The sequence below is a fragment of the Dromiciops gliroides genome, chromosome 2 (genome assembly GCF_019393635.1).
Source record: "Dromiciops gliroides isolate mDroGli1 chromosome 2, mDroGli1.pri, whole genome shotgun sequence".
Classification (NCBI taxonomy): domain Eukaryota; kingdom Metazoa; phylum Chordata; class Mammalia; order Microbiotheria; family Microbiotheriidae; genus Dromiciops; species Dromiciops gliroides.
This window is the reverse complement of record NC_057862.1, coordinates 439,596,452-439,668,540: the sequence shown is the minus strand read 5'-3', so window position 1 is coordinate 439,668,540 and position 72,089 is coordinate 439,596,452. Positions and strand designations below refer to the sequence as shown.

The following is a 72,089-nucleotide window of genomic DNA, read 5'->3' as shown; positions in this document are numbered from 1 at the left end:
TAATCTATTGCTAAAACCTTGGTTCTGGGTTGCTCCCCACCATCCTTGTCCTCAGATCCTAAATGTGAGCTTCTCAAGAAGGCTAAAGGAAGTCTCATTACCATACTGATTGGTTACATTACCAGTTCATGCTACCCAGCATTATCTGGGTCCTTACAACAGCAAGGTGGTCCTTTTGATTCCACTCTAATTGATTCCCTATCTGACTCCCTATTGAAACTATTTCAAATCTTTCTCTTCCCTCCTCAAGTCTCTCACATCTCATTCCTACCCATTATAGTTGAGGATATTGCTTCTTATTGTATTAAGAAATTGAGTCCATTCAATCTGAGCATCCCTTTCTCTCATCTTCAACTCAAAGCATTATTTTCCCCTTTCTCCCACTTTCCTCTAGTTCTGACAAAAGGCTGGCCCTTCTTGCCAGGGTCAACTCCTCTAGATGTGTACTTGATGGGATAAAGTCTGCCCTGAAGCAGCTAGGTGGTATGGTGGCTAAAGTACATGGCATTAAGTCAGGAAGATGAGTTCATATCTGGCCTCTGACACTCAAGAGAATTGTGGAATTGAAAAATTGATTCAGCTTGTCCTATATCCTTCTTGAAGCCCTCCTTCCTTGATTATTTTTTTTTGATGAGGCAATTGGGGTTAAGTGACTTGCCCAGAGTCACATAGCTAGTAAGTGTCAAGGGTCTGAGGCCGGATTTGAACTCAGGTCCTCCTGAATCCAGGGCCAGTGCTCTATCTGCTGCACCACCTAGCTGCCCCCTTCCTTGATTATTTCAAACCTCATTGAACTCCCTTGTTTCTCATATCCCATGGTACTTAATATGTATGACATAACATTCAGCATTTATTCATATACTGTTTTGTATTGGAAGCCCAAATTTCAGAACTGAAAAGGACCTGAGAGGTAATTTAGTTCAATCCCCATCTTCATGCCCAGCCCTCACCCGCATTTTCATTATATAGATGTCCCAGAGAGGAATGATATGCCCAAGGTCATATTAGTCTTGACTGTTATTTTACTTACATTAGTCTTGCATGCAGGGATGATGTGGGACTAAAAATATCTCATTTTCTAGGCACATGATTCCAACATAGAAAAAATAGTCTCAGTTCTCTATGACCTTACATAAATAAGCTTAAGGTGTTGTAGCTAATTTTGTCCATCACTATTATTAATGATTTAAAAAGTGCCTGGAATAGATTTAGCACCAGGGCTCTAAGGAAGCAAAAGTTCCTAAGGAAATCTCCAAATTTATGGAGAAATAATGAAATCATAGGATTTAGAGCTAGAAGAGAATCCAAGATCATCCAGTCCAACCCTTTCATTTTTTAAATACAAAAACTGAAAATCTAAAAGGGGAAATCCCAAGGTTGCACAAGTAGTAAGTAGCAGAACTGGGATGTGAATACAGGTCCTCTCATTCTAAATCTAAGCCTCTTTCAACTATATCACATTGCTATTAAGAGGTTGTCCACAAATCTGGTCTCTGTGTGACCTTGGACAAGTCATTTAACCTTCATTGACCTGACAAAAGAGAGAGAGAGAGAGAGAGAGAGAGAGAGAGAGAGAGGTTGTTCAATTTAGCCATTAAGATAAACATCAGAAATAAAAACCAGGGGCAGCTAGGTGGTGCAGTGGATAGAGCACCAGCCCTGGATTCAGGAGTACCTGAGTTCAAATCCGGCCTCAGACACTTGACACTTACTAGCTGTGTGACCCTGGGCAAGTCACTTAGCCCCAATTGCCTCACAAAAAGAAGAAGAAGAAGAAGAAGAAGAAGAAGAAGAAGAAGAAGAAGAAGAAGAAGAAGAAGAAGAAGAAGAAGAAGAAGAAGAAGAAATAAAAAACAGACACCTTCCCCTCACAGCACACATTAATCATTAGCTCATCAATAAATCAACAATCAATTATCAAATTCTTACTGTGTTCCAGGTTCTACTAGGCTAAGCTTTCACTGTCAAACACAAAGAAACTTCAAATGCCTTGGATAATGATTGTGAGATGAGATGCATTGAATAACACCTCAGGTTCATAGTCTTTGCTACACAGGGCAAATTAATCTCAATCCAGCTGTCTGTGATTTTCCATTTATTCCCCAGACAGAGCAGAGGCACAGACAATTATTCTTCCCTCCTCTCTGCTTTCTCTTTTTATTTCTCCTTTCCAAATCCCTTCATCTTTCCCTCCTCCTCTCTTTCATCCTTTATTCTCTCCTCTCTCTCCTTCCTATCTTATTCCCTTTGCAATACTCTTCCACTACAAACCTAAAGTACATGGTGACAGTGATAAAAGACAAGATTGCCTGGGACTTGGGTGGAAATATTACCATATCAAATTCACAAAGACAAAATTATTTTTATGTATCTATTTGCTAAAAATGAACACCACCATACACCAAAAAAGGGAACAAAAAAAAACCAAAACAAAAACAACAAAAAAAGCACAGCCACCTCGGCACAAGATGAGAAGGAAAGGGGCTGATTTGTTTGTTCTACTGTATGAATAGGAAAATATTCTTTCTTTTAGTGGCAACCTTGTAATTCCCAGACAAAAAGGGAATGTGCCAAGGGGGACAAAGGATCAAACACATGGGGTCCTACCTTCAACATATCTATCAGATTGGCCAGATCTTCAGGATGTTTCAGGATGGTCCAGGATGTCTCAGTGGGGTTTGTTCCTTTTCTCCAGTGTGGTTTGGTGTAGAGGCCAGTGGTAAAACCTGAGTTGTTTTCATCCAATGTTTTCCCTTCCCTTTCCCCAGAATGGGAGCGAGGAGCAGTAGAAGGGAATAGGGAAGATCACTGAGGTTTCAAGGGGGTGCTGTGGGTGTCGGCAACCTGGCCTTCCCCCAGATTTTCCAAAAGCTGTTCGAGCGAGTGCTTGGTGGTGGTGTCATCTTTTAGCATCTGGGCAAATGTGGTATCTTTCAGCTGGTCAGGCAAGCTCTGCCTGAGTGTTTCACGTGCCATGGGGTTCTCTGAAAGACGAAGGTAACATCTGATCACATGCTTCAACAGTCGGGCAGAAGGTTCTTTGGACAATTGCAGGACCACCTTACCCAAGATCATTGTGACTTGGGAGAACTGCTCATTTGTCTGACATAAATGGGCCAATCCAGAGTCATTCAGGAGAATCTTCTGAAAGATTAATGTGGCAATGGTTTTGGAAAGTTCACTTCCAGCTTCCATAATGCTCAAACATAAAGGGATGATTTCTGTCGTCAATAAGAAGTTGACCACTTCTTCTTCAACTGTTTTGACCAGGGCCCCAATAACTCCAAGGCTGGTGAGACAAAGATATTCAAAGGCAGGAGTCTTGGTGGCTGTTTGCAAAAAGGGATACAAGAAGAGGGGTATTTGGGCTTCAAGAAATGCTGACCTGGTTTCTGGGTGGGATGCCACATCTTGCAATAGTACCAATGCATTGCAAACTCTGTTAGACTGATGTACAGTCGAGGTAGGTGGACTGATAGATGGGTAAATATTTTGAATTTCCTGTAAGAGAGCTGCAATAGTACCAAAAGAATGCCACAACATGGGGGCAAGGTCAGGAACAGACTCATGATTTTTACTTAGTTCCAGGAGAGCATTTTCTCTTGTTTCCAGACTGGGCAGTTCATTGATCCACTGATAGATCTTCTCTCTATCCACCTGAGCCAATGCCGTAGGCACAGGAGCAGCCATTGCCTTGGCTGTGTCTCTTGGGAGCAGCCCTAACTCGATTGCCACTTCTGATCCGATGGTAGGAGAAGCTGCAGCCACCTCAATCCTCTCCAAACTCCTAGGGCCCCTCCCCTTAGCCTGGGAGGTGGAGTTCCCTTTTATATAGTCTCCCCTCATGAGAACATAAGCACTATGAGAGCAGGAATTGTCTGCATTTGTATGCCCAGTACTTAGCACCTAGTAAAGGCTTAATAAGTGTTTTATTGGAGGAATGTTGATTCATTTTTAGGGAAAAAGAAACAATTAAAGACTTAAAGAATAGTCAGTGTTCAGGCACAAAAATGACAATTGAAGAACAACAGAAAAACTTGTTCAAAAAGTGTAGCAGTGAATTTGATTAAGAAGTAGTAACATCAGAGGTTAAATCAGGGTCTTGGCTAAAGTCAACAAATCTCTGTTAACATGTAATCTACCAGGGGCAGCTAGGTGGCGCAGTGGATAGAGCACCGGCCCTGGATTCAGGAGGACCTGAGTTCAAATCCGGCCTCAGACACTTAACACTTAACTAGCTGTGTGACCCTGGGCAAGTCACTTAACCCCAATTGCCTCACTAAATATAAAAAAAACATGTGATCTACCTGTGTCCTCTGTGTATTCCTTACTAGGAAAGTTCTTATGAGTTGGAAGTATTATCTTCTCATGTAAGAATGTAAACAGTTTAACCTTTTAATGTCTCTCATGATTTCTTTTTCCTGTTTACCTTTTTATGCTTCTCCAGGGTCTTGTATTCGAAAGTCAAATTTTCTATTCAGTTCAGGTCTTTTCATCATAAATGGCTGAAAGTCTTCTTTTTCATTGAAATTCCATTTTTCTCTCTGAAAGATTATACACAGTTTTGCTGGATACATGATTCTTGGCTGTAGTCCCAGTTCCTTTGCCTTCTGGAATATCATATTTCATGCCCTCCAATCCTTTAATGTAAATGCTGCTAGATCTTGTTTTAGTCTTATTGGAGCTCCACAGTATTTGAATTCCTTTTTTCTAGCTGCTTGCAATATTTTCTCCTTGACCTGGGAGCTCTGGAATTTGGCTATAATATTCCTGGAGGTTTTCCTTTTGGGATCTCTACCTGGAGGTGATTGGTGGATTCTTTCAATTCCTATTTTACTTTCTGCTTCTAGAGGACACAGGTCTGAACTGAATATGAAGGGATGGTATCTGTAAAGCATTGATTTTTTTGTTTATCCTTGTTCTTTGTGGGGCAAACAGGGTGGGGAGTCTTATGTCTGGGGCTGGATTTGGGCTTGGGGCCTCCTGGGTCCAGGGCTGGTGCTTTGTCCACTGTGCCACCTAGCTAACCCATGATGACATCTTTAAAATAGGGTTGAGGGGTAGGAGGAATAAACTGGGGGAGGGGGAAGGGGAGAGGTGAACTGGGGAAGGAAAGATGAAGGAAACAAGAAAAAAGCTTATGGAGGGGAGGGGAAGAGGGGGAAGGGATAGGGCAGTGAGTGAACCTTACTATCATCAGCATTGGCTCAAAGAGGGAATAACATACATACTCAAGTGGGTATGGTAATATATTTTTGCCCTGTGGAAAAGTTGGTGGGGAAGGAGATAAGGGTGGGTAGGAGAAGAGGGGAAGGAGGGAAGGGAAGTTTAGGGGAGGGAGGTGTAAAAAGCAAAACACTTTCAAGGAAGGTGAAGATGTTCTGTATAACAGCACATGTATGACATATATTGAATTGCTTGATTTCATAGGGAGAGTTGAAGAAGGAGGTAAGAAGAAAAATTTAAGAAAACAGAATTAGCTCAAAGACCTTAACCTCATCAGAGGGGGCTCAAGGAGGGAGTAATATACACGCCCAATTGGGAGGAGTAATCTATTTAACCCTACAGGAAAGTAGGAGGGGAAGAGGGTAAGGAGGGAAGGGTGAATGAAGGGAGGGTAGAGCAGGGGAGGGGGCAGTCAGTAGCAAAACACTTTTGAGGAGGAATAGGGCAAAATACGATAGAAAATAGAGTAAATATAATTGGAAGGGAATAGGATGGAAGGAAATAGTTATGATGATTGACTACAATGGCAAAACGTGTGGTGCCCACTTTGCTGGGCTATTGGGAAGAAAATTCTTTATCAAGTTTAAGGTACTATATAAAAATAATGATGAACTGGATGCTATCAAAAAAAAAAATCCTGGAAAGACCCACATGAACTGAGGCAGAGAGAAATGTATTGTATACAAAATAACAGCAATAGTGTAAGATGATCTACTGGGAAGCACGGGGTTATTTTCAGCAAGGCAATGATCCAATATAACTCTGAAGGACTTATGAAAATTGCAATACACCTACAGAGAAAGAACTGATGGTATTTAAAAACAGACTGACACACATTTTTTTGGACAACTCCTTAATCTGAAGTCTTGTTTTTATCTGTTTTCTCTCACAACCTAGGTAATGTAGAGATTTTTTCCACGACTACTCATGTATAACTTACATTGAATTACTTGAGTTCTTGGAGTGGGGGTGGGAGGGGAGGGAGGAAGAGAAGTTGGAACACAACGTTTTAAAAAATGGATGTCAAAATTTGCTTTTGCATGTAATTTGGAAAATAAAATTCTAAACAATGTAAAAAACCCCACCTAATCTATCTAATATCTATGAAAATAACAGATATCTATTAAGCACCTACTCTATGCGGGGCACTCTGCCAAGCACTGGGGGTACAAATGCAAAAAAAGACAGTCCCTGCCCTCCAGGAGTTTAGAATCTAATGAGGGAAGACAAAAACAAAAGGAAGCTGAAAAGCCAGGAGATGAGTGTAGAGAACCACACAGGGCATGGTGAAGAAGGCAGTCAGACACTCCTAAGGTAGTGCAGCCAGGTGAGAAATGAGAAGTCTGAAATGAAATCTCTTCTTCAATGGAGGTTTGAAGTTCATGATCCCTCCTTCCAATCCGAGGCAAAGAGTAGAGATAGAGGACCTAGTCTTATGGGACATTACCCAATGATGAGGTTATCCCAATAATGAGCTTCCCTAAGGCTTGGTGGAAGAGTCAAATTAAAAGTAACTTTATCAAGTATAGAGTACAAGATAACGCAGTCCCCTAAGTAACGTTCTCTCTAACTACTTATGTGCCTAAGTACCTATAATCCAAGTAACTAAGTATCTAAGCATTAAATACTTAATCACCTAAGTGCTATAAGTACTGACAAAAACAATTTACTAAAAACAGACTGATTCTCACCTATTCTCCATTCGTTCCCAGGCCAATTCGTTCCCAGGCTACACTTTGTCAATTCTAGCTTCTGCTCATTGTAGATCTCCCAAACTTTCCCCTCCAGAAATTCCCCAGCTTTCTTTATGTACTTTTGCTTGTTACGCAACATAACTTGCTTTATGAACCTGTGAAAAACTTACTCTTCCCAAGGGCAGTCTCCTAGCTTTCTCTGTTCTGTTATCCCATTCAAACCCTGAGCCCAGTCCCCATCTTTGGGTATTTCTAGCAATCTACTTGGTGATACTCTGAGTTCTAACTCCTCTGGCCCGATTAAAGACCTTAATTCTGTTATATTGTTTCATTAATTTTCAGGTTGACATATTGGGGGTTTGTCTGAAGACACCCCCTCCCCCTCTGCCCAAGTCAGTTACCAGTTTTTTAAAATTAATTAATTAATTATTTTATTCATTCATCCATCATCTATCTATCTATCTATCTATCTATCTATCTATCTATCTATCTATCTATCTATCTATCTATCTATCTATCTATCTATCTTCAGATGCTTGGCGCCTGAATCTTTTGTGTTCAAATCTGGACTCAAACTCTAAGTCAGCCTAGGTAGGGGGCTCTTAAAATCAGAACTCACCTCTTTTTTGCTTGAGTTCCTAAAGCTCTTTGATTGGGGATCTGGCAAAACCCATGAGTAATTTGTGATCTATTTTGGCATGTTCATCAGAACTGGTTATGTGTTTTCTGAAAAACTGTTAGTCCAAGGTGTAGAAACGGAATCTGAACCCTCCTCCCTTCCAGAAAATAGAGACTCTAAAAAAAGGGAGAGGAAAAATAAGACTTTTGTCCTCAAAAAAAAAAAAAAAAGGAAAGGAAAAAAGACCAATTGATTTGACTCAAATTAATGGATCTTTGAGGATTAGTGGAAGACTTAATTTGTGCATGCTAAATTATTTAAGAATCTTTACTACTACTGTTTACTGTTTTTGTGTCTGTCCTTGTAAAGTGCTATTTGTGTTTAAATGTTCTGTATAATGAAATGAAAAATGGATTATTTTGATTACATTAAATTAAAAAGGTTTTGTACAAACAGAAGCAATGCGGCCAAAATTAAAGGGAAGCAGAAAGGTGGGAAACAATTTTTACAGCCAGTGTTTCTGATAAAGACCTCATTTCTAAAATATATAGGGAACTAAATCAAATTTATAAGAATGCAAGTCATTCCCCAATTGAGAAATGGTCGGGGGGGGGGGCAGCTAGGTGGCACAATGGATAAAGCACCGGTCCTGGAGTCAGGAGCACCTGAGTTCAAATCTGGGCTCAGACACTTGACACTAGCTGTATGACCCTGACAAGTCACTTAATCCTCATTGCCCTTGGGGGGGGGGAGAGAGAGAGAGAGAGAGAGAGAGAGAGAGAGAGAGAGAGAGAGAGAGAGAGAGAGAGAGAAATGATATGAACAGGCAGTTCAGATGAAGAAATCAAAACTATCTATTACCATATTAAAATGCTCTAAATCACTATTGATTAGAGAAATGCAAATTAAGACAACTCTGAGGTACCATCTCACACTTATCAGATTGGCTAATATGACAAAAAAGGAAAATAATAAATGTTGGAGAAGCTGTGGACAAATTGGAACACAAATGGTGAAGTTGTAAACTGATCCAAACATTCTGGAGAGCAATTTGGAACTATGCCCAAAGGGCTATGGGGCTGTGCATAGTCTTTGATGCAGTAATACTACTACTAGGTCTGTATTCCAAAGAGATCATAAAAAAGGAAAAGGACCCACAGGTACAAAAATATTTATAACAGCTCTCTTTGTGGTGGCAAAGAATTAGAAATTGGGGGAATGCCCATCAATTGGGGAATGGCTGAACAAGTTGTGGTATATGAATGTATTAGAATACTATTGTGTTGTAAGAAATGATGAGCAGGCAGATTTCAGAAAAATCTGGAAAGATTTAAGTGGACTGAGGCTGAGTGAAGTGAGCAGAACCAGGAGAACATTATACACAGTAACAGCAACATGTGATGATCAACTATTATAGACTTGGCTCTTCTCAGCAGTGCAATGAATGATCCAAGACAATTCCAAGGAATTCATAATGGAAAATGTTCTCAATATCCAGAAAAAAGAACTGTGGATTCTGAATGCAGATTGAACCATACTGTTTCTACTTTTGTTGTTTTTTTCTTTTTTGAGATTTTTCCCTTTTGCTCTGATTCTTCTTTCACAACATGACTAATGTAGAAAAACGTTTACTGTGATTGCACATATATAACCTATATGAGATTGCTTTCTGTTGTGGGGAGGGAATAGAGGGAGGGAGAAAAATTTGGAACTAAAAATCTTATGAAATCAAATGTTGGAAAATATTTTTACATGTATCTGGGAAATAATAAAATACTTTTATGATAAAAGAAATTTAAATGTTCTATATGTGTGTGTGTGTGTGTGTGTGTGTGTGTGTCCCCCTTGCTGTTCAAGCTAATTCCCTTATCTTGCAGTTAGTTAGCAATCTACTCTGCCACTCAAAGCATTGTCAAAAATGTAATTTACACAGAGAAGCAGCTAGAGGGTGACTACAGCTTGATTTTTTTTTTTACCTCTTTTTTTTTTGGTGAGGCAATTGGGGTTAAGTGACTTGCCCAGGGTCACACAGCTAGTAAGTGTTAAGTGTCTGAAACCAGATTTGAACTCAGGTCCTCCTAAATCCAGGGCTGGTGCTCTATCCACTGTACCACCTAGTTGCCCCTTTTAACTCTTTTTAAGAAATTTGTTAAGCCCCCAATGTCATTAAATGTCCATTTTTTCCCCTGAAAGAAAATGCACATTTTTGCTGGGTAATAGATTCTCGGCTGCAATCCAAGCTCCTTTGCCTTCCGGAATATCATATTCCAAGCCTTGCAGTCCTTTAATGTTGAAGCTGCCAGGTCCTGAGCAATCCTGACTGTGGCTCCATGATATTTAAATTGCTTCTTTCTGGCTGCTTGGAGTATTTTCTCCTTCACCTGATAATTCTGGAATTTGGCTACAATATTCCTTGGAGTTTTCCTTTTGGGGTCTCTTTCAGGAGGTGATCGGTGGATTCTTTCAATGATGATTTTATCCTCTGATTCTATGATATCAGGGCAGTTCTCCTTAATAATTTCCTGGAATATGGTGTCTAGATTCTTTTTCTGGTCATGGCTTTCAGGCAGTCCAATGATTCTCAAATTGTCTCTCCTCGATCTGTTTTCCAGATCAGTTGTCTTTCCCATGAGGTATTTCACATTTTCTTCTATTTTTTCATTTTTTTTATTCTGCTTGACTGATTCCTGGTGTCTCATGGATTCCTTATCTTCCAACTGTCTCACTTTAATTTTTAAGGCATTGTTTTCTTCAGTGAAATTATGTGCTTCCTTTTCCAAGCTGCTGATTCTTTTTTCATAGTTTTCTTGTTTTGCTTTCATTTCTCTCCCCATTTTTTCTTCTACCTCTTGCAATTGATTTAAAAAATCCTTTTTGAGCTCTTCCAGGAAGGCTTTTTGTTCTTGAGACCAATTCACCTTCCCTTGTGAGGCTTCAGATGTAGGCAATTTGAGGCTATTGTCCTCATCTGAGTTTGTGTTGGCTTCTTCCCTATTGATACAGAAGCTCTCAATGGAGAGGGCTCTTTTTTGCTTCTTACTCATTATTGCAGCTTATTTATTTATTTTTTAAGCTGAGGTCTGCTCTGTGGGCACCAGGGTCCCTGTTTTGGGCTTCTTGTGCAGGGGTATGGGTGCTGTGTGACTGGGTTTTTACTCTGAGGCCTTTATGGTGTGTGGAGATCCCCCGCCCTGCACTTCCTGTCTGATTGCGCTCGGCCAGCCAGGCGCCGGACCCCGGCGTCTGATCTTGCCCGACCTGTTCGTGGCCCTCTCAGCCGGTGCAGGTAGGTTTTTCCACTGTCCTTCTTGGCCACCAGATTTTTGAACCAGGTTCCAGGGGCCTCAGTTGTTTGGCTGTGGCCCGCAGCTCCTGCTGACTTGCCCCAACCCCCTTGGCGCTGGGTTGCTGCCCTGCGCTGGGCCTCCCTTTTGCCCAAGTCAGACCGACCTTTTCCTGAAGTCTTCTAAATTATCTCTGGTTGGAGGACTGTGTCTCTCTGTCTCTTTGCAGGTTCTGTAGTTTCAGAATCCGTCCAGAGGCTTGACTTTAATTGGGAACCAATCTCCAGTATTAGAAATTTTAAATCTAGGGGGTGGCTAGGTGGCGCAGTGGATAAAGCACCAGCCCTGGATTCAGGAGTTCCTGAGTTCAAATGCGGCCTTAGACACTTACTGGCTGTGTGACCCTGGGCAAGTCACTTAACCCCCATTGCCCTGCAAAAAAAAAAAAAAAAAGAAATTTTAAATCCAGGTTGGTAGATCAGGTTCAATTTAAATCTGGGGAACTGTTTGGCTTCTCAGTCACCAGAGTTTTTTTATCACCATGTAAATGAGTTTATTGATAATAATAGTCTCATATAGAAATTCTAATAGTAGATAAGCCTTAGATAAATTGAGAATTATACCATTTGGGAATATAGATCCAGTTTTAATTGAATTTATTCTAGTCTTATTTTAAGTGAAATATGTCTTCTAATTAAGATGTGTTTTTAAAGTCAGGATTTATTGTGATATTTGCATTAAGACAAAGTGTTCAAAATTTAATGGAGCTGGAAATTTGTTAACTGTATGACCTTCAAAGAAGTTACTTCAGTTTATCAATCTATAATGTGAATACTTGATGATTATAATAGAGTATTCTTTTGGGTTGTAAATTGTTATAGATTCGACTGTTAAAAGACTAGTGTCAAGTACTAGAAACTGCTTGTTGAGAAATGTAATAGATATTTATAATATTTTTCTTCTGAATTTCCAAAGAAGTGATATGAAAGTCAGGAACACCTAGGTTCAAGTATACTCTTTGGGATACTCCCTCAGCATAATGAATGTGTGACCATGGGAAAAATAATTTGGTTTCTTTAAAAAAAAAAAGTTAAAAATCTGAAGACTGGAGGTTCCGCTATTAGGCCAAGGAAACTTGTTCCACTTAACCTTGGAGTTATATTTCATTGACAGTTTTTCTCAATAACTCTGTTAAGCAGTTTCTTAAAGTCAGACCAATTACATGTTATTGAAATATTACTATTGTCATTTTGGGTAAGCTTCATGGATATTTCAAGTTTTCATACCTCTAGCACTCAAATATTATGATGACCTTGTATGTTTGCTACCTTTTCATTGATAGGTGCTTGAGCAAGTATTATTTTTTTTTTCTTTTTCTGGTGAGGCAATTGGGGTTAAGTGACTTGCCCAGGGTCACGCAGCTAGTAAGTATTAAGTGTCTGAGGCCGGATTAGAACTCAGGTACTCCTGAATCCAGGGCTGGTGCTTTATTATTTCATAATAAGATATTTGACATGGGCTTAGGATAAATCAGAAGTTTCTCCAGTGAGAAGCAAAACCAAAGATGACCAGATAACAGGACAGACATATTGAAGAATCAAGGGACTATTAAAGTTTAGATTGACCAACTAGATATCAGGACAGACATACCTAAGAAATAAGGGGAGATAAAATTCTATAGCATGAAAGTCAACTGGGCATGGCTGACTCCAAAGGTTGGGACCATCATTTCATAAAAATCCCCCTCAAATCTCAGGAATATAACAAGCATCCAAGCTTTCCCCACCCCACCCCAGAAACAAACTTTCCAATTTTCAAGTGGGCGCCACATCTATCCTCTATAAAAGCCTTTGCCTTCTCTCTGTTCTTGGAAGAGAATGTTTCTAAGCTCTCCTCCACTTGAGGCAGTCTTCTATTTCTCTCTTGGTAACCTACCCTAGTGCCAAAAAAATTTTTTTTAAAAAAATTATAATTGGACTGTGTGAGAGAGTGTAATTCTTTATTGAAAAATACCTAAGGGTGGGGGGGGGCAGCTAAGTGGCACAGTGGATAAAGCACTGGCCCTGGATTCAGGAGTACCTGAGTTCAGATCCGGCCTCAGACACTTGACACTTACTAGCTGTATGGCCCTGGGCAAGTTACTTAACCCCAACTGCCTCACACACACACTAAAAAACCAAACCAAACCAAAAAAAGAAAGAAAAAAACCTAAGAACCCCTACCTTTTTCCCTGTGATAACATTCATTTGGAATTTGTTTTATTACTGTCTGTTGGTTTTTTGTTTTTTGTTTTTTTGGTGGAGCAATGAGAGTTAAGTGATTTGCCCAGAGGGGCGGAGCCAAGATGGTAGAGGAGAGGCTGTGACTCCCACAAGCTCCAGATAAACCTGTCCATTCATGCCCAAATAATATGGTAAAAAATCAAAACCCAGAACAGCCTAATGCACATAAGAACAGAGTGAGACTATTTCTCTGCAAAAGAGGGCAATTCTGACCACCTACTGATCAGGCTGAACAGCTCAGCGCACAGTCTGGACCCAGCCAGGGACACTGCTTCCAGTGCATGTCAGAGTCTTCAGCACCCGCAGCTTTTGAGGCTCCCATCACGGACTGGTGAGGGGGTTCGGCAGTAGGCTGGGGTGAAGTGGAGGCAGTATCTACGGGAGTTGGGGCAAAGCACCCTGGGTTTGAACCAGTGGGCTGAATCGAGTGGTGGTGGCCCAGTGGGGGAGGGGCAAAAGCACGCCAAGCTTCCAACCATAGAGAATTGGAGTTCAATCAGACTTCTGTTTCCAGGTCAAAGAGAAAGCAGCTGTGATTACTCACAAGCCAGGCAGGCTGAGAAGAAGCCTAATCACCCCCTGGGCTACACTGTAGCATGAACAGGGTGTCCTGGAAGTAGCACCACACTTAAAGAAGGAATTAAAAGCCAAGAAATAGTAAGCCAGGATGAGTAGGCAGAGAAAGCAGAAGACCATCAAAAACTTCTTTGGGGGAAAGGTAGATCACAATACATCCTCAGAAGAAGAAGATAATAACAGGGTCAAAGCTCCAACATCCAAAGCTTCCAAGAAAAATATGAACTGGTCTCAGGCCATGGAAGCTCTCAAAAGGGACTTTGAAGTGAAAGTAGGAGAGATAGAACAAAGATGTAGAGAAAGAGAGGAAGGAATGGAAAGAGAAATGAGAGCAATGCAGGAGAGTCATGAGAAAAAAGTCAACAGTTTGAAAAGCCAAATGGAAGAGGAGATTAAAAAACTGTCTGCTGAAAATAACTGCCTAAGAATTAGGATTGAACAAATGGAAGCTAGTGACCTTATGAGAAACCAAGACACAGTAAAGCAAATCCAATTGAATGAAAAAATAGAGGGCAGTGTGAAATATCTTCTTGGAAAAACAGCTGACCTGGAAAATAAATCTAGGAGAGATAATTTGAAAATCATTGGACTACCTGAAAACCATGACCAAAACAAGAGTTTAGACACCATCCTCCAAGAGATTGTGAGGGAAAATTGCCCGGATATTCTAGAAGCAGAAGCTAAAATAGAAATTGAAAGAATCCACTGATCACCTCCTGAAAGAGATCCCAAAAGGAAAACCTCCAGGAATATTATAGCCAAATTCCAGAACTCCCAGGTCAAGGAGAAAATATTGCAAGCAGCTAGAAAAAAGGAATTTAAATACTGTGGAGCTCCAATAAGGATAAAGCAAGATCTAGCAGCTTCTACATTAAAGGACCGGAGGGCATGGAATATGATATTCCAGAGGGCAAAGGAACTGGGACTACAGCCAAAAATCACATACCCAGCAAAACTAAGTATCATCTTTCAGAGGCAAACCTGGAATTTCAATGAGAAAGAAGACTTTCAGTCATTTGCTATGAAAAGACCTGAACTGAATAGAAAATTTGACTTTCAAATACAAGACCCTGGAGAAGCATAAAAAGATAAACAGGAAAAAGACTTCATGTGGGATATTAAAAGATCAAACTGTTTATATTCCTACATGGGAAGATAATACTTCGAACTCATAAGAACTATCTCAGTAAGGAAATAACAGAGGACACAAGTCTGAACTGAATACGAAGGGATGATATCTGTAAAACATTTATGTTTTGTTCTTTGTGGGGTGTCTTATGTCTGGGGTCAGATTTGGGCTTGGGGCCTCCTGGGTCCAGGGCTGGTGCATTGTCCACTGTGCCACCTAACTAATCCATAATGACATCTTTAAAATAGGGTTGAGGTGTAGGAGAAATAGACTGGGGGAGAGGGAAGGGGAGAGATTGTCTGGGCAGAGGTTGTTCCCATGAAGGAAACAAGAAAACAGTGTATGGAGGGGAGGAGAAGAGGGGTAAGGAATTGGGGAATGAGTGAACCTTAATGTCATCAGACTCAAAGGACTGTACTCAAGTGGGTATAGTAATACATTTTTGCCCTGAGGGAGGGGAGGGAGATAAGGGGGTGGGGAGAGGGGAAGGAGGGAAGGACAGATTGGGGGAGAGAGCAGTAAAAATTGAAATACTTTCAAGGAAGGTAAAGATGTTCTACATAACTGCACAAGTATGACATATTGAATTGCTTGGTTTCATAGGGAGGGTTGAGGAGAGAGGGAGGAAGAAAATTTGGAACACAGAATTAGCTCAAAGACCTTAAACTCATCAGAGTTGGCTCATGGAAGGAATAACATTCACACCCAGTTGGGAGGAGTAATCTATTTAACCCTACAGGAAAGTATGAGGGGAAGAGGATAAGGAAGGAAGGGTGAAAAAAAAGGGAGTGCAGAGTAGGGGAGGGGACAGTCAGAAGTAAAACACTTTTGAGGAGGAATAGTTTAAAAGAAGATAGAAAATAGAGTAAATATCATGAGAAGGGAATAGGAGGGAGGGAAATAGTTATGATGATTGAATATAATGGCAAAATATATGGTACTTACTTTGCTGGGCTAATGTGAAGACAATTCTTTGTCAAGTTTAAGGTACTTTATTTAGGTTATGATGAACAGGATACTATCAGAAAAACCTGGAAAGACCTACATGAACTGAAGTAGAGTGAAATGTACTGTATACAAAATAACAGCAATAGTGTAAGATGATCTGCTGGGAAAGATGTGGTTATTTTCAGCAAGGCAATGATCCAATATAACCCTGAAGGACTTATGAAAATGGCAACCCATCTACAGAGAAAGAAGTGATAGTATCTGAAAATAGATGGAAACACATTTTTTCTTTTCTTTTTTTTTTTTTGGTGAGGCAATTGGGGTTGAGTGGCTTGCCCAGGGTCACACAGCTGGTGGGTGTTGGGTGTCTGGGGCCGGATTTGAACTCGGGTGCTCCTGGTTCCAGGGCTGGTGCTTTATCTACTACACCACCTAGCTGCCCCTGGAAACACATTTTTAAGAATTTTTTTTTCTTCTTTGATAATTTCTCAATCTGAAGTTTTGGGGGGTTTTTGACTGTTTTCTCTCACAACCTAGCTAATGTGGGAATGTTTTCCATGATTACTCATGTATAACTTATTTTGAAATGCTTGAGTTCTAGTGGTGGGGGCTGGGAATGGAGGAGGAAGAGAAGTTGGAACATAAATTTTTTAAAAATTGATAAAATTTGTTTTTATATATATTTTGGAAAATAAAATTCTATTCAATAAAAAAAATTTTTTTAAAAAGTGATTTGCCCAGGGTCACACAGCTAGTAAATGTCAAGAGGTCGGATTTTAACTCAGGTCCTCTTGAATACAGGGCCAGTGCTTTATCCACTGTGCCACCTTGCTGCCCCCTGGTGTTTTTTGTTAAAACATGTTCATGCTCTAGGCCATGACTTTCTCCAGATATATAGAGCTATGGTTGAGTTCTTTCCCCAAAATGACATCTAGTTCTTCCTCTTTCTGAAAAGCATTGCATTTCCCCCTATAATCTAGCAGTCTCTATCTTGATCTGCTCTTCTACACCCCTGGAAGAAGCCCCATATTCCCTCTGAATATTAACTCTTCTGATATCAGAAAGGTTCTCATTGCCTCTCCAATCCAGATTTAGTTGGATCCCTCTAAACCTCTTCCTCTTGTCTCAGAGTATCTCCTCTCCAGAGGCAATTGAGGGCATTAGGACTACTTATCCTCTGGTCTTTTAGTTCCCTGCACTAGTCCTTGTAATTCTCTGATCTTTCCTGTTTGTGAGTTCTTTGGGTTGTCAGTGGCATCTTGTCCAAGACCTGAGCAGTCAATGTTTGTGTGATTCCTTATGTGAACACCTGTGGTCCCTAATCCTTATACTCTCCTGAATCTCATCTCCCATCATTCCAATGCTTTATAATAAAATAATTATTAATAATGGATTTCTTGGGAGGGGGGGGGACTTAGAGATCAGTTTCCATCCTTTCTATCCTCACCCTCAACTCTAGAAAGTCCAGTTCTTGAGGAACTTCAGCAGATCTAGTCTGGAACAGGTCCAAGGGAACAAAAGAAATGAAGATTGATTCTTTTGTTTAGCTCAGTGAATTGATAAATCAAATTACACCTCTATACTGGACTTCACCTTTGCCTTTCAGAGAAGGTCTTTTACATTCTTTATCTGCCTGGCCCTCAAGAGGGTATGTTTTCAGAGGGTGTGAACTCTGACATCAATAGGGGACAACCCTCTTGAGGGCCAGGCAGGTATGGTTTTAATTGAATTAACTTTAAGTGAGTTAATCATCTAAGTCAGTCAATCAATCTTAATTCAATCAATCCCCTGGTGGAGGGGCCCCTTTGGGCATTCCCAAAACCCCATTATTTTCCCACATGTGCCTGTCCCTTTAAATTTTCAAATGGGATTTTCTATCTGCTTCTGATCTAAGTACCTGCTTTCTTTCTCAAACTTTAATCCAACTAGCAGGAAAGTTTTTTGAGACAATTTTAGACTGTAATTTTACAAAATCCTGTTAGGTTTTTGTGTGCCTGTGTGTGTGTGTGTGTGTGTGTGTGTGTGTGTGTGTGTGTGTGTGTGTGTGTTTTTCCTTTAGATGGGGAAATTTTGAATCAAATATTATGGGAGCCAAGAATACTAAAATCTGCTTTATACCACAAAAGTCTCCCCTAGAAAGGATGCTCATGGCATGGGATTTGTATAAGCTACCAATTCAGCCAGGAATGAAAAAAGAGAAAGCCCACTGAACTGTATTTTAGGTGGCATAAAAATATTTTTTTATTAAAGGGCCAATGGCCAGAATTCTGATCATTTGATCCCCAAACATTGAGAGATTTGCAAATAATCCTGTGCCACACGTCCTCCAAAGATTTAATTTATTGGGAACTCTGGAGTAGAGCAAGTCAAGAGCTCACACAGGGGGCGACACCAGCTTCTATCCTCCCCTCTCCTGCTCCTACCTTGCCACATAGTTACTCCATTCTGCAGACTGTCTCACCTGCTCCTTTTAAAAACTTCTGTTCTGGGGCAGCTAGGTGGTGCAGTAGAGAAAGCACTTGGCCCTGGTTTCACAAGGACCTTAGTTCAAATCTGACCTCAGACACTTGACACTTACTAGCTATGTGACCCTGGCCAAGTCACTTAACCCTCATTGCCTCCCAAAAACAACAACAACAAAAAAGCTTCTGTTTCTCAGGCTTCTCAAACTCATTTTTCTTTCCCCTCACATTTCTTAGGTTCTTGTTCTAGGCATCCTGCTTTATGCAGCTTTCCACCTGACTCTGGGGCTGCTTCCCCATCTCCTTCTCTCTGTTCATGGTTTTTTGCATACCAGAAGGCAATGACCCAGCCTCCTCCAGAGACTCCAACTTTGGGAGCTGAGGCCCAGCATACTTCTCAGGCTATAATGCCAAATTGCTCTGGTCCCTCCTGGATTACCAACCACCCAGCTAAGCCACCAAGGTTAAACACTGAGGCTGACCACATGGAGAGGGCAGTGGCCCCACCCACTCTGGTGTCTCTCCCCATGGCTGAGACCCCACCCACACCCCCACCCCACTTACATTTCCTGAGCCCACCCCAACCCCTCGAGTTCAGGTTTCCCCTCCAAGGGTTCCAGTTCCAGCATTTCTGGCTTCTGCTCCTTTGCCAGAGCAGTCAGTGACTGAGACCAGTGCTCCAGCCCTCCACCCCTACCCCATCTGCACTTGGGCCTAAGCTTGTCCCAGGAGCCACTGCTGCTGCCCCCATACATGCTTCCACAGCCGATGAGCTGTCCTGTTACTTAGAAAGTCCATTTTTTTTTTTGGTGAGGCAATTGGGGTTAAGTGACTTGCCCAGGGTCACACAACTAGTAAATGTCATGTGTCTGAGGCTGGATTTGAACTCAGGTCCTCCGGAATCCATGGCCGGTACTCTATCCACTGCGCCACCTAGCTGCCCCAGAAAGTCCATTTTTAATGGAACAGAAAGAGCCTAAGATTCTCCCTCTAATAGAGATGTTTAATCATGATGGGAGTGCATGTGGGATAAACCCTTTAAATTCTAGAAATGCTCATTTCATTTATAATCATTTTGTTAATTTGCTTTTGCCTTTAATTAAAAACCTTATAAAGTATTTGTATTATTATGAAAGGACCAACAGAGAAAACAAAGGGGCTAAAGAAAAACAAAAGAAGCTTGCTCCTCAAGTACCAGAGAAAGAAAAGTTAGATATCAGACAGGAGAAGCTTAGGCTGAATAAAGATGTGCAAGACAGTCGTCATCAGACTTCAAGAACCTGTTTCTATTGCCATAAATGGAGACACATTTTGCAGGAATGTAGAATTAGACAGCAAGATATTAATATGAAGTATGGAGATTTCAAAAGCTGCAACCAGAAAGGTTCTAGATTCCCTCTGTAAGGTGCTAAAATTCTAGCTAGTCTGTCTAAAATCTAATGAGTGGTCACCAATAAATTATAAGCTTTAGCAAGAGTTAGACTTTTAAGCATTTATTAAGGAGAATAAGAATTTGGTGAAGAGAAAGAGAAAGGCCTAGATTCATCTATCTATTAAAGGGAAAGCGCATTTCTCACTCCCTTCTCCACCAGAGTCCTGAGAAAAGAGAGCAAGTGAGAGCCAGCCTTGCCCCCTCTTCCTCTCACAAGCAAACATTACTTCCTGACACCAAAGAAAAGGCACATGGCCTTGCCCTCAGAGGCCTTCTCCTCATGGTGGAGCTTTCCTACAATAAGTCTCCAGCAGGTGGCATCATTTCAATTGTTACACCTCAGAGGAGTAATGTCTATTCAAATGCTACATAAAGGTTTCTTTTTATGCTATTGCATCTACATTTTGAAATTAATAGTATGGGTTTATTTTCATAGAGATTGTCATTCTTTTAAAATTGTATTGCATAACTTGTATTAGAATATGTTCTGGGGCAGCTAGGTGGTGCAGTGGATAGAGCACCAGCCCTGGATTCAGGAGGACTTGAGTTCAAATCTGGCCTCAGACACTTAACACTTACTAACTGTGTGACCCTGGGCAAGTCACTTAACCCTCATTGCCTCACCTCCCCCCTCTAAAAAAAAAAGAATATGTTCTGATTTTTCACAAAGGGAAAAGCATCTACATACTACTTGCATACTACAGAAAAAGAACATGTTGGTGATTGTATACTTGTGTGATGTTTAAAATCTAAATTGTAGGGCCTTAAATTAGAAGCTTCAGCACCAGTCTTTGGGCATCAAACATTTATTAAAGCATACAGGTGTTCACAAGGAGTTCAGAAAGTTAAGAAAAAGCCTATCTCGCATAGAGTTCCATCCTGGTTGGGTTCTTCCTCAAGTCCTCCTCCAGGAGCCTGCTTTAATCAGGAACTGTCCAGCAAGCTGATTGTGGAAGCTTTTTATAGGTCTGGAACAGAGGCAGTCCTTACACACTGCTTCAAGCTGATTGGTTGGCGTCATCCAAATCCATTGGTTTTGAAGGTATTCTCAAGTTGAGTTCACAGTCTAGCTTCTGAGAACAATACCTTCTTAAGGGATAGCCAGGTGTGATTACAATCCAATCAACTTGAAGTAGGCTTAATCAGCAGTCAATCACTCTCACTTGATTCAATCAGTATAGATTAATCTCCAGGTGAGTCTTTGAGTATCTGCTAAATCTCATTATTTCATCACACTTGGCTTAGAAGAAAGAACATGTGCAAAAGTTTTTCATATTCATGTAATCAAAGTTATATTTTGTAATTGCCTGTATCTCTTGTTTGGTTAAGACTACATCTGCTAGGGGGCAGCTATGTGGCACAGTGGATAAAGCACTGGCCCTGGATTCAGGAGGACCTGAGTTCAAATCCAGCCTCAGACACTTGACACTTACTAGCTGTGTGACCCTGGTCAAATCACTTAACTCTCATTGCTCCCCCCCAAAAATACAAGACTACATCTGCTATCCATAGATGTGAAAAGTATATGACCAGCTTCTTTTACATTTTTTAAATATTAAGTTCATATTCATTTAGAACTTTCTGGTTTTAACAGTAATTTTTTAAAAATTCAAATGATGTTTTCTAAGGTAATTTATGTTTTCCATTTAAAAAAAATCACTAGGTTATTGAGTTTCATTGTTTTTTATTCTTCCTTGTGTAGTCTGTTTCATTCATCAATCTCTCTATTTTTGAACTAATGCCAGATGGCTTTTATTTCATAATAAAGTATGAAGTCTGGAAGTATTATTCTCCTTGTCACTCAACTTTTCATCATTTTACTTGAGTCATTTTGTATAAGAATATTTGAATTTTTAAAAAGTCAAAGAAAAATAAGAGATTCATGGGCAGCTTACATTGATTCTCAGGGTGATGCGATTTTAATTATTAATGCATTAATGGAAATTATTTAATAATGAATAATGTTGTCAGTCATTTATATTTGGTATCTATTTATGTTATTGTGATTATATATTTATAGTTATTATTTGGAATTATTGCATATTGCAATTACATCCTGAGTCATGAAGCAAATTTACACTTTTTGCTTTCATCGTTATAATCAGGAGTTAAATCCATATGAGCCTTGGATTATGGGAATTTACCATTTGAAACATCAATTGCCTTTATTCTGAGTTATCAGATCCTGAGCAGCTAAGATGCCAGCCATCCATGAGGGGAATACATACAAGAGCAAGCATTGAACTGTCACAGTAGGGGAGACATGCATAAAGTGCAGGTGGTATACTATTCTGGGAAAGGCTGAGAGAACAGCCATTGGCAAGAGCTTGAGGTTGGCTTCTTTTGGCTCCATTTCCCCACAATATTGTATAGATGGCTGTACATTTTCATCCCACCCATATCATTCTACACCTGGCTTCTATTCCCCCTCCAATATGCCTGATACCATGGACGTCTCAATCCCATGCATCTGATTTTAAGCCTGACTCGATCTCCCCCGATATGTTGGGTGGCATGGACATATATCCCATTCACCTATTTTAAGCCTGGCTTACTGCATGGGCTGTATATATCACTTCTCTATTCTTTTGTGGTTACCCCATAATTATCTCAGATGTCATGATGGACACAATGTTGAATTTGGCCTTGATATCTGTTACCAGTTATATTAGATTCTTTAATTTCTCATAATGGCATGAGGATAATTAGACACATGATGCAAAATGTTATGAAACCAGGATATTAATCCTTTTTTTACATGATACTGCAATTGTCTCAGTCATGTATTAAAGAATGGTATAGGGGGCAGCTAGGTGGTGCAGTGGATAAAGCACCGGCCCTGGATTTAGGAGGACCTGAGTTCAAATCCGGCCTCAGACACTTGACACTTACTAGTGTTAAGGGTTAAAATTCTAGCTAGTCTGTCTAAAATATCTAATGAGTGGTCGCCAATAAATTATAAGCTTTAGCAAGAGTTAGACTTTTAAGCATTTATTAAGGAGAATAAGAATTTTGTAAAGAGAGAGAGAAAGGCCTAGATTCCTATCTATTAAAGAGAGAGCACATTTCTAGCTCCGCTCTCCGCCAGAGTCCAGAGGAAAGAGCCCGAGACTGAGCGCCAGTCTCTTCCTTCCTCCTCCCACTAGTCCGCGTCACTTCCTGAATCCTGAAGAAAAGACTCCTGGTCTTGCCCTCAAAGACCTTCCCTTCATGGGCAGAACTCTTCTACAGTAAGTATCCAGCAGGTGGCATTATTCCAATCGTTACACTAGCTGTGTGATCCTGGGCAAGTCACTTAACCCCCATTGCCCCACAAAAACAAAAAACAAAACAAACAAAAAGAATGGTATACCAGCATAACTTGTGGACTCTTTTGCAAATGCCTTAGAGACATTCCCTTTTGTTAGGGGTTATTCACTTAGACATGGCTAGAAGTTGAAAATGTTTCTACAACACATCACTGTTGTGAAATAACTTAATATATTTTTGAGTATCATCCCCTGAACTTTTATTATAATTGAAGTTAATCTAGCAACTTTTATGATTTTTTTTTTTGTATTGGAGTACATATTATAAATAGGAGTCTGAAATTCCTTAGTGGGAATCTCATTCTCCAGATGGGGGATTGAAATAATGCAAAGTATAAAAAAATGGGTTCTAATTTTTTGTTTGTTTCTGAGATTCATATGTAACAACTGGATAACTAGCCTATAATTGTAAAATATCTAAAAAGGTTCCAAATTTCATTAGATGTATGTTTTGAGCTAACTTTTATTATCTGACCTGATTATTGTCAACTTTGACAATATTTAAACTTTTGTTACTTTAAACTTTCATTAAGATCAATTTTGTAGGAGATTTTTCTCAGCTGAGGAAGAGAATCTAAAGAACCTAGGGAAAGACTGCTCTGTGATTACACCTGAGATCACACCAGAATACAAAGCTGCATCAAGATGATGTCCCAAGAATCATCTGTATGAGATGAGACTTCCAGAAACTTCAATGGACATTTTTCTTTTGTTTCCTCTTTCCCTGTATTAAGACCTACCTCCTAAAGGGGACTGCCCTCTTTAGTTTTGTCAATACACCACTCAATTATTTTTTCCTTTTCTCCCTTCACATTGTTAACCATCGTAAACTCCATAGTTAAGAACCCTTTGAAAATATTTGTAATATTAGTTTGATTCCTTGAGGAAACAGTAGTTTCTCAATTAATCATATGGGGGATTGTGAGAAAATAATTATTAATAATGGATTTCTTGGGGGGATCCAGAGATCAGTTTCAGTCCTTTCTCTCCCCTCCAACTGTAGGGACCAATTGTTAATTGGGGAGTGTTAGCTATGTGGCTCACCGCAATATTGGGGCAAGGAAGGAGACAGACAGCCTCCCTCAAAACACAACAGGATTTATTAACAAGAATGAACTTAAAAAAACACAAGCAAGATCAGTAAGGGAAAGGAAATAAAATTGGGGAAGGAAAATGATACAACCTGAATAAACACCACCACCCAGGAACCAGCTGAGAACCACAGGGCTGCGTCCTGTCGCCTTCCAGCTAGAATGGTGAATCTCCTCCCTTCTCCTTCCCAGAAGACCCCAGGCTGACCACACACAGCCCCAAGCCAATTGGCTGGCAGCCCTGACTGACAGTCACATGACTGTCCTCACTGGGCTTCCAGGCGTTATAATTTTGCCAGGCCCATGTAGGTGTTGGTGAGTGGTGATGACACGAGGTGCCAGCACCATGGTGACCGCTACAACCAGTGGGTGGAGCACCGTGCAGTTTGCAGAGGTGCTGTGCCTGAGCCCCAGGCCAGTGCGCCTGCCGGGGTTTTTTAAATTCTAGCCAAAAGATGGGGTCATAAAAACCTCAAATAACAATTAATTCTTTATACCACCATGAAAATAGAAGACTTTCAAGCATTTCTGAGTTAAAGGCCAGAGCAGAATAAAATAAAAATGACCTCCAAATACAAGACTCAAAAAGGTAAAAAAGAAAAAAAACCATTAATTCAATACAGTTACATGTCTGTATGGCAAGATAATATTTGTAATTCTTAACAGCTTTATTACTTATAAGAGCAATTAGGAGTTTATGTATACAAGAGGGTGTGGATATAAGGTGACATTGATGGGATGGTATCACCAAAAAAACAAAAAGGGTGAGAAGGAAATGGCACTAGAAGAAGGAGGGGGAGATCAAATGGGGTAAATTATCCTACATAAAAGAGGGCAAAAAAAGCTATAGTGGAGGGGAGGATGTGTGTGTGGGTGGGTGCTTAAACCCTACTCTCAAAAAAGCTCAGTTGGATATAGAAATCTACCTTACCCTAGTAGGAAGTAAAAAAGGGACAGAGATAATAGAAGGAACAGGGGGGACTGATACAAGGGAGAGTATATTGGGGAAGCTGTTGGTGATCAGAAGTAAAACACTTGTGAGGAGTGAAAGCTGGGGGATAAAAAAACCAAAAGTAGCACGGAGGGAAATAGTTATAACTATAAAAGTGAATGGGATGAACTCACCCATTAAACAGAAGTGGATAGCAGAATGGATTAAAAATCAAAATCCTACAATATATTTACAAGAAACACATTTGAAGTAGAGAAATACACACAGGATAAAGGTAAAAGGTAAGGGGCTGGAAGAGAATCTATTATACTTCAGCTGAAGCAAAGAAAGCAGGTGTGGCAATCATGATTTCAGACAGAGCAAAAGCAAAAATAGATTAACTAAAAGAGATAAAGAAGAAAACTATATTGCTGAAAGATACTATAGATAATGAAGTCATATCAATACTTAATATATATGCACCAAATGATATAGCATCTAAATTTTTAAAGGAAAAATTGAGTTATAGGATGAAATGGATAATAAAACCATACTAGTGGAGGACCTTAACCTTCCCCTCTCAGAAATCAAACAATATTGCTGTTTCTGTGTCCAACATTATCCTGGTTCTGTTCACTTCACTATAGAGTAATCAGTTCATACAAATCTTTCCAGGCCTTTTTGAAATCATCCTGCTTGTCATTTCTTTTAGCACAATAACATTCCATCACTATCATATACCACAGTTTGTTTAGCCATTCCCTAATTGATGGGCATTCCTTTGATTTCCAATTCTTAGCCACTACAAAAAGAGTTGCAATAATTTTTTGGCATAAATAAGTTTTTTCCTCTTTTTGATGTCTTTGGGATATAAACATAGCATCTACAGAAAAACTGACCACAAATTAGGACATAAAAACCTCATAACCAAATGAAAGAAGAGCAGAAATAGTAAATAGATCCTTTTCAGATCATAATGCAATGAAATTATCTTCAATAATGGACAATTGAAAGATTAAAAATTAATTGGAAATTAAATAATATGATACTAAAAAACAAGTGGGTCAGAGAACAGAGAAACAATTCATGACTTCATAAAAGAAAATGACAACAATGAGACAACATATCAAAATTTATGGGACTCAGCAAAAGCAGTACTTAGAGGAAAATTTGTATCTCTAACTGCTTACATCAAAAAATGGAGAAAAAGCAGAACAATGAATTGGGCATGCAACTTAAAAAAGTTAGAAAATGAACAAATTAAAAATCCCCAATTAAAAATCAAATTGGAAATCCTGAAAATTAAAGGAGAGATTAATAAAATTGAAAGTAAGAAAGCCATCGAACTAATAAATAAAACTGAAAGCTCATTTTATGAAAGAAAACTAATAAATAGATAAATCATCGGTTAATGTGATATAAAAAAGGAAAGAAGAAAACCAAATTACTAGTATCAAAAATGAAAGGAGTAAATACCACCAATGAAGAGGAAATTAAGACAATTATTAGGAACTATTGGGGCAGCTAGGTGGTGCAGGGGATAAAGCACTGGCCCTGGATTCAAGAGGGCCTGAATTCAAATCACACCTCAGACACTTGGCACTTACTAGCTGTGTGACCCTGGGCAAGTCACTTAGCCCTCATTGCTCTGCCCCCCCCCCAAAAAAAGAGGAACTATTTTGTTGTTATATGCCAATAAATTTGACAATGTAAATGAAATGGATGAACATCTACAAGAATTATAAATTACCCAGATCAACAGAAGAAGAAATAAAATACTTAACCCAATTTTAGGGGAAAAAAATGAAGAAGCCATCAATGAATTTTCCTAAGAAAAAAATCCCCAGGACCAGAAGGAGTCATTGATAAATTCTACCAAACATTTAAAGAACAATTATTCCCAATATTATATAAATTATTTGAGAAAATAAGTGAAGATTCATCATATTTCAAAACTTACATGTTCACCTGTGAGAGCTAGAGAGATTTTCTATAAAAGGGAGAAGGGAAAGACATGGTGGTAACAACACACCTATTCCTCCAGGCCTAAGAGGCCTAAGAGTAACTTAACATAAATGTAAAAGAATAAAGCACAACTTAGTTTTGTTTGATTTCAGATGTCATAGCTAATTTTTTTGAACAGCCAATCATGTAGCAAAGTTCAACATTATTTAAAGGGTATCATGACCAGGCTCAGGATTAACCAGGTGGGAAGCATTCCTGTTCAAAAAGGGAATCACACAATGGGAAATGAGTCGAGAGTATCCTATTATTACCTGGTAAGGTCATTCATTCTCAATCTTCCCATGCACAGATATACATCTGTAGAAGTTCTTAGATTACAATCCCTTTGAGCAACTTGTGACATTTTCCTTGAATGGTAGATTACTGACAATGACAATTCAGACATCCATACCTAAATTCAAAACTGAGAACAATATTGAATTATAGTCCCAGGAGATTTTACCTCAAATAGCAAGTTTTTCTGACCATAGTTTAGGACTAGGTACTATTATGATTTCTCTCATGTTATTGCAATAAGTTAACAATTAAAAGCTTTCCAGGCCTTTCAAACAATAACATTTTTTCTTTTCTAGTTTAAACTCATCCTGTTACAAAGATTGATCATTAGAAATTAAGAAAATAATCTCATTCTGGAATTCCACATAATGAATATATGAAAGTTCACTAAAGACTCAGGGCTGGGGTAAGGAGGAACACTGGCTACTTACTATAAGTATCTAGACAAATAAATATTCATCTCTTTTTTGTTTTGTTTTGTTTTATTTTTAGAATTTTATTTTCCCAAATTACATGTAAATACAAATTCTGACATCAATTAAACAAAACCTTTGTGTTCCAAATTCTCTTCCTCACTCCCCCCCCCCCAGTCAAGCAATATAAACTATATATGAGCAGTCATGCAAAACATTTCCACATTAGTCAGGTTGTAAAAGAAAACAGACAAAAACAAAACTTCAGATAAAGGAACTAACAAAATAAATTATGCTTCAATCTGTATTCAGACACCATCAGTTCTCTGTAGATGGACTGCATTTTTCATAGGACCTTCAGAGTTGTCTTGGATTAATGCATTGCTAAAAATAACCAAGTCATTCACAGCAGTCATCTTACAGTATTGCTGTTATTTTGTATATAGTACATTTCATGTTGCATCAACTCAAGTAGGTCTTTCTGGATTTTTCTGATAGTATCCTGCTCATCATTTTCTTAAAATAGTAAACTACATTTATATAGTACTTTATTTATTTTTGTTTTGTTTTGGGGTTTTTTCCAGGGCAATGAGGGTTAAGTGATTTGCCCAAGGTCATACAGCTAGTAAGTGTCAAGTGTCTGAGGCCAAATTTGAACTCAGGTCTTCCTGACTCCAAGGTTGGTGCTTTATCCACTGTGCCATCTAGCTGCCCTCTATATAGTACTTTAAAGAGATATTTCCTTACAATAAACCCATGAGGTTGATTCTTGCAAGAACAGTAATAGACAATATTTATTTATTTATTTAGTTTGTTTGTTTTTTGTGAGGCAATTGAGGTTAAGTGACTTGCCCAGGGTCACACAGCTAGTAAGTGTTAAGTGTCTGAAACCGGATTTGAACTCAGGTGCTCCTGAATCCAGGGCCAGTGCTCTATCTACTGAGCCACCTAGCTGCCCCATAGATAATATTTATATAGTACCTCATACCTGACAAAGAATTTTCTTCACAATAGCCCAGCAAAGTACCATATTTTTTGTCATCATTATTAATCCCCATCTTCATCCAATCATCATCAGTCTATTGATCATCACCATCATCATTTTACATTACTCTTGCCTCTGCTTCAAAATTATTTTCAGTTACTATTGTTAACTGTTTCCCTCTGTCCTATTCCCTTCCCCATGATATTTACTCTATTTTCTATCTTCTTTCACCATACCCCTCCTCAAAAGTGATTTGCTTCTGATTGCTCCTTCCCCAATCTACCCTTCCTTTCTTCATCCCTCCCTCCTTATCCCCTTCCCCTCCTACTTTCCTGCAGGGTTAGATAGATTACTCCACCCAATGGAGTGTACATGTTATTCCCTCCTTGAGCTAACTCTGATGAGATTAAGGTATGAGAAAATAATGGAGTTCTATGAGACCCAGAGAGCCTTGCCAGACCTTTCTTAAAGCCGGCCCAGAGTCAGGAGAATTTCAAACGAAATTGAGAGAGAGAGAGAGAGAGAGAGAGAGAGAGAGAGAGAGAGAGAGAGAGAGAGAGAGAGAGAGAGAGAGAGAGAAAGAGAAAGACTACCTTTTTGGAAATTGTAAAAGTTCCGTAGAAAATTATTCACTCTTTACACTCTTTTCCTTTGGGTTATCAGGCCACACACACAAAAATCAGTTCGGATTTATCAAGAGACAAAACATAGACAAAATACTTGACATTACACAAATAAAACACTTAACACCTCAAGTTCCTGAAGCATATCAGATTGGCCAATTCATCAAGCATTTCCTTTAGAGGAGTCCCAGAAGGTACTTTTGACTGTCCAGATCCCCTGAGTGCATGTAAAAATCAGCTAAAATGTCTCTTAGACAGATTTTAGTTCATTTAGATTCCTCTTACAAGGTCAGCAAAGTGGGAGCACATGTGAGGAGGCTTTTTAGATGGAAATCACAAGTCCTCTTACCTGCTTAGTAGCTGCCATTTTTCCACATGATGGTCCTGCTCCACCATAAATCCATCGGGATAATCTGCTCCTCCTCATCCCTGACTGGTGGGTCATAAAAATTAGGAGACAGAAACTATCTCATTAATAAGAAGTTTATTGGTTGTCACATGTAGTAGCCAGGATGCATACATGCAGACTGAATACATGAATACAGGTAGCATGCCAGAGGGGTGGGGAAGGTTGTATCCCAGGAACATAATGGCATGAAGATTGGCAGGGAATAAGGAGGTAGAAATTCCAGTCTTTCCAAAAGGATGTTTACAGAAAAAAACTAGGAAACTTAGAGGAATACATGCAAAGTAAAACAAGCAGAACCAGGAAATCAGTGTACACACAAATGACAATGTGGTGTGATGATCAATTGTGAATGACTTACCTTTTCTCAGCAATACAATGATCTGAGACAATTCTTTTTTTGTTTGTTTGTTTGTTTGGGGTTTTTTTTGGTGGGGCAATGAGGGTTAAGTGACTTGCCCAGGGTCACACAGCTAGTAAGTGTCAAGTGTCTGAGGCTGTATTTGAACTCAGGTCCTCCTGAATCCAGGGTCAGTGCCTTATCCACTGTGCCACCTAGCTGCCCCGATCTGAGACAATTCTGAAAAATGCTATTCACTTCCAGAGAAAGAAGTGATGGAGTCTGAATGCAGATTGAAGCACACTTTTTAAAAACTTTACTTTTCTTGGCTGCCTTTTTTTTTTTGGTTTGAACCCCCCCACCCCAGCCCCCGCCCCCGGCAACATGGCTAATATGTTTTGCATGACTGCACATGTAAAATTTATATCAAATTGTTTTCCTTCTCAAGGAGGTGGGGAGGAAGGAAGGAGAGAATTTGGAATATAAAACTTTAAAAACAAATTCCTCTCTCGGGGCAAATGAGGGTTAAGTGACTTGACCAGGGTCACATAGCTAGTGTCTAGTGTTTGACTTTGGGTTTGAATTCACATCCTCCTGAATCCAGGGCCGGTGCTTTATCCACTGCACCACCTAGCTGCCCCCTTAACATTTGTTTTTAAAGAGACAGCTAGGTAGCACAGTGGATAAAGCACCAGCCCTGGATTCAGGAGGACCTGAGTTCAAATTCAGCCTCAGACACTTGAAACTTACTAGCTGTGTGACCCATGGCAAGTCACTTAACCCTCATTGCCCCACAAAACAACAACAACAAAGCAACAAATGTTAAGAATTATTTTCGGGGCAGCTAGGTGGCACAGTGGATAGAGCACTGACCCTGGATTCAGGAGGAACTGAGTACAAATTTGGCCTCAGACACTTCACACTTACTAGCTGTGTGACCTTAGGCAAGTCACTTAACCCCAATTGCCTTACAAACAATTGCCCAATTGCCAGACAAAACAAAACAAAAAAAGAATTATTTTTACATGTAATTAGAAAAAATAAGGGGCAGCTAGGTGGTGCAGTGGATAAAGCACCAGCCTTGAATTCAGGAGTACCTGAGTTCAAATCCGGCTTCAGACACTTGACAGTTACTAGCTGTGTGACCCTGGGCAAGTCACTTAACCCTCATTGCCCCGCAAAAAAAAAAAAAAAAAGAAAAAAAAAGAAAAAAGAAAAATTTTCTATAAACAAACAAAAAACCATATGAGTTTTTGCTTGAAGACCTTCAGTAAAGGTGAATATACCAATTCCTGGGTCAATTCATTTCACTTTTTAAAAGCTGATTATTTTAAAGAAATATATTTTATTTGTTAAAGCCAGTCAAAATCTACTTCTCACTCCCATCTCTTATCTCAACTGAGATCAAAAGAAAAACTAACTTAATTATAAACATATCTAATCAAAACTTTCTACATTGGCCATAGTCCAAAAAAATTGTCTCATCTTGTACTTTGAGTCCTTCTCCTTCAGGAGGTATGTAGCATCATCAATCTTCTGGAATTGCTTTTGGTCATTAAAATTATATGAGTTTGGACAACTAGGTGGCACAGTGGATAAAGCACAAGCCCTGGATTCAGGAGGACCTGAGTTCAAATACAGCCTCAGACACTTGATACTAGCTGTGTGACCCTGGGCAAGTCACTTAAGTCTCATTGCCCCACAAAAAAAAACAACAAACAACAACAAAAAAAACTATATGAGTTCAGAAAATCATATTCTATTGTATTTATAAACATAACTTTTTCATCAGTTCCATTTTTAACAACTCAAAACAAAAATAATTTTTATCCATCATTAGAGTTTAGATAACTCTGATTGCTAAGAATTTTAAAATTTTCTCATGTCAAAATTTGTTTTTACAACTTCCACTCATGGTTCCTTGTTCTGCCCTCTGAGACCAAACAGAAAAGTTGTAATTTATCTCTAGCGTGTGATAGCCTTTCAAATACAGCTAGTTTCCATTTCCCAACTAAGTGATCATTTCTCCAGGTGAAATGTCCCCACTTCCTTCAACCAATCTCCATATAGTATAAACTTAAGACCTTTCACTGGTTTCCTTCCTCTCTAAACACCCTTTAGTTTATTGCTGTCTTACCTAAAATGTTGTGGCCAGAACTGAACACTGTACTACAGATGAAGTCCAACCGAGAGTTTAAGAATACAGAAGGGGGCAGCTAGGTGTTGTACTGGATAAAGCACCGGCCCTGGAGTCAGGAGGACCTGAGTTCAAGTCCGGCTTCAGACACTTGACACTTACTAGCTGTGTGACCCTGGGCAAGTCACTTAACCCCAATTGCCTCACCAAAAAAAAAAAAAAAGAAGAAGAATACAAAAGGACCTCCATAAGCCTGTAATTTTTGCCTCACATAATTCATCCCAAGATAGTATTTAGCTTTTTTTGGCTGACACATCACATCATTGACTCATATTGAGTTTGCAGCCCACTAAGTCTTTCCAAAAGATGCCTCATTTTTCTTAATCTGTAAATCTTTTTAAGGCAAAGCATTATCTAACAATGTCTCACCCATTGTGTACATGTGATGGTGTTTTTTTCTTTGTTTGGTTTTGTTTTTTAGTGAGGGAATTGGGGTTGAGTGATTTACTCAGGGTCACACAGCTAGTAAGTGTTAAGTGTCTGAGGTCGGATTTGAACACAGGTACTCCTGACTCCAGGGCCAGTGCTCTATCCACTGTGCCACCTAGCTGCCCGATGGTGTTTTTTTTTTTTAACCAAGCTTATCAAATTACTAATTTAATTTTATTAAATGTGTTAAATTTCAGCAGCACAGCTGTGTCTTCTCATTCTACTCTTTGGGCATTAACTTACTATTGTAGGTAGTAGTGGGCAATGTTAGTGTGTGCATAAACTGTTGAGATAAAGAACCTTATAGTTAAACAGACACACACATTATTGAACTTTCTACTTTCTTTGTGTAATTTTTTTATGATTTCTCCCATAGCTCTTTATACCTTCTCTGTTGTCTGCTGTCTTGTCTGGACTCTCAAGTGGTGGGGATAGAGTCTTAAAATCAATTTCTTATCATACGTGTTCTAATAGAAATGTAATCAAATGTATATAGTATATAATATGCATATAACATATAATATATATGATGTATAATATAAGCAAAGGCATCACTGACATATCTTATATCAAAGACACAGCCCTTGCATATAAAAATAATATTAAACACTATCAGAGGAGAACAGATATCTGGAGAAGGAGAGAAAACCAAAATTTCAATCTCTGTGTGTGTCTTTCTTCCTCCCTCCCTCTTTTCTTCCTTCCTTTCCCTTCTCTCTCTTTCTTTGGGGGTGGGGGGGGACAATGAGGGTTAAGTGACTTGCTCAGGGTCACACAGCTAGTAAGTGTCAAGTGTCTGAGGCTGGATTTTAACTCAGGTCCTCCTGAATCCAGGGCTGGTGCTTTATCCACTGTGCTGCTTAGCTGCCCTCCTCTCTTCTCTCTTTCTTGACTGCTTCCCTGAAGGTTAATGCAGCAAGGAAGAAGCACAAAGGCATATTCATATCAGAGAAGTCTCTCTTTACCTGTATCTTTCACTCCAAGAAAAATTTACACCGACAAAAAAAGCCAAACTAATTAACAGAACAGGCCTTGTAGTAACCTTTCTTTCATCTTCAAAATCACCAGCAATGCTGCATAGTGTATTGAATAGGGATTTAGTCTTTGAGCTGAGGAGACCTGATACATACTACTACTTCTGATATATACTACATCTCTTTGCTTGGGAAAATCACTTAAATTAACAGTACCTTGAGGCAACTCCTTAGGACTATAAATTGTAGAACAATGATGTATCTACATTGATAGAAGGAATGACCTCACTGGGAATTCCCCACACTATTAAAATCAAAGGTCTCAATGAGAAAAAAAAAGTTATGCTCCACTACTTATTGTAATGATAATGTAAATAACATTAAGCTGCAAACCTATCGGTTTTGCCACTATTACTGACCATGGTGCTAATATGTTAACACCTCTATTACAACTTTTTATTGTAGTTGCTTGTGACTTTCTCAATCTCCCCTACTAAATATTGTGGGCTCTTTTTAAGGCAAGATCAATGTATAATTAGTTTATTTCTTCCCCTCCACCTCTTCCAGTATAGGGCTAGGAACAGGGGCTAAATAAGTGCTTATTAATAATTTGCTGAACCAAATTGAACATAGGTTATACTGTACCCATATAATCAAACAGCTTTGGGGAAAACAGAATGAATACTTATGCCTCAAAATTATATAGTCTTTTGTTTGTTTTTGTTTTGGCAGGGCAATGAGGGTTAAGTGACTTGCTCAGGGTAACACAGCTAGTAAGTGTCAAGTGTCTGAGGCTGGAGTTGAACTCAGGTCCTCCTGAATACAGGGCCAGTGCTTCATTCACTGTGCCACCTAGTTGCCCCTAAAATTATATAGTCTTTTAAGCATTACTATGTTTTGTTCTCACACCAACCCTGCAAAGTGAGTAGCGTAATTATTGTTATCCTCATTTTACAGATGGGGAGACTAAGTTTCAAATAGGCAAGATGACTTGCCCACAGTCACAGTTAGTAATCAGAGCCAGGATTCAAATCAAGTATCTCTTGATACCAGGTATAGTCCTCTTTCCACTATACCACATTGCTATTTATGAAAAATGAAACTATTACAAGTTCATTCATTTATGGTGTTTACCCTCTGGTTATAGATGCTCAAAGATAGGACAGAAATCTCTTTAGTACTAGAATAAACTTGGGCGAAGCCAGTCCTGAAGGTCTGATGGACTCCATATAGTGGCAGTGGTGTCCTGGCTCTGCTTTTATAGGGAAAAAAATTCTGCCTGCCCTGTCCATGGCTAGTCATCAGACAGCTTGGTGCAGTGGAAAGAATGTGGGCTTAAAGTCAGGAAACATGGATTCAGATCATATTCCTACTGTCCTAACACCTTTCACATCTGTCCCCTTCTTTCTCCTCACATGGTCAGTATGCTTCTTCAGGCCCTCATTATCTGTCATATAGAAGGTGATATACATACATATATATCTTATATTTGTAACACACATATAAGTCATGTAGGCCATACAAATATAACACATGTACATATATAAATTATGTGCACACATATCTCTGACATCTGTGTATGGAGAATGGATTAGAAGCTGAGTGACAGAGAAACCAATAAGGAGGCTATTGTAAACTTCCAGGTGAGAGGTGAATAAGGCCTGAACCAGCATAGTTTGTATTTCATATTATGTATAATTATATATATCACATTTCATATTACATTACAATAATTCATAATATATATCAGTTTAATGTGTTGTGAAATATGGCTTGAAGGGATATATGTATGCATATATGTATATATACATATATACATACACATATATTCCTATAATGCAGGTCTGACAATGCTACTCCTTTGTTTAATAAGCTCCAGTGACGGGGCAGCTAGGTGGTGCAGTGGATAAAGCACCGGCCCTGGATTCAGGAGTACCTGAGTTCAAATCCGGCCGAAGACACTTAACACTTACTAGCTGTGTGACCCTGGGCAAGTCACTTAAACCTAATTGCCTTACCAAAAAAAAAGCTCCAGTGACTCCCTATTGCCTATAGGATCAAACATAAAGTCGTATTTGGCATTTAAAACCCTTCACACTCTGGCTCCAGCTTGCCTTTCTTGCCTTATTACACATTATTACCCTTCACAGACTATGCAGTCTAGCTAGCCTGTTGTTCCTCACATGAAACATTCAATTATCCTTCTCCATACCTTTGAAAAAGCTGTTAACTGCCCGCCCCACCACCACCATGAGTGAGTCTTTTCTTGGATCATTGTATTGCTGTGAAAAGCTAAGTCTATCACAGTTGATCATCACACAATGTTGCTGTGACTATGTACAATGTTCTCCTGGTTCTGCTCACTTCACTCAGCATCAGTCCACTTAAGTCTTTCCAGGTTTTTCTGAAATCTGCCTACTTATCATTTCTTTTTTTTTATTTATTTAATTTTTTTGGGGGGTGAGGCAACTGGGGTTAAGTGACTTGCCCAGGGTCACACAGCTAGTAAGTGTGTAAAGTGTCTGAGACCAGATTTGAACTCCTGAATCCAGGGCTGGTGCTCTATCCACTGGGCCACCTAGCTGCCCCCCTGCTTATCATTTCTGACAGCACAATAGTATTCCATTATATTCATATATCTCAACTTGTTCAGCCATTCCCCAATTGATGGGCATCCTCTTGATGTACAATTCTTTGCCACCACAAAGAGAACTCCTATAAATATTTTTGTACATGTGGGTCCTTTTCCCTTTTTTATGATATGTTTGGGATAGAGACCTGGTAGTGGTATTGCTGGGTCAAAGGGTATGCACAGTCCCTTAGCCCTTTGGGCATAGTTCCAAACTGCTCTCCAGAATGGTTGGATCAGTTCACAGCTCCACCAATAATGCATTAGTGTTCCAATTTTTCCACAGCTTCTCCAACATTTATCATTTTCCTTTTTTGTCACATTAGCCAATCTGATAGGTGTCAGATGGTACCTCAGAGTTGTTTTAATTGGCTAAATGCAAACATTTTATGGGCAGGTACTGTCTTTTGTCTTTTAACCCCAGTGCCTAGCCTAATGCTTGACACACAGTAAGAACTTAATATGTTTGTTACTTGTTTGTTTTATTTATTGATCGAAATGATTTTCGAATAAACAGAAAACCTTCTGGGCTCAATTCTTCATCTGTATAATGGGAATAATAATGTTCTCTCTCTCCACTGCGCCACCTAGCGGTCTCCTCCCACGAGCCCTTCCCTTGACCCCATGACGTAAAGTTGACTCAGATGCCCTACAATGTCCCTTTGACCTCACGTTCCCTTTAAAGGTATCGGGATAAGGAAACGTGAAAGCGTTAGGCGGGGGTGGGGGTGTCCAGGTTGGGGGTAAGGAGGAGGAGGGAAGAGGGATCGGGTGAGGAGAAGGAGAAGCCTCCCTTTTCCATGGCAACTGCGTGGCGTGCGTGGAGGGGCGTGACGGAGCCACGTCCTAGGACCGACAGGGTAAACGCGGAAGTGCCCCCTTGCCCCCACCCACCCTTCCCTTTCCCCCCTCTCCCCCCTCCTCTTTCTCCCTCTTCTCCTCCTCCTCCTTCTCCTCCCCCTTTCTTCCTTTTTTCCTTCCCTCTCTCCCTCCCTCCCAGCCTCCTCAAGAGCCTACCCACAATGCCCTGCAAACTGCAACGTAGCCGGAAGATGGCGGCTGCGATATAGATGTTAGGACCGCGGCTCCTTGGGCTCCTCCAGAGACTCCTCGCCTCCTAGGGCCCCGGCGGTGTCGGAGGCTCCGACCCCCCCTACCCCAACCCTCAGCCCGGCCGAGCCCTCCTGCTGCCTTCGGTTCCTGCAGGTAATCTCACCGCGACCCTGAGCAGCCCCATCCCGGGGCCCAGCCCTAGAAACCCCCCTCCCCAGGCCGTCCTTAAGTCCCCGAGCGGGGGCCTTGCCTCTGATCGGCCGGGCCTGCCTTCGAGCCCCGTCTCACTAGGTCGGAACGAGCTTTTCTGCCCGGAGCCCGTACTGGTTTTCTTCAAGCCAGGACCACCTCCCCGCCCCCACCCCCCACCCGCCTGTCCTGTCCCAGTGTCTGCGGCATCCTTCCCTTCCCTTCCCCCACCTCTCCCCTCCCCTCACAAGGGACCGACCCCTTCTTCTTACTGCCACCCCCCACCCCCGGTCCTTCACCGCCCTTGCTGTCCAAGACACCCCTCACCCTCTTCCTTGTTCAGGACGTCGATTGTTTTCTCCTCGCACCCGTGTCTCTTACTGCTTCGCTCCTTGAACTCTGACCGCCCCTCCCCCCGCCCCCCAATCCTCACCCCCCGGCTGGTTTAGCTGTAGTGCATAGAGTGTTAAATTTGGAGTCACGCTACCCTATATTAAAACTTCAAATCAGTCACTCGCTAGCTCCTTAGATCTGGGCCGAGGCACTCTAGGCTTTTGAGCCTCCGTTTCTTCATCTGTAAAATGGGAGGGAAGAGTAGCACTTAACCCACCCATCTGTTTTTATAAATTTCAACTGTTAGCATTGTCAGGACTCCCTCAAGCTTCTCAGGGTTCCTGCTTCCCTCTTCTGGGCTTTAGCAATATAGCTCGTTTCTGTGTTTCTTCCAAGCTCTTAGGCCAAATTGGACACGTTGCTTCATTTTCCCCAGTCTTTTCTCTGAAAGGTACTTCTTTTTTTGTTGTTGTTCAGTCACGTCAGACTCTCTGTGACCGCATTTGGGGTTTTCTTGGCAAAGATACCTTAGTGTTTTGCCATTTCCTTTTCCAGCTTATTTTACAGATGAGGAAACAAGGCAAACAGACTTGCCCAGGGTCACAGAGCTAGTAAGTGTCTGAGGCCTGATTTGAACTCACATTTTCCTGACCAAAGGTCCAGCATCTAGCTCCCTGACTTTTTACTCAACCTGTATTCTATTCTCCCCATACCCTTTCAGGTTTCTAGGCATTGAATTCACTAAGGACCAAAGTCTTCTATTATAGTTGAGCCAAAAAAAAAAAGACTTCTTTTGCTTGGTTAATGCAAAAACAACTTTTCATTGGTATATTTTGTCCCTTATGAGATTATTGTAAACAAGCTCAGGAATGATAGGAATGTCTAATTAGACACCTTAACTCAAGCCCAACTTTTCCTTCGTGTTTTCTTCTAGATTTCTTTTCTTTGGTGAAGGGTTAAAAACAGAAAAGAAAGTTGTCAAGTAGAATCTGTCCATATACTGCTTTTTAGGCTTTGTTTTCATCCTGAAACATCTTTCCCTCCAAAGTCAGTGAACATTTATTAAATGTCTACTATGTATCATGCTTTGTGCTAAGCACTGGGGATACAAATATTAAAAAAAAAAATCTCTGCCCTCAAGGGGTTTCTACAGTCTAATGAGGGAAGACAAAACAAAAAAGGAACCTGAAAAGGGAGGAGGGAGAAGGTACCTTAGGCAGGGGTAGGATGGAAAAGTCAGAAAAGTCCCAAAGTAGTGTTGATTTAATGACATGTTCTGAGAGTTCTGTGGCCATACCCTCTAATCTGAGAGACCAAGGGGTAGTGATGAGGTAGAGTACAAGGCTGGAGATCTTACAAGATGATGTTTCCCCAATAATGAGCTTCCTGGGTTGTGGAAAAATAGAGAAGTTTGTCTTTCAGTAATTTAAGAGGTTGAAGCATAAAATAAATCTGTCCATTTCACACAGTCCTCTACCCCCACTCACTGGGTCATAACTAAAACTCCATTTATTGTAACATATCTTTTATCTTAACAATGTAGACTAAATGATATAGTAAGCCTTTTAGTTTTATTTTGGTCCTAGTTTCTTTAACTGTCATAATCAGAACTTTATGTCCTAAATGCTTAAAAATGGCACAGTGTTTGTATAATTAACTCATATTAACCTGGGACAGGTAAATTTAAAACAAATTGCATTGTGGTATGTCATGTTCTAAACATGTTAATAAATTGACATAACCTATTTGGACTCAGTTTTGACTTTTTCTTCCTGTGAACCAAAACATTTCCAAGTTTTACAAGTGTTTAATCTACTTTGTAAAAGTACCATGGATTTATATGCCATTGTGGATTAAGAACTAAATTAATTTTGTCTGTTTAAAAATGTTTCTCATCCGCCCCACAATCCAGATAGTTTCTCTGTAGTGAAAAGAGAACTTTGGTCTGGGAGACTGGGATTTTAGTCAGCTCTTCAAGTTCACATGTGGGATCACATGGCTTCAGCTTTCTCAGCTAAAAATGAAGTTTGTATTAGATGAAGTCCAAGGTCCCTTCCAACTATAAAAAGTCTATGGCTAATAATTTTTTCCTTTGGAAACTCAGAAGTGCTAGTTCATAGTTTTAGTATAGTTCAATCAGGAAGGAGGCTTAGTCATAAAAAAGTCATGTAAAGGATCACCTTTTAGTCACCTTTTTCAGTTTCCTTATTAAAGGGATTATTCTAATGATTTTTACATAGAAGTCAAAATGACCAAATTTCTCATTGAAGTTTTGATATTTTCTTCTGTATTTTTATCCAAACTACTAGTCAGTTATTTGTTTCGCTTCTCTTTACTTACTTTAAGTACTATGAAGTACTTATTTTACTTATTTTTACTCTCATTCTGTGCTCTCCATGTAGAGGCAGGAGATAAATGATACACTAATTGAATGATTCATGCTAATTGATCTAGGTAGTATGCACTTTATTAAGGGAATGACACAAATGATCCTTGTCCTCATGGAATTGACAGTACAGATACAAAACATAATTATACTTTTAGAACTAGAAGAGACAAAAAAACGAAGGCAAATTTGGGGGGTAGGAGGGTGGAGGAAAAACCAGACCTAGTGACTGAAAATAAAAGGGTGGATATTAATACATGTTAAACTAAAATTCTCAAATTTGGAAAGGTTTTTGGCATAGTAAATTCAGTTTTATCCTGAGAAAATAGTCTTATGGTAATACAGGTGAGATTAAAAGTAAAATTGGATAGTTAAAATCATCTCCAGTTTTTAAGCTGTTTTAGTCTTAAGTTAAACTCAAAATACTCATTGGAAAGATAATTTTTTTTTTATAATTATTCTTTGTCAACCATTGCAGGAGGATCAGTTAGAACCATAGTAGATATTATGGAATAATGCTCAATATTAAGACTTTACATTTGAATAATGTTTTATAGTTCTCAAGGCACTGTATCTAGAATTCAGTTTGATCCTATGAAAAGCTCTTGAGTTGGGCTGGGTAGGTGTATGCATTTTTACAGGTTAGTAAACAGAAACTCAGATTAATTGATTTGCCCAAGTTCTCATAGCTAAGTTGTGGCAAAGCAATAATTAGAACCTAAATTTTCTGACTTAGCTAGTGCTAGTTCTGCTAAACTGTAATCAAAAGGAACATGTGCTGAAAGGGAATTATTCATTTTCAAACCATTCCACACAAAAATTAGAATTCTTCATATTTAAGCTTCATATTGCTTTACATTGATCCCATTGGTGCTGAAATAAAAGGAAAACCAACTAAAGTTACATTCTTTTAAGTCCAGTACTTCTGTAGAGAAATAACTTTCCTTTTCAGCAGTAGTAATGTTGCTGCAGCTTCCTACCTGTTTCTTTATGAATTATGTTGACAGGGCAACATAAGTTGTGAGACATCAACACTTGACCCTTGCATTGCTTTCCTGTTATAATGTTATCAGTCATGGTTGCAGTTCATAGGGAGGGGGAAAAAAGGTGACCCCAAGGGAGATGTATCTATAAATTTTTATAGCAATAGCAGTAACTAGAAGGGTAAATCTTGTAGCTTGGAAAAAATGCTTACTGCCCCCCACCCCCAAAGCAGTACAAATTCCACATCTACTTAGGCCAGAAATATATAAAAGAGGGAAGTGAGGAAGCTGTTATTTAGTTATATTTCCTATTATAGCAAACACTTAATATATGCCAAGCCTCTCTTTGTATTATTTGTATATGCAAATATATAATATGTTATACTTCAATGTATCTGTAATTTTTGTCAGTTGTGGATATTTCTTCCCCTCTGCAATGTATCCTCTCCACACTTGTGCAATTCTTGGTGCCTTCCTTTAAATACTTCATAGAGTATCTGCACTATACACTGAAGGCTTTCTTCTGATTGTTTTATATTTTGTGCATATGGGCTTAGTAACTGGGCTGTTCATTGTCTCCTAATCTTGTTACATATCTGAGCCACCCCCATTCATACACACATGTTGTGATTAGTAAAATGCTATAGCATATTTATATCCATCTTTTTAAAAATACATTTTTATAACTTAAGTAAAAAAAGAGGTAGTGTGGTTCAGTGGAAAGACCCCTGAACTCAGGGTCATGGTACCTGAATTTATAGATTGACTTTGCCCTTGCTATCTATTAGACCTTGGACAAGTCATTTAATCCTGCTGGCCCCTAGCTGAGCCTCATTTGTAAAATGATAGGGTTGACCTTTAAGATTGCTTCATTATAGGGGCAGCTAGATGGAGCAGTGGTTAAAGCACTGGCCCTGGATTCAGGAGTGCCTGAGTTCAGATCCAGCCTCAGACACTTGACACTTACTAGCTGTGTGACCCTGGGCAAGTCGCTTAACCCCCATTGCCTGCAAAAAAAAAAAAAAAAAGATTGCTTCATTATTTGAGGTTTGGGGGGGGGAAGTGATGGTAGTGGGTGTCACTTTCTTATTACATATGACAGTTTTTGTTTTTGTTTTTTTGTAATGTCTTAACCTTTACTTTGAGGGGACAAAGAAGAGACATTAATGTCTAAATTTGTAAGAAGCAACAGATGTGATTAAGCCCTTTTGAAATTTTTCACTTCATTTTAAAAATAGATAACTCAAGTTTAGGGTCCACCCAGGTGGAAAATTTGATTCAGAATCATTTTTGTGGCATCACAATTTAAGGACCTTGACTTTAGTTAGAAAGAATGTGATCTTTTGGAAAGAATGTACAATTCCAGATGTACATGATACTTAGATCAAAAAAATGTGTTACAAAATGTACAAAATGTGTTACAAAAATTAAATTCCTCTCAAGGGATGTAAGATTCTCCTCTAGGATGAGAGTATTCAAACTGCCAAACTGAGAAATTCTTTCTCAGAATTAGGGTAACAAACTCTTATTTCAGTTTACTTAAGAAATAATGTTTCCAACGTCTCAGACTACAGGTTAGTAAATTTGTATTATTAGGAAGGCTGTTGCCTATAGAAGTTCTACAGTGTAGTCCTTTTTGGAATCAAGGAATCTAGGACTTTCAAATTGTAATTGGCTGTTGTGCAGTACATTTCATTTAACCATTTTTTCCCCTCAAAGTGTTTCAGTCCAGTTATCTTTTTAAAAAAATTAAATTCTCTCTTCCTTTTTCCAGAATCATGGCAAGTCCAAGAACAAGGAAGGTCCTTAAAGAAGTCAGAGCACAAGATGAAAACAATGTAAGGATTTGTCTTATTTGAAGCTTTAATTAGTTGTAATGAATCATTTTGATGATCCAATGTAGACTGAGCTCTTTCTTGTAATACTGTTTTCATTTTTCATTAGCCTAACTTCAAAAAGTTAAGGCATGTAATTATGTGTATAGTAGTTTAACATTGAACTATAAAGTAATAATCTCATTTCTGATGGTCAGTAAATGTTCATTCACTTGAGGAGAGCTTCCAACTTGAAATGAGAAGTCTGAACTTACACTACCAACATGTTTATTATATAGCATTTATCTAAAGAATATTTTAATTTGAATTCACTTTAGTTTTTATATGTTGCCATGGCTATGAATCCAGATTTCTGAGAAGGGAGATCTACTGTCCTTTCCTACCATCTGTCTCTTTCAGCTTTGTCTATGACACCTTACATTCTGCTTTTCACTGGGACTACTTTGTGGAAACCACGTTCTCTGTATTTTCCACTGACCTTTTCTTAGCCTAACCTTGACTTAGGGCCTCCTTTTCATACTAATCCTACTAGTTCTGCCTGCTCTGTTGAACTTACTGATCCAATATCCTGACATCTTTATTTTTTAGTCACTTCTTTATCTTTTTTTTCATACTTTTTAGCCAATCTTTCTGGAATTTCTCTTGTCAGCTCCATCTTTCTTTTACCCAGCGGTTGTTAAAGACCCTTGGATGTATCCTGTTCTTTCTTGTTCATTGCTTTATGTTTGTGGAGGCTATTATGAGTTGTTTTTGATACTTTTTTTTTTTTTTGCAGGTCTGTTTTGAGTGTGGTGCATTCAATCCCCAATGGGTGAGTGTGACCTATGGGATTTGGATCTGCCTGGAATGCTCAGGGAAACATCGAGGCCTAGGAGTTCACCTCAGGTCAGTTATCCATTGAGAAATTTAAAAACCAAAGCATTGTACACAGCATTGTTTAGGGTTAGATAAAATGAATTGAAGAAACTTTAGATAATAGGTGTGTGTTGTTTCCTAGCTTTGTTCGCTCTGTTACTATGGACAAATGGAAAGACATTGAGCTCGAGAAGATGAAGGCTGGGGGAAATGCCAGATTTCGAGAATTCCTGGAATCCCAAGAAGATTATGATCCTTGTTGGTCAATGCAGGAGAAATATAACAGCAAAGCTGCAGCTCTTTTTAGGGACAAGGTAAGCTTAAAGTGTCACCTTTTTGTATGGTTAGAAGAATATAAACTCTTTTATAAAACTCATTATTCTTTTTAGGAAGTGATGCTTGTGCTTTCTCTAGTAGTTATGCAGTAAACATTTTTCAAATCAAACATGTTTGTAGAAAAGTTGAATTAAGTTTTGTCAAAGCCTTCAGAGGCTAACAGCAGGTGCTGCAGATAACTGAGGATGTGACCATCATTAGGTCAGAGTTTTTCCCAGTCAAAAAGCTGCCTGATGGTGCTAAAGAGTAATGACTCTGTTCATTTTGGTAATAGAGTAAACAAATAACCTTTGGTAAACAGAGCGACAGAAAGCTGCTTTCTTCCTTACCTCTAGCGCAGGGGAGGGAGTTGAAGAAAGAGGGAGCAGAACAGTGAATTTTATACAGTAATTAAACATGAAAGGCTTATATACATCTTGAGAAAGATATTCTCAAAAAAAAATTCTCCATAGGGGGTAGTGAGGCACATTGCATGATGGGATAGGTAAGTGGATTCCCAGGGATTTAACCAAAGTGATTAAGTTGAGCTCTGAAATTGCTTTCAATTGCAATCAATATTTGAGCCACAGATTTAAAGTATGAAAAAATGTACATATAAACTTGACAAGATACAACTGAACATTAATTGCCATATGAGGAAGTTGGCTATGATGGGAATTTTGTTGTTGCTTTGGGGTTTTGGGGGGGTGAGGGTTTGGCTTGGAATGCTGTGGATTTGTGTAGGTATGCCTGGAATAAAACAAATAAATTAAAAATCCATGTTCTCTAAATTCTTATGTGATTTATGTTCTCTTATTTTGTCATTTACTTTTCTCTAGGTAGCTACGTTAGCAGAAGGAAAAGAATGGTCACTTGAAACATCTTCTGCTCAAAACTGGACTCCACCTCAGCCTAAAATGGCTCTATCCTCAGCTCACCGGTATATGACTTTTAAATGCATACTCATTCCTTTGTACTACTGGAATTGTGCTGTAGGTCTTGTTTGTTGTTTTCTTTTTGTGTCCACTGTTAATACTTAAGCTTTAATACTACTTTTGATAAACAAATGGTTTTTAAATTCCAGTGTTGTTTTAAAATTGTTGTTCTTTTACTTTATACTTTCTTGTCAGGATTAAACTTACTTTTGAGGTGTTTCTATCTGAAGGTTTTCTGAAGGACTTTTTTTTTTTAAGATTTCTGGTCCCTTTCCCCTTTATTCCCTTCATTTTCCAGCTAATTGCTTGTTACTTGGCCCTGCTACATATCTAGTGATCTCAGTAGAAGTTGCTGTTTAATTTGCATAGTATTGGAATGGATCACCTTACTTGCTTTCATCTTTTTCTCAAACTTTATTTCAAACAAGGAATTTAAGTCATCTTGGTCCAGAGCAAATCATACCTGAAATGACAGGCATGATGCAAAGCCACATCCTTTGCATTGACTAACATTTCCAGTCTCACTGGTCGAGACTGTTTTGTTCTGTTATGTTCTTTGTACCTCCACTTAAGTGCTGCTCTGATGTTACATCATGGCATAGAGGTGACCCTGAGTTCTCAAGGGCTATGCTGGTTGGGCATAAATTCTGACAGACTCTTCACAGCTCTAGAGCTTTGAGTACAGGTATGATTACAAAGTGTATATTTCTCGTCCAAGGACCTGCCAAACTTAGTATGGGGAGGCTTAGCACCAGAAAGTTGGCTAAGCATTGAATTTTTCTAGCATGGCCTTTGATGGAGACCATTTGCTAAGGCTTAGAGAATGTTGTGATCTGTGGAAGTGGAAGGAGTATTCACATTAGTTTTATTACAGACCCATAAATTGTTGAAGGCAAACTAAGTATGTTCTTTGTACCAAGATTTGCTTTCATTAAGTTTTAATCCTTGATTTTCAGTACTTCTGGTCAATCCCAAAATACAGCTGCCTCTTCAGACAAAGCTTTTGAAGACTGGTTGAATGATGATATCAACTCATATCAAGGGTGAGACTTCATGAATAATAACAAATACATAGTTATCTTATTTTAATTTAATCTATATCCTGAGAGCTTTCTTATGAATAGGTCAGGAATATAGTACTTTTGGTATGTTTTGAAGGGATATTTTATCCTGGGCAGAGTTCAAAAAGTCCAAGCCTTATGCAGGTTTTGGTTATGGACAAGATACTGTTTTGATATATTTTAAAATTAGTCTTCAGTGTAGTGGTTACTTTAGTTTTTAAAAGGCTATAATTATTCTTCTAGCAATTGTAATGACTTGCAAGCAAATTTTAGTAGACCATATTAGCTATTTCATTATTTAGAACTTTGGTTCTTTCAGTTCTTCCACATGGATAGAGGATTCCTAAGGATAGTAGAAATATTTGGTAGAGTTCTCTTCATAATAAATGCCCCCCCAAAAAAGTTATTTATATGCTACTAGAGAAGCAGTGTTCTCCATTTGACAGCTGATAGCAAAAGATTGAGTATGGGTTTCATTGGTGGTATTATTGTACAGGCCAAGGTTCATTGACTGAAGAGTGTTTGGAAAGCTCAAACAGTATTTGTTCACCATTCTGTTTCCAGTAAAAATAGTTCTTTCAGCACTAGCAAATTCTCTCTCTCTCTTTTTTTTTTTTTCAGGACATGTAATTATGTGATAGACTGAGAGGTGATAGTATTTCCTTCTTATAGAAAAAATTTGTTCAACTAATTTGTTTGTGTTTAATGGTTTAGAGGCCAAGAGAATCGCTACGTTGGGTTTGGTAACACAGTACCCCCTCAGAAAAAAGATGATGACTTTCTCAATAATGCCATGTCATCACTGTATTCGGTAAGGAAATTCTCTCCTGGAGCCTATGTTTTGGAGACTTGTAATAATGTGTTCTTTCCTTATGTAGAATAAAATAAAGGAAATGAAGAGACAAGAATCTCAAGGTAGAAAGAAGGATCTGTTCAGTGCTGTGCTTCTCAATCAAAAGTCATTGGACCAAGAATAGTTCTTTCCTTTACTATTTAGATACATTCATCCTTACCTTCAAAAGAATTTGACTTTCTTAATGAAACTTAAACTATATAGTTAAAAAACAGGTTTTTTGTTTGGCACTTCAAGACATTACTTTTTAAAAAAACAAATGTTTAAAAATTTACATGGTACCTTTTCTTCTAAAAGCACAAGGTGCTTCCAAAATGAAAATGATATTTTTGGTTTTTTGTATTGTCTGAAGACCTCACAGAGGACTATGTTTGAGCTGTAAGACTGAAAGCTGACTGCACTGATGCCCTGGTATCGGCATGTTTACTGGCTGTAGAAGAGATAGAAATTTCATTTCTGTGGACAAGAAGTATGCTAATGCAAGGTTATAGTTATTCTGAGATTAATCATTTTATGTTATCCTCTACAAAGTTTTATTCCAGTGCTTAATTATAAGGTGACTGGGTTCTCAAGGCATTGCCAATAGCACATAAACTTTGGTCAGCTCTACCAATCTAGCAAGGCCTCAAACTATGTCTGCTGTTAAAGGACAAACCTAACTAAATACAGAGCAGTACATTCCCAGTAGGTTAGCCATTAGGCAATGAATTTTTTGGCTGTCCTATCAGAAGCAGATATGTGGACAGGCAAGTATATAGTGGATAGAGAACTAGTCACAGTCAGTTCAGATCCCACCACTGAGATACCTATATATCTTTCTGTTTATCTATCTGTTTATCTGTCTTCTCTCTTTCTCCCTCTCTCCCCCTCCCTCCTTTCCTGTCCCCCTCTCTCTCTCCCTATCTATCCATAGTAACTGTGTGACCCTGGGAAAGTCACTTCACTTCTCACTGGCCTAGACAACTGTCACAAAGACTAAGTTGTAGAGTAGGTAGTTGCTGATCTGCTTTGGTAAAAGGAGTTTTCTTCACTGGGAAGCTCCCTATCCTGATAAAATCATAGGTCTAGACCAAACATAAAGGCAGTAGAAATATAAGTGAATCATTGGAAACTCCTGAGGTAATGTACACAAAACATTGTTGTATCAATATAAGCTCTTGTTAATATTACTATTCAGTATTATTTAGTATTAACTTAGTAACCATACAAGTCAGAAATGCAGAGTATAAGAATCATGCAGTACTTAAAAATGAACATTTGGGGGCAGCTAGATGGCGCAGTGGATAGAGCACCGGCCCTGGAGTCCAGAGTGCCTGAGTTCAGATCCAGCCTCAGACACTTAACACTTACTAGCTGTGTGACCCTGGGCAAGTCACAACCCCAATTGCCTCACTGAAAAAAAAAATGAACATTGACATAACTTCTCACCCCAAAATGGAAATGTGATTTTTAAGATTCTTTTTCTCCAAGTAAACTTATTGTTTAAATGCCTAATTTTCATATATGCTTCCACTTCAGCTCCATCTTAAACTTGGAGCCATAGAGAGCAATGGACCTTCTCTAGGGAAGTAGAATAGTAAGGTTACTGACAAAAGCTTATTTGTTTAGTCATTAAAGACACCATCCTCTAGATTGTTTTTCTCTTATTCTCTGGATTTTTTTTCAATAACAAAGGTATTTATATCCCTTTTCATATTTAAAGAACCTTGTTTTTTTTTCATCCCTTTGGAATGGAATAAGATGTCTTAGGGCTAGAACATTTAAGATTTTAAACAGCTCAAATATATATTGGCTTAAAATTCTTACCAATAAAAGTTTTACAACCTTGAAGGAAAGGGAGAAGGCTAATGGTCTGGTTACCTCTATGATTTTCTGTTTTGTTTTGTTTTTTCTTCTGGGAAATTGTACATGCCCCAAACTGCAAAAGCTACATTGAATTATAATTATCTCAGAGTTGAAGTTCTCAGGAACTTGTGATCCTCTTAATTTAGTCTATACCCAGACAAGATGCTATCTACATCTGGCAAGTGGATATCCAGCTTTTGCATAAAGACATAGTGTTAAGGAACTTTAGCTCCCAAGGCTGTGCATTCTACTTTTGGAGAACACTTAGTGCTAGGGTTTTTGTCCTTATATTCAGCCAAGATCTACCATTTTGCAGCCTCCACCCATTGCTCCTTTTTCTGACCTTCTCTGCCAAGCACATCAAAATCCAAATCTTTTCATGCTGTCATTCCCACCCTGCTCTAGAGTTTTGTCTTCTTCAGGCTAATCATCGCTAGTGTTATCTGTTGATCTTCAAATAACATAGTTGGTTCCTAATCATGTCACTATTCCAGTTTTCCTGCTACTTGTCCTAAAATATGGTATACAGAAAGAACTGAAGACAGTCGTACCTAGACAGCATACAGCAAGATCATCACTCTCCCCTTCCTCCTTTCCTTCCTCCTTCCTCTTTCTCCTCCCTCCCTCCTTCTCCACTCAGGCTGGAAATGCAGCAACTACTCACAGGCCAATCCCACTGCAGAACAGCATAGAGTTTTAATCTGCTCCATTTTTCTGACCTGGACCAGTTTACCCATCCTTCAGCAGCTTGGTGGCCCTCTGTTCCCCACAGCTCACCATATTAGTATAGGACTTAGTAGGAATACCTACTTGGTTTAACTGATTGTGGTTCAGAACTCAACTCATCCACTTGTGTTTTCAGTAGTGGCAGGGATAGCAATACCTGTGTGTACTACAATACCTGGCCATTTCCTTCATTCTGAATACTGTTTTGTTAAGACAGCCTAAGATTAAATATACTTTTTTGGTTACATGTCATACTGATTTCTTACAAAAAATATCTATACATCTTGTTTCAACATGATGTTTCCAAATACCCCACCAACACATGGTACATTCCCCTGAAATAGTCAAGCAAAACCACCTAATAATATAGTCATATTTGAAAGTAGTACATTAACTGTTTTCCTGATTCGCAGAAAGTAAAGGTGTGTGCTTTCACTTTTATTTTATGGTACCAACATTATGTAGTGTATTTGACCTGAGTTTTCATACTCCTAACTATGAAGTGAGTATATTAAAATATCTAGGACTTTTTCACATTGAGTTTTTTCTAATTATACATCCTTTATCCTATTCTTGTGTTGATTTTTTTTTTTAGTTACCCAAGTGTAGGACTTCAGATTTCCCCTTAATAGGTTCATTGTCTTAGGTTGAGCTCATTATATTAGTTTATCAAGATTTTTCTCCATATTGATGAGCATGTTTTGTCAGTGATCTGTTGTTGGTTTAACCAACTGACATCTTTCACAAATAAAGTTCTTTACCTAGACTCACAGGACAAATTTTGTAAGCACTAATTGTACCACTTAATTTGTCAGGATGTGCACATTTTGTAGAATAGAGGGGTATTATCTCCATTGTTCTTGTCTAAGATAGGAAGTTTTATAAAATTATTCAAAAGTGCCTATTTCCTCATGTCTTTTAACTGTAGACTCTATTGAAGTGGTTTGATAACTTTAGTGAAAGATTGTGACAAAGTTGGCCAGAGTCAGAATGCTTATTTTTTCTCCTTTTTATAAACCCCCTCCAGAAAGCTAAAAACTTTCTAAGACTAAAATTTGGTTTATCCCTATTCTCTATTAGAGATTATGTTTACTTCTTAGCTCCTTCCTAATCCTGATCCTGAACCAGTGTATCATGCACAATTGTACTTCACTGTCATAATTTTTAATGAGCACATTTTTGAGTGCTTACTATGTGCAAAATGCTCCAATACATGTAGTGAGACATGTGAAGGTTTCCAAGATTGATCTCTGCTCTCAAGAAACTTGAATTCAGTTCAACTTTTTACAGAGGACTTGCTAACAAATTAGCATGTACTAAGTCACAAATGATTGGCTTGGACAGTAAGTTTTATAGAACTTCAGAGGAGGGAGAGTTCTTTTGTAGCTGTAATTTTGAAAAGTTCTCATTTTGAAACAAAGCTAAAAACAAATGGCAAACATGCTGTCCAATCTAGCCAATGAAATAATCAATTTACTTCATGTTAGGGTATATAATTGAATAACATAAACATGAAGTGCTGTTACGTGTAGTTCTTTGTAGCTGCTTTTACGATTTAAAAAATATAAATAAGAGGATATTCTTGATGTATTTGACTAATTGTATAGTAATTTTCTAATATTTCTTTTAGGGCTGGAGCAGTTTTACAACTGGAGCAAGCAAGTTTGCTTCAGCAGCTAAAGAAGGTGTAAGTAAACAACAACCAAACTATTTTAAAACTAGTTTATATAGAGCTCACTTAGCTCCTTTTAGAACAAGGGTGAAATGATTAGCTTGAGTCTGTGTCCTTAGATGACATTGTGAGTTGTTGTTTTTTTTATTTAATTGCAACTATTCTAAACTTTTACCAAATAAAAATTTTATTTCCTGCAGTGCAGAGAATAAAATACATTCAAGATTAACCATCCTGAGGGGGCAGCTAGGTGGTGCAGTGGATAAAATACTGGCCCTTGGATTCAGGAGGACCTGAGTTCAAATACAGCCTCAGAAACTTGACACTTACTAGCTGTGTGACCCTGGGGGGAAAAAAAAAGATTAACCATCCTTATACACGTAGAACTTAGTGAATTTACAACTTAGTGTAGTTCTCAAAGTTTGACCTGTACATTAGCTCCAGCTTTCACAGTGGATTAAAAACTTAGACTAATAATAATAGGATTTGCAAAATACTTTCCTCACAACTATATTAGGTAGGTATAAAGGTTAAGTTTGTGAAATAACTAATTTTCTCTCAAGTTGTCTCTCTTGTCAGATTTGTCATATTGGATTCCTTTTGATTATAGGATAGACTAGATGGCCACTAAGGTCCCTTTCAAATCTCAGATTCTGTGATTTTGTGATCATAGGTTTATATTTGAAAGGACCCTTTGAGGTCATCTGTTCCACCCCATTTGGATGGCTAGGTGGCTCAATAGGTAGAGTGCTCAACCTGGAGTGGAGAAAACCTGAGTTCAGCTCCACTCACTAACTGTATAAGTCACTTAACTTATCTGCCTCAGTTTCCTCAACTGTAAAACGGGGAAATAGTAGCACCTACCTCCCAGAATTGTTATGATGATCAAAAAGAATAATATTTCTAAAACTCTTAGCATAGTACCTGGCACATGGCAGGTGCTGTATACGTGCTTTTCCCTTCCCTGTGCCTTTCAGCCTCCTCATTTTACAGCTGATCAAACTGAGTACCAAAAAGGCAAAATGATTTTCCCAAGGTCACACATGTTGTAATAAATGGCATGTGACTGCCTAACTTCAGTCTGATTTATTACTCTTATAAATAGCCTGTAAGGAAATGTAATAGTATTCACAGATTTAAGATGTCCTGAAATATTTTTTAAAAGATTGTGTAGGTATGAGACACAGTAGTCTAAATTGCAGTGTGTATGTGTATGTGTGTGTGTATCCTGAAATTGTGGGATTTGTTATTGTAGTATTAATAGAAGGTGTTAATATAAGAATGAGACAGAAACCTGGATTTTTTGGTTGAAAATCAAATAGGACTAAAAATATAACTGTAATAATTCCAGCTTCATCTCTCTTAGTCTATTCCATGTAATTAAGTAAATATTAATGTTTGTTTTGCTATAAATGTGTGTGTGCATGTGCGAGTTGAATCCTAAAACCTCGAAAATGAAAAAGACACAAAAAGACTTCTCCTACAAGTTGTACTGTAGTAGGAATTGTCTCTAAAATGTCTCAGCAGATGGTCTGTCCAGCTTCTAACTGCCTGCCAAAGAAGCCGATTATACTATTGGATAGTTCTCATTGTTATGAAGTTTTTTCTTATATCACTCTTAAAGCTTAAACCTCTACAGTTTCTTCCCATTTCATTTCTTTTATTTTCATCCTTTGAGGCCAAGCAGAATAATTCCAATTCTTCTATAAGACAACTCTTGAAATAGTTGAAGATCAAATACTTCCCCCCACCCACCCCCGGGGCAATGAGGGTTAAGTGACTTGCCCAGGGTCACACAGCTAGTAAGTGTCAAGTGTTTGAGGCTGGATTTGAACTCAGGTCCTCCTGAATCCAAAGCTGGTGCTTTATCCACTGTGCCACGTAGCTGCCCCTTAGATCAAATACTTCTTAAGTCTCCTCCATACTAAATATCCCTCCTTGGATATTTCTTTTTCTTTTGTACGCATAATTTCTTTTCAATCTTAATATTTTTCTTTCCAATTACATGTAAGGATAGTTTTTAACATTCATTTTTATAATATTTTGAGTTCCAAATTTTTCTCCTTCCTTCTCTTCCTTCCCTACTCGCCAAGATAGCAACCAGTCTGATAGAAGGTACATATGTACAGTCATAGTAAACATATTTCCACATTAGTCATGTTGTGAAAGAAGAATCAGAACAAAAGGGAAAAACCTCAAGAAAGAAAACAAAGTGAAAATAGTATGCATCCACATGCATTCAAACTCTATGGATCTTTTGTATCTTTTTCTTGATGTGGAGAGCATTTTCCATCATGAGTCTTTTAGAATTGTCTTGGATCGGGGGCGGCTAGGTGGCGCAATGGATAGAGCACTGGCCCTGGATTCAGGAGTACCTGAGTTCAAATCTGGCCTCAGACACTTGACACTTACTAGCTGTGTGACTCTGGGCAAGTCACTTAACCCCCATTGCCCTGCAAAAAAAAAAAAAAAAAATTGTCTTGGATCATTGTGTTGCTGAGAAGAGCTAAGTATCTAAGCTGATCATCATACAGTGTTGCTGCTGCTGTGTACAGTCTTCTCTTCTTCCTTGAATATTTCCTTATGTTCCACGATTCCAGTTTTCTCACCATCCTGGAGGTTACCCTTCTCTAGAAGTATCTGTTTATCTCAGTATCCTTTTTATAATGTGGTCAGCAAAAATGAACTTAGTACTCCAACCATAGTCTAAGATAGATTCTTTTTTTTTTTTTTTTTTTGGTGGGGCAATGAGGGTTAAGTGACTTGCCCAGGGTCACACATACACAGCAAGTGTCAAGTATCTGAGGCTGATTTGAACTCAGGTCCTTCTGAATCTAGGGTCGGTGCTTTATCCACTGTACCTTCTAGCTGCCCCCTTTAAGATAGATTCTTACTAATTGATTGATTATGATTCTTTTATACCTGAAAAAGAAATCCCTCAGCACCTATCTACATAGTCTGTCAAAACACATTTCTACATTAACTACATCCAGACATACATGTCTGCATTTTAAGTCCATCACTTCTCTGTTAGGAGGTTAATGACATGTTTCATCTTCATTCTTTTGCTCTTGTGGTTTTGTTGTTATATTGATCAGAATTCGAAAGTCTTACAAAATTGTTTTTCCCTATACTACTGTTAGTGTTTTAGAAATTGTTTTACTTTTTCTCAATTCATTATGCATTAGTTCATAAAGGTCTTCCCAGTTTTCTCTGAAACTGTCCTCTTCAGCATCTCTTTTTTTAACCAGTACCAAATTGTTTTAATGATTAGTACTTTGTAGTATAGTTTGAGGTATGGTACTATAAGACTCTTTCTTACTGCATATTTTCATTTGATCTTTTTCAGTATTTCCCTTGAATTCTTGACATTTTGTTCCTCTATGAATTTCATTTTTTTTCTAGTTCTTTATTCTGGGGATTTGGTATTTAATAAGTAAATTAATTTAGCTAGTTTTGTCCATTTTTGTTATATTGACTTAACCTACCCAGGAGCAATGAATGTTTCTACAGTTGTTTAGGTCTTCTTTCATTTCTGTAAAGACTGTTTTGTAGTTAGATTCACATAATCCATGGATGAATCTTAGAAGCTATACTCACAAGTATTTTTTATCTTCTGTAGTTATTTTGAATGAAATTTCTCTTTCTGGCTTTTCTTGCTGGGTTTTACTGGTTATATATAGGGATATTTATTATTTATTTGTGGAATTATTTTAATTTTTAGTTGATTATCTTGGTTCTCTAAATACTTTTTGTCATCTTCAAAAAGTGACTAATTTTGTTTTTTCTTTGCCAGGTCTTATTCCCTCATTCCTCTTTCTAGTCTATATCTCTGGCTAGCATTTATCTAATATTTTAATATAGTACTAATGATAATGGGCATCCTTGTTTTTATCGGAAAAGTTTTGTAACTTTTCTCTTATATATTATGTCTGGTCTTGGCTCAGTTTAGATAAAAACTACTCAGAAAAGGTTCGTTTATTATAATTTCTAGAATTTTTAATAGGACTGAATGTTGATTTTGTCAAAAAGCCTTTTTAACATCTATTGATAGCATATGGTTTTTATTATATTATTAACACGATTCATATATTATCTTCCTTTGCTGAACCAACCCTACATTTTTGTTCAAGTCAGTAAGCATTTATTAAGTGGCTTATTTGCCAGGTACTGTGCTAAGCACTGTTGTTGTTTGTCCTTTCTTCTTCAAGAGGACAAATGACATCAGGAAGGTGATGTTTTGCCTTCAAGTGAATTGGATTTAAGTGAGACCAGGGCTGTGTAAAGTCATCAGCCTCACTTTCTTCTCCAGAGTTATTGGAATCCAGTGGCAAGACAGGTCTGGATGACTGGTGATGGCCCCAGATGCAGTGGGAGTCTGTGGCCTTTTTAAGCTAAGGTCTTTCCCAGGTCTCAGTTTGCCTGAGGCAACACCCATTTAGTGATTGAAGACTAGGTAAGAATTGAGGCAAAAGATGGCCTAGTTTGACTTCTCAGGAGAAGATCCCATCTGGGAGGGAAAGACCCTCAGAATTTCTGGCCAGAATGGAAGCAATTGCTATTTATACACACTGAGCCATCAAACTCAAACAATGAGCAAGTGAGACTTGGGCTGACTCTTATTTGGCCAATTGGTGAGAACCCTTGTGGTTTCAGTTTAAAGGCCAGGTATTGTGCTAAGCAATGGAAATACAGAGTCCCTGCTGTCAAGGAGCTCAGTCTAATTGTATAAATTGAACCTGGTCATAATGTATAATTTAAAAAATATATATTGTTGTTCCTTTTTACTAATAAACTATAGTTTCTTTCTCTACAGTTTGGGTATCAAGACCATATTTGTATCATAGAAAGAGACTGGAAGGATACTTCTTATTAATGCAGATAGTTTGTATAGTATTGGAATTAATTGTGTTCCTTGAATGTTTGAAATTACTTGCAAATCTGTGTACTGGAGTATTTTTCTTTGAGAATTAATTTAGGGGCAGCTAGGTGGTGCAGTGGATAAAGCACTGGCCCTGGATTCAGGAGGACCTGAGTTCAAATCCGGCCTCAGACACTTGATACTTACTAGCTTTGTGACCCTGGGCAAGTCACTTAACCTCCATAGCCCTGTCCCCCCCCCCAAAAAAAAAAGAGTTAATTTAATTATAATTTTCTGAGTTCTTATGTGCCTTTTCATTTGGAGTATGTGCCAGTTTTCAAAACAAATCAAAGGAGTGTCTGTTATACAAATTGAACTGAAATGTCCCTTTCAGGATGAACAGCTAAAGTTTTGTTGACAACCAGGGATGATTATGCCAGATCTGATAATCTTGTCAGTCATTCTTGTTTTTGTTTTTAATTTTGTGGGGCAGTGAGGGATAATTGACTTGCCCAGGGCCACACAGCTAGTAAGTGTCAAGTGTCTATGGCCTGATTTGAAATCAGGTCCTCCTGAATCCAGGGCCAGTGCTTTATTCACTGCACCACCTAGCTGCCCCCTGTGTGGGTTATTCTTTTTGACTTCTCAGCTGCATTTGACAGTTTACCACTCATTCTAGTTTTTTGTGACTACTCTTTCCTGCTTCTCTACCTACTAGTCTGACTGGCTCCTTTTCACTCTTCCTTGTTTAGTTCATTTTCCATATCATATGCTTTAATTTATTGCTATTCTCTATGACTTTGTCCTGGGACATTTGCTGTCTGGAACTCTCTCGTTCTTTTTATGTATGTGTGTGTAGCTGCAGATTTGAAATATAAAAGATATTTACACACATATACTTTCTCCATCTTTCTTCCCTCACCCCTGTGGTGACCTCATAAGTCTAATTGTCACTTATGCATTTGACTATAAGATCTACAAATTCAGCCATAGTCTATCCCTTAGTCCTATAGTACCAACAAACATAAATTGGATTTCCCAGAGACATTTAAATTCAACATGTCCCAAACATAATTCATTCCCCCAAACCCATCCAACTTCTCACAGTTACTACCATTCTTCCATTTTCCTAAGTTTATCACTGTGGCATTTTACTTGTCTTCTCATTCTCCCATACCTTACATATACAATTATTTGCCATATCTTGCCATTTCTACCTCCACAACTTCTTTAGTAATTGATTCCTCCTATTTATTCAGCTCTGATCTTAGTTTAGTCCCTTATCTATTTGGGGGGGGGGGGATTAAGTGACTTACCTAGGATCACACAGCTAGTAAGTGTCAACTGTCTGAGGCTGGATTTGAACTCAGGTCCTCCTGAATCCAGGGCCAGAGCTCTATCCACTGCGCCACTTAGCTGCCCAGTACCTTATCTCTTGCCTAGAATTCTGGTGCACTCTTTTTTTTTTTAATAATAATAAACTTTTTTATTTATAGTTTTTCATATCACACAGAACAAAATTCTGTAGGCTAATCTATAAGAAATTCTGATTTAGAGATACCCAGAATGGGGCTACTGCTGAAGTTGCAGATCTGAATTTTATGTTGTGACACTATTTTGAAACTGAAATTTTAATAGCTAAACTTTAAAAAGGGATCCTGTTGATATATGTGGTGCTTGATTAATGAAGATCTTGTATATTTTTTACAGGCTACAAAATTTGGATCCCAAGCAAGTCAAAAGGTAATAAGATAATAAAATAATAGCTTGTACATCTTGAATAATTTTCTGGTGCTTTTCTAATTCTTTTAAAGTAACATTCAGTGTATTAAAATGGGTATGTCAGACCCCATCATTATTTATAATAGCTGTTGCCATTCTTTTCAGACATAATTTATTCACAACCTCACTAGTCCTACTTCAGAGTTTAGTTTAATAAATCTCATTTTGGAGACCATTCCCAATAATAGGTGATTATACCTCCCTTTTGCTCTCCAGTAAATGCATAATTGATGGACTGATGTCTACTATAAAACTGAATAATTAATAAACCTTATGTTCACAAGTGATTGAAATAAAATTATCTTAAAACTTAGAAGATAAATATTTAGAGCCATTTAAAAATCTTTTTAAAAATAAAAGACATCATAGTTTATGAGGATACAGAACATCAGAAAGTCTGCTCTTTAAACTTCCTTCTATAATTTTATGAAGTCCTATAAGCTAGTATTTTAAAAGACTGCATGTGCTTCAGGCATTGCATGAACTATAAATTAACCCCACATGGAATAAAGTGGAAGAATTTTAAGACTTTTATGGAGTTAAACTTCATCTGTAAAGGTACAACAGTGCACACTCTTGCAGTTCAGTTAAAACACATGGGCAGTCAAGCAAATTATACTGAGTTCTGATTCAGACAGAGCACTTGAAAATTCAGACACAAAAAGCCAGGCTAAACTTATGCTATTGAAGTGTTTCTTGGAATAATGTGCCTCTTTTTGTAATGAGAGTAGATTTGAAGAGAGAAATTGTATCCTAACAGATTAATTTTGCCATGGATTTTTAATCTCAGTCTGTTCTATTCCATTTATTTTTATTATTCTTGACATTTTTTAACCCAGCCCCTCTTCCCACTCCCCCAAATTGAAGAGTTTGGTTAAGACAGTTTACATTCATCACCAGCATTGTTATTTTCCATTAAAACTTCATAGTGGACTGTGAGAAATGACAAAATTCTGCACTGCTTGAGTGTGTGGCAGGTATAGGACCCAAAATTTAGTCAGATATTTGTCTCCTGGTTTTTGAATGAGGTAAATACTATTTGCATAGACCATAGCTCCCCCTACTGCCTTATAATTATGGGAATATGGCACAATTAAAGATTTCCAATTACAAAACACATTTTATAAAGTGTTCTATTAGCAAGAGTGTGCATACATATTGTTTTCTGACAACACTCTCATTCTGAATCTTGGCATAGCTGGCAGCTAAAATCCATTTATTAACTATAACTAGAAATGTATTTCGTTTCAGCAGCCATATTTAACTGCCAGTAAAAATAAATCTTATCACAATTTCATGTCCACTGAAGGAAGTTCACATTATCAATAGATGATGTAAATAGAAATGGATTGTACCACTTTAACTAACATGCTTGTGAAGTGCTTCCAGTTTTTGCTAAATGCTGCTTCTATTTTCCTTGCTCTCTTTTTCTTCTCTGCCCCCTTACTTGGGTCAAGTTTTGGGGCTACAAGCAGCAACCAGAGCCGGTAAAGCCCTCACATACATTCTTGTGCATGGGCCCTTACCACTGTTTGTGCTGAGTATGTGCTTATTGCTGTTGGGCTGTGGACTGTTCTTCATTAGCTTTTTTGCAATTTTTGTTCATTCTTAAATGCTGTTGTGTGCACCGTTTGTATGTTTTAGCCTAGGCAAAATAATTTTGCACTATCATGCTGTGTTTATATAAGTAGCCTGCCCTCATGAGTACTTAGTAAATTGAATCTGTGGCAGTGGTCACTGTTTGATCTGGGGAGTAATCGCTCACAGTTGTTGTGCCATTTGGTGGTAGCACTTTTACATGGGACGTTTGTATGATATGTATACTTTGACTAGCACTCAGGTGGCCTGTTGTAAACAAGCTAGCCTCAATGTTTTGTGGGACAACCTCTCGAAGGCCTTTTGGAAACTTAGTTATTGAGTTATAGTTTAGTGAAGTAGTTTGATTTACCTTTGTGCTACGTCATAGAATCAGAAGATTTGGAAACTCAGATCAGAAAGATGAAATTACTTACCTAAGATTACACAGGTATTAAATAGCAGAGCTAGTATTTGAATGTAGGTTTTCTAATCTCAAGTCCAGTGCTCTTTCCATTAGATTTGGATCGCTGGACTCATTTTTCAAAGCTCCCATATTTTGAATTTAATTCCCAAATAATTTATTTTTAAAAAATAAAAGCTACATATCAACTTATATAGCCCTTGAATAAAAGAAAAGACTTTTTAAAAATGCAAGTGCTCTCTAAGAGGCCTTTCTACAATTATCAACTAATTCCTGGATACTGTCATTTGGCAATTCTCCTTTTGTAGTACTGGGTTCTTGGTGAGCATCTCTTCCCTTCTTCAGTGGTTTCTTAGTATATACTAAAAGGTGGCTCATTTTATTTCCCTATCATTGCTGGTGCCCTTTAGTTCTAAAGTTTTTTTATTGGAACTGCTTAAAATTAGACCGACTTAAATTTTTTTTTTTTAGGGCAATGAGGGTTAAGTGACTTGCCCAGGGTCACACAGCTAATGGCAAGTGTCTGAGGCTGGATTTGAACTCAGGTCCTCCTGAATCCAAGGCCAATGCTTTATTCACTGTGCCACCTAGCTGCCCCCGACTTAAATCTTTTTTGTTCTGAAAGCCAATTTGAAGGCCTCACAAGCACTTCATTTGAGAAGCAGGATAGAAGATTCAAATACTGGAATTGTTGCTTTTTTCAGGCATGAATGAAGCTATACTTTTCTTTTTCTTTCTTTTTTTTTTTTCAGGGCAATGAGGGTTAAGTGACTTGCCCAGGTCACACAGCTAGTTAAGTGTCAAGTGTCTGAGTCTGGATTTGAGCTCAGGTCCTCCTGAATCCAAGGCCAGTGCTTTATCCACTGTACCACCTAGCTGCCCCCAGGCTATACTTTTCATAACAATTACCATTTGCTCCTTTATCCCTTTTGTTTCCACTTCCTCAAAACCAACTCTATTTTAATGATGACACTATTTATTTGGGGCATACAGTTTATATGGCCTTTGGTTTTCTTCCTCAATGAAAGGCACAAAATAGAAAGTACAAAATTTATTTCCTCCCACAGTATTTTCATATTCTTACAGAAAAAAGAATGCATAAGTTATAAAACATTACTGATGTCCTTTGACATGGGTATGATTTCTGTTATTGCCTAGTAACAAGGAATTTGAAACTATTATTAGATGTACTTGCCTGCAACACAGGGAAGCCATACTTAAGTGTTTAAGAAGCAGCATATTTCCTGGATGGAAAGTAAGACCTGTGGCTGATGATAATCAGGATAATTGACAGGAAAGGTTGGAAGCATAGTTCAGAGTTAATAACAAAAATGCCTTGAATGGGTGGGGATGTTAAATGTCTACATAAATCTTTGTATATCGGTGCATGTGTATATCTCTTTAGCTTGAATGCTTAACCAGAGAGGCCATCTTTATGGGCTTAGGATGAGTAGCTTGCTCCCCAGCTAATTCATATGTATCTTGTTTAAGCTTTATGGGGCAAGAGAATCAGTTGGGATTATTGTCATTTTTCAGAGTATTTTGGCATACTCATAACTGCTTAGCTACTCATCCATTGCTTTTGTAACGCTGTGCTTGAGTCTTTGCTGTGTTGTTGGTAATTCCTACATACCACCTTCTTGAAAGCAGTGAATGTTTGGCTGTATTTATAAAGGAAAATATAACTGACTTCTTTTTGTTTGCTTTATTTTAAATAGGCTTCAGAGTTAGGTCACAGTTTAAATGAAAATGTTCTCAAACCTGCACAGGAAAAGGTAACTTTGGCAACCAGTAAAGAACTTAGACAATCATCATTCTATAAGAAAATAACTTTTATCAATCCTCCTTTCACAAGTGTCTAGCTTCATGGTAGCTAAATATATTTATATGTATCATTTCTACTTTGGACCAGTTATGTGTTCATTTCCATTAAATGCTTGTAGCAGCAAAGGTTGGGGGTAGGGGGGGGTGTTCTGTGACAACAACATTTCCATCTTCTGTTTGTATTGCCTTTAAGTATTCTGATGCAAGCCTTCATTTTTCTTCATTTTATGCCTGATAATATCATGACTGTTCCAGTCAAGGTTAAATGAGATACAAAATTTAACCTATGAATGACACCTGTAAATAATTGTACAAATTGGTGCCATTTAGTGTCAGCTCTGTGTGGGAAATTGTTAAAATTGAGACAACAAAGCAGGCCGTAGTGATGGGTTATGCAGATCATTTAAATCAGGATCAGCAGTGGTTAACTCTAATCTTGAGTACCTACCACCAGTAGGACTCAGCAATATTTTGGAGTCAGAATACCTCTGATAGACTACTGGAAAAGGAAGGGAGAAGGACAAAAAGGGAGAATGAGAAAGAGGAAAAACAAGTAAAAGAGAAGAGAAAAAGACATGGTAAGATGGTAGTGGAGCTGTGCTAGCTGTTGGAAGGTTCCTTAGAAAGCCATCTTGTCTAACGCCATCATTTTATAGATGACAAAACTGGCTCAGAGCAGTTAAAATGACTTGCCTTTCATCATGTAGGTGGTATCAGTCAGAGGCAAGATTTGAACCTAGGTCTTCCTGATTCCATGTTAGGTACCCTATCCACCATACTAGCTACTCGGTTGTGATGATGTCGACATCATAGGTGTCAGCCTGTACTTTAAAAAATAGTTTAAAGTTGAGACAGAACCCTACACAGATATGAATTATCTCTCATCCTCCAAAGAAAGTAGGATCAGAATAACCGAGGTAGAAAATCAAACCATTCATCTGTAGATGACTCTTCATTTTTCTTGGGAAGGAAACAAAAACCTTTTGAGGTAGCAAAAATTCCCTCAAAGTTCACCAAGTTATGTTCTCATCTGAAGTGTATGGTAGTTCTTTTCCTCTATGACAGGAGCTAAATCTGCCTTTCTGCAAAACCAGTAGCATTTAAAGAATTAAAAACAAGATTTTCATGCCAAAATTGAAAGATTTAACTGTGGTATGTTTCATTAATGCATAAGCCAAAATTCTTAATGTAATCTGAATAAGAAAATTGAAAGGTGGTTTAGAGGCATCTCCCTTTTCGCCCTTTTTTGCTTAAAAAGCACTTCTAAAATAGTGATAGTACAATTTGGGGAGTTTGTCCATACATTTTAATTGTTTTTTCATTTGGTCTCTTCCTTTTTCAAGGTTAGCAGAAAGCATTTTTTGCTATTTTGTTTCATAACTAATTGCTGACATTTTGATTCGAATAGGTGAAAGAGGGAAAGATTTTTGATGATGTGTCCAGTGGGGTATCTCATTTGGCAACCAAGGTAGGGAATGGTCTTGCCTGTCAACAATCAGGCACAAATGTTAAGCCAGTCTCCATATCCTGTTTTGCACTATTAAAGACTTAAAGCAATTTAAGCTTTTCTTCCTCCTGAAAGAAAGAAATAATGTCATTTCTTGTTACTCATTTTGACTGTTTAGTTCCTCCTCTGCTAATTCAGGAGGAGCAACATTGACACCGTGACATCTGCTTCATGCCTGTGAGGTGTTGTTTGTCAAAGTACCTGGTGGGCTATCGAGTGATACTAGTTTCTGTGTACTTCAGGAGTATGGAGACAGCTTAAACTAAATATGTAAACTTTTAAAGGTTATTAACATCTGTTTGCCTCTTTTCTTCCTGTTCTTATCTTGCTGCCATTGATTTGGTGGTATGTGGTAAGTGCTCTAACTATCCATTTGGGATGTGCCTTGCAGGGTTTTACTAAAGTACCTGTCACTTTGGATAACTTTAAGTTCAAAAGGGTAAATTATTAACTTAAAATCAATAATGAGGATGTGTGTATATTGTTCTGTTTCCCAGCAAAGGATCCCCTCTCTCCTGTGGAATATTCTGTTTAACAGTTTGTCCTTTTAAAGGAAGCATGTGGCATTTGCAAATGTTTATTAGCAAAGGCTAACCGTTGAATGATTGGTATCAGATGTTGCCATAGTTATTTGGAAGTTTTGACAGTGTTTCCATTTTATTAAAGTGAATAGATCGTCAAGTCACAAATTTCATTTTTAATGTCTGTAGCTAAAATCAACTACCATTTATTTTCATTCTTAAGCTAGGAAAGCTGACTTCCTGATAGACTCATTTTTAATGATTTTTTCTTTGCATGCTCTATTGTACTTTTCTTTACAATTCTCCTGTTTTGTTCTTTGAGGCAGTTAGTAGTGCAGTGGTGTTGGGCTTAGATTCAGGAAAACCTGAGTTCAAATGTGACCTCAGATTACTCCCTAGCTGTGTGACCCTGGGCAAGTCACTTAACTTCTGTTTGCTTTAGTTTCCTCAAGTGTAAACTCAAGATAATAGCACTTGCCTCTCAGGGTTGTCATGAGGTTCAAATGAGATGGTGGTGGTGGTGATTGTAAAGCATTTAGCTTATTATTATTACTTTTTTGGGGAGGCAATTGGGGTTAAGTGACTTGCCCAGGGTCACATAAAGCATTTAGCTTAACGTAGTAGCTGTTTATAAATGTTTAGTTCCTTTCTGGAAATTGAATTACTTGCTAATTTTCTCCTATATTTTACTACTGTGGAATTAAAGGTGATATTTAAGAGAGATTATTGAAGTAAGCTACTGCAATTTATCTGGAATAGTTAGGGATTGTGAGCTACTTTGCTTAATTCACTAAAACCCCTTCACAGTTAGCAGACATTTCATATATATATATATATATATAATTTTAACCTTCATCTGCCTAGCGTAGGACCTTGCACTTGGTAGGCACCTAGTAAAAGTTCCTTAAATGAACCTGGATTTGTTTTAGTGGTAATTGCCATATATGCCATTTATGAGTTATCATTTTTGAGAGAACACAGAATATACTTATCACTAAAATTGATACTTAGCTTTTTTGTTTTGGGGTTTTTTGTTTGTTTTTTTGCAGGGCAATGAGGGTTAAGTGACTTGCCCAAGGTCACACGGCTAGTAAGTGTCAAGTGTCTGAGGCCAGATTTGAACTCAGGTCTTCCTGAATCCAGGGCCAGTGCTTTATCCACTGCACCACCTAGCTGCCCTCATCTGTGTTACTTTTTAAATTTTGTTTTGTTTTGTTTTTGGTGAGGCAATTGGGGTTTAAGTGACTTGCCCAGGGTCACACAGCTAGTAAGTGTCAAGGGTCTGAGGCTGGATTTGAACTCAGGTACTCCTGACTCCAAGGCCGGTGCTCTATCCACTGAGCCACCTAGCTGCCCCTGTATGTGAAATTTTCAAGAGTAGAATCTATCCTTATCCCCAGTAGAAGGCCCTAATGACCATTAGGTGATGATGCTGATTGATCTTAAGAACAATGTGAAAAGCACTTAAAAGTTTAAAAAAAAAAGATCTGAAATATACTTTGTACATTATTCTATTTGCTGTTTTTTGTTTAGGGTTTAATTTGTTTTCTGATTATTAACCATTATTGTAGTGTTCAAGAGGAGTTTAGACGTGACAAAGTCTGTCATTTTTTCCAGGTTCAGGGGGTTGGCAGTAAAGGATGGAGAGATGTCACTACCTTCTTTTCAGGAAAAACAGATGAACCCTCAGAAAGGTATTCCTATCTCTCTTCTGCCTCCTTTTATTTTCCTTCTATCTCCTCTTTTAAAGTCCTCTAATATCTCTCTGGCACAGAGGTTACTCTGGATTCTTGAAAGGCTATACCTATGGAATGCAGGCTCTGGCAGTTGCTATTAAGCTGGGAAAGCTTCAAGCAGGATGTGTCTATTGTCTGAAGATCATTCTAGCTAAGTGCAGAGTCTCTTATCACCAGAAAATTGTCTGCCTGCTGGTTATTTTGTTTTTAGCCACAGAAACTCATGAGGATCAAATATCTACTAAGGTGTGGAAGGGTTAATATTTATTTCAGTGACAGTGACAGCTATACTAATGAGCCTTATGAATGTTCTGAATTATCGAAGAAATAAATAATTACAAATTAAACAATTTATTGTAAAGGCCACAAATATATTTCATTGAATCACAGATTAAGATTTAGAAAGGACCTTAGTGACCATCTAGTTGAAGCCAAACAAAAAAGAATCCTTATTAACATACCCAGTAAGTGGTCATGCAACCTCTGCTTGAAGATGTACAAGGAAAAGAATATATTTACTATTTGATTTCCAGTGTTCTTTGTTTTTGCCTCTTTGTCTTTGTCTTTCTCTTTTGTGTAGTCATTCAATAAGCATTTATTCATAAATTTGCCTGCTTGTGTGCCCAGCACTGTACTAAGCACTAGGGATACAAAGAAAGGTAAAAGACAATCTATAAACAACAGAATGGTCATGACAGATTCCAAAGTTAAAAAAAAAAAATTCTGGCCATAGAAGTAATTGACATCCATTGTGTCCTGGTTTAGTACCTTTATAAGGATGGACAATAAATAGGTCCATCAAAAAGCAAATACTTTATTGAATGGGAGAGCTGTTTGTGCACATGTACTAGTATTTTCTTAGGCTTTGTAGCTGGAATGCCCAACTTGCTGCCTTTTTATTTTGACCTTGATATTCCAAAGCCATATTGAACAAAATAAAAAATTACATTTCTAATGTAGAAATATGATCCAGTAATCCAGATGATTACTGAGCTTCTAAAACAAGAAATAATACCAATGATCAGATTGCTGCTCTCTGAACAAGAGCTCCCTTTATAAATTGTATGGAATGCTAAGTTTGCTTTCTTCAAAAACTTGCTGTTTGGATATTTTGAAAACAGTTTATCTCTATTTGCAGTGGGCAAGTAAATGATCAACTGCAAAGCACCTCACTATGTAAGAGTTTGATTCAGACTCGTTCTCTGTTTCAGAAAGAGGAAAGGTGTCCATGCAAAAATTGAACACCAACTTTGCATATGTATTGTAGCCCATCAGAGTTTGTTCTCTTTGTATAGAGCTCAGGACTTGATTGAAGGGACCTGGAGTCATTTCTAGTTCTTTTCTCTAAAATAACAAAATTTAAGGTTGAATGTCTTAACTTTAGTTCCATCCCAATATGTGGCTTATCTTTCTTTCAAAATATGAACTTCGATTTACCCATAATTTTTTTTTAAATAAAAGACTGATAGCCAGAATATTTGTTTCTTAGTGGTATTCAATAATAACATTCAGAACTATGACCTTGGAGTACTGAAAGATCTTGAAGTGGCTTCTAAATCTTTTTTCCAAAAGATTAAAAAACATATTTAGTGTTGTTATAGCTTGTTCTTTGAAAATTGCTGATCATCACATGGCATACATAATAATTTTCAATTTAACTAGAGCATTCTTTCTCCAAACATTCTAGATAAACAGGAGTTTGACTGAAATACTGATGTGCTTATTTTCTAATTTTCAAAAAAAAATGGTATTTAGGCTTTTTTTCCTCTTTCTCTTTAAAAGACCACCTGAGGGTGATAGTTACCAGAACAGTGGAGGAGGACACTACCAGAACAATGCTATGGATCAGAATTTCTGGGAAACTTTTGGAAACTCAGATCTCCCCAAGACCCATAAATCACCTAGCAGTGACAGCTGGACATATGCAGACAATTCCACAGAGAAGAAGAGCTCAGATAGCTGGGATATCTGGGGCTCAGGAACTGTCTCCAACAACAAAAACAGTAATAACAGCGACAGCTGGGAGAACTGGGAAACCAACTGGGAAAGTGCTGGAGGGGAGGGCAAAACTACCAAGGCCCCAAAGAAGGCAGCCAAAGCAACAACATCCTCTGACGAAGGATGGGACAACCAGAACTGGTAGACCCAGTCTTGGCCACTGGAGGAGAGAAGCTCCCTGAAGGTTATAGATCATCTTGTGCTTAGTCTTCATTTCTCCTTATATCTGTTTTACCTGAGACAAAAATAACCCATGAAGCAAAGTGAGATTCTCTTAGGTGATTCAGCACGGCCATTGCTCTCCAGTCATCAAAGCTCTTTGCAGGCACCTGAACTTCCTTGAGTCACCATTTGAAGCCAGATGATTTTCTTCAGGTGTCCTGCCCCAGAAACTTCCAGTTCAAGTGCAAGCACGTTCTTGTGGCCCCGTACTGCATGTGCAATTTTTTCTAGAATTTCTTGTGCAGCCTTCATTCTAATGATGTGTTAGAGTCCAGGACAGGACAAGGGGCAACAGAAAGAACTTCAGTTCTTTGAATGCAAAATGAAAGACATTCATTGAAATGACATTAAATAAAGCATCTTCCTGAATTGTTAGGACTGGATGAAATTATGTGAAATGTTTTTGATCTTCTATGAAATGTCTTTTTAAATTGAAATGCCTTTTAAGTTTAAAGGGTTTTGAATTTTTTTCATTGTTCTCTAGAAGGAATTCCTAGAGTTGGAAAACTGAACAATATAGAAAGCAATATCATGCCAACACTGACTGTTGGCCATCCTGCCCCTATTTGGATGGCCAGATAGTCACTGTTGCCTTTTTTCTGTCTCTTACCATTTCAGATGTATATGTCCATTGTTCAAATCCCTCAGGTTGATAATATTTATAATGCAAAGCAACTCAACTTAAAACATTATTACTAAAGAGTATTCTTCTGTCATTCCTTTTTACCTTTCTACTCTAACTTGCTAACATGAACTCTCCAATTAGTAACTTTTTCCCTTAGCATTTCTCACAGTACCTCAAAATACTGAGATCTTTTTACCACTGTCACTTCCATCGATTTGAACTTTAAATCAGTGTTAATACCATAAAGGAATTCAACTGGGACAATATCAAAATGAAAGGAGCAAAAATAAAATACCATCAAATAAAATGGCAGACCACTTTGGATCCAAATATAAATGTTATTTTTAATCTCCATTCTGGCTCCAAAACTAGTTTCACTTTATTTGTTGTGTAGCTAGTCATTAGAATAACCTCTGCTTTCTTTTGGTTCCTAGCTGCTTGCTCTGGGTGTAAGAAATTAATTGTGATTTGGGGTTTCCATCACCCCATCTTTGCTTCATTATGGTCAGACTGAAAAGATGTAATCTTGAAAAAGCCTAAGAGAAGATAGGTGTGTTCTTTATTATAACAAAATTGCCCAAAAAGAATAATTTTATAGGGAAATGTACCAGAGAAGCAGATTTTTATTATCCCAAATATATCACTGTGCTTTTCTCTAGGCATCCTACAAATTTTCTTTACTGTTTCAGTGTTAATGTAGCTTTTTTTTTTTCTTTAATCAGTTTTGGAACTCACCTGAACCTCTAATCATGGTGCCATGGATGAAAATCCTCCTCAGAAAATGTGACACCTTTTTAAACCTTTAACTGACTTTCATAGAATTTTTACACTCCCTAGGGGGGTGATATTTATTATCTACACAAGTTTGTTCATGTTAACTTTTTGGTATTGAAAAATTTGGTCAAAAACCACAAAGAAGGATTCTTTTTGGGGGGCAGGGGAATAGTGTGTGTGGGGATATTTCTTTCACATCATAATTGTACTATATCTTGGTCACCTAGGCAGTGTCAGCATTTGAAGATGGAAAAATTATACTTTGCATATTTGAAGTTGGCACCATTGCTTGTCACCACACCATATTTCCTGGTTTCAAGTTAACATTTAACCCTGCATGTTTTTATTTTTATTTTAATTTTCTTTTATTTTTCTAATGGTTTTTCCTTTTATGAGTGTCTCCTATGTCTGCAGTTATTGAATCTTCTAGTGAGCTATTTTACTTGTCCATATGGGAATTTTATTCGGTTTAAATGTAGTAGTTTAACTGAAATATTACTTCTTTCCACCTCCTCTGTATTCTTCTACATGGAGACCTCTTTTAGACAAGGAACAAAATAGATCTTAACAAAAGAGATCTGTATTTTGATGATAGGAATTTTGTCATGATGGCCAAGATTCTCTGCTCTTTTAGGAATGCCTAGACTTTTTTTCATCCATCCTGTCATTGTATTCTGAAGACTCCACAGTTTAATTGCATGTTAACATGAAATAATTTGATTGATTGTCCGTTAATCTTTTTGCATCAACTTTTACCTCTGTCACTTGTCATCTGCGGATTTTTGAAACGGTAGTGCATGTAATCTGAAAGCATCGTTGTCTAACTTAAATATGAAAATTTTTTCCCCTTTCTTGACTTAGCAGTATGTGTGTGTATATGTGTGTGTATATATATATATATACACATATATATGTATATGTATATATATATATACCCACACACATATATATATATAGTATGATGGTAGCAGTATTTATGTCAACAGAAGTCACTCAATGGATTGGGTCATCTAAATTGTTGGAAGGTATCACCTCAAGTGATCCATAGACATTTTGGCTTTCTGTATGCTCTCTTATTGTTGGATTTTATCAATCATCTTCCTATATCAAGATAGACTTTTAGATGACAAAAATCTCTTGCATGTTCTTTTTGTTTTAACATTCCATTTCTTTATCCTTTTGTGCTTATGTTAATATTTAGGCCCATCCGTAACTATTTCATATTTCTAGGATTTGTGTAAGTCAAATTCAGTTCATGAAGGGGAATATTTTTAACCCATACCTCAGCGAAGCACAACTTTATGAAAGTGAAATTTTTCTAGCAAGAAAGTATTCCTGAAGCTCACAGCTCCAGGAGGTATGGTTGGCAGTCACCGAGTACTGCTGTAAGTGTTTGTTCAAATAGCATTTCAAAGGCATGTATGAATAGGCTGGTAATAAAACAAGTCAACTTTCAGTTTAGAAATTTGTGTGTGTTTTTAAAACAGGGTGAAACTCGCATTTCTTCTGTCCAAAAAGAGTAATAGTTAGGAAGAGGAATAAAATCTCTTGTTGGACATTGAGAAACTTTTGCCATTGGAAGTCTTTTTAATGACCTGGGTGAAATAAGTCATAATTCTATTTCAGTGCCTGGTAAGGATATTACATTCTCCAGGGGAATTATTTGCTCTTATTAGTACATCTTGTCCTTTTGGATTAAGTGATCATGGGGGTAAGGGGGGGGGGTTCGTGGTCTATCTTGATACCAATCCCATGGTGATAGGAAAACACTTCTACTTGTTTGGCATCTGTTCTCCACAAAATCAAAATTGGTATATTGAGCTGAGATGAAAAAGTATAGTTTAAAGGCAGTCAAGGAGACTTTTACATAGGTGACTATTACTCTCCATAGACCGACTTTTATACTTTGAAGACATAAGTAGCAGCTTTCTGAAGGCATCTTGGAGGAAGAACAAACTGGAGGAGTTCAAGTAATTGAACCACCACTTGTGGCACCTCTGGCTTCCAGTGTTCCCAAAACCAGAATGCTATAGAAGAGCCATGCCTTTTAAAATTGGCTTTAGCTTTTGTTGCTGTGGTTTTGCCTTAGCTCTTGAATTTTACAAAGTTGTTTTTTGGTTTTTATTTTTATTTCCCCCCCATCTTTTGGTCTTGAGGATAACATTGCTGCTTTTTTTTTTCCAGTCCAGACTTTGTGACATTCCTCTGGTAGGTGAAGAATTTATGTTATGATTGTAATAATTGTGCAATATCTTAATAAGTGTGAATGAATTTGCCTTTCTTATCTAATCCAGAAAGTAAAATTTTAAGGTGCATTCTCCCTTTTTAAGATTAGAGTAGTAGTCACCTCACTTTCAAACCTGTGTTGTTCCTCCGGAGGAAAGTTTGAAGGAATTCCCATAAGCAGTCAAAAAGTGGATTCCAGAGCCAGTTTAAAGAATGCTGTAATAGAGTGGTCAAATGTGACCTTCATTGTACATCAAAGAAAACAGCTCTTTCTCTATTAGTTGCAGATGTTTTTACACATGCTATCCAAGAGAAAGGGAGACTGTATCTTTAATTTTCTTGACCTGTTTTTTGTGGTGTTTTAAGGATTTGGAAATTTCAGTGACTGGTTATTCTGTTCTATAAAAATGGTATTGGACTTTAAACTGCCATGTCATCCTTTAAATGCGCATTACAATAAAGCAAAGAGAAATGGATGCAGTTGTTTGAGTGAATTTCCTTACCTCATCAGTAGTAGGATGTGTGATGGAGTAGGTAGGAGTATTTCTTAAACTGCCCTTCCATGGTCAGTAAGATACAGCATGGTTCAATGGATAGAGTTCTAGGCTTTGTGACCTTGAGCAAATCTCTGTCTCTCTCTGTCTCTGTGTCTCTCTCTCTCTCTCTCTCTCTCTCTCTCTCTCTCTCTCTCTCT

The 72,089-nt window shown here is 38.2% G+C and overlaps 2 protein-coding genes across 8 annotated transcripts; one reads left to right on the top strand and one right to left on the bottom strand.

Moving 5' to 3' along the window:
* Window positions 1-2,805: 2,805 nt before the first annotated feature.
* On the bottom strand, window positions 2,806-3,846 carry LOC122739083 (CCR4-NOT transcription complex subunit 9-like). Its single transcript, XM_043980937.1, has one exon. It carries the CDS (start codon window positions 3,844-3,846, stop codon window positions 2,806-2,808), a length of 1,041 nt encoding a protein of 346 aa, XP_043836872.1.
* A 33,209-nt stretch (window positions 3,847-37,055) lies between these two features.
* On the top strand, window positions 37,056-71,871 carry ARFGAP1 (ADP ribosylation factor GTPase activating protein 1). Of its 7 annotated transcripts, none has more exons than XM_043982185.1 (14): window positions 37,056-37,139; window positions 42,998-43,061; window positions 43,834-43,943; window positions 44,056-44,227; window positions 45,068-45,168; window positions 46,120-46,206; window positions 46,939-47,035; window positions 51,279-51,335; window positions 57,892-57,924; window positions 59,421-59,450; window positions 61,681-61,737; window positions 63,195-63,254; window positions 65,432-65,508; window positions 67,333-71,871. In XM_043982185.1, exons 2-14 carry the CDS (start codon window positions 43,002-43,004, stop codon window positions 67,691-67,693), a joined length of 1,302 nt encoding a protein of 433 aa, XP_043838120.1. In that variant the 5' UTR covers window positions 37,056-37,139; window positions 42,998-43,001; the 3' UTR covers window positions 67,694-71,871. The 7 variants fall into 7 exon arrangements, with proteins under 7 accessions (XP_043838120.1, XP_043838121.1, XP_043838119.1 ...); XM_043982186.1 differs by lacking the exon at window positions 37,056-37,139 and adding an exon at window positions 37,207-37,485 and having other exon boundaries at window positions 65,438-65,508; XM_043982184.1 differs by lacking the exon at window positions 37,056-37,139 and adding an exon at window positions 37,207-37,485.
* Window positions 71,872-72,089: the final 218 nt, after the last annotated feature.

Bases quoted from the DNA above. Each gene is read 5' to 3' on its own strand.
- ARFGAP1 (XM_043982185.1), top strand. From the start codon at position 43,002: ATGGCAAGTCCAAGAACAAGGAAGGTCCTTAAAGAAGTCAGAGCACAA. The intron at 57,925-59,420 runs GTAATAAGATAA...ACTTGGGTCAAG, and splicing joins GATCCCAAGCAAGTCAAAAG to TTTTGGGGCTACAAGCAGCA. The intron at 59,451-61,680 runs GTAAAGCCCTCA...TATTTTAAATAG, and splicing joins ACAAGCAGCAACCAGAGCCG to GCTTCAGAGTTAGGTCACAG.
- LOC122739083 (XM_043980937.1), bottom strand. From the start codon at position 3,846: ATGAGGGGAGACTATATAAAAGGGAACTCCACCTCCCAGGCTAAGGGG.